This window comes from Symphodus melops (assembly GCF_947650265.1).
Source record: "Symphodus melops genome assembly, chromosome: 18".
In the NCBI taxonomy this organism is placed as follows: Eukaryota; Metazoa; Chordata; class Actinopteri; order Labriformes; family Labridae; genus Symphodus; species Symphodus melops.
Window position 1 is genome coordinate 16,722,201 of NC_136708.1, and position 70,106 is coordinate 16,792,306.

Below are 70,106 nucleotides of genomic sequence, written 5' to 3' on the forward strand. Positions count from 1 at the left end.
AAGCATACATACACACACACACACAACAGGGAGAGAGCAACAGAGCGGATGAGGTGTGAAATAAGCTGTAAGGCAGAGCAGATATTAAGCTGCCACATGTGTTCTGTTTACTATTCACTAATTAACCCCCAGGCTGTCTTATAGACTACAGACAAGTACACACACACACACACACACACACACACACACACACACACACACACACACACACAGACACACACACACACACACACACACACACACAGACACACACACAACCAACATATACTGGGCTTGGTCATCAACAGTGGTATGTGTTGTTAAATAAGACAAGTATAGACACAAAAAACAAACATTTTTTTATGTTTCTGAACCCATTCACTTCCATTGAACTGTACACAAAGGACATTTTTGTGTGACGATCCTGACCTCCAAGTTTGACTTCTTTACCGATCGTGTTGTGCACAGGATTGGAAACCTTACTCGTGTTGATGATGGATGGCTCACTAAGAAACATAGATAAGAGATGTATGAGTTTACTCCCCCTGTATCATTATATTTCCTAAAGACGTTTGTTGGGCTGAAGGTCTTTCTTTAACTTACTCATGACCTTTAATGTTTTTGAGCTAGAGAGTTAACTACTGTACAGAAATGAATGCTTTTTGTGCTTATGATTAAGGATGTGCAGAGTATTTCTGTATGGTGTACTCTTGGTCCTGGAGATGTCTTATGCTACATTTGAAGTTTAATTTAGTACCAAACTTTTTTTTTTTATCTATTTGTTTTGCTGAAAAAGTTGGTCCATGTACACGGTTCTTTGTATTATATCTTAGAAAGCTTCACAAAACGGCTGTGAGACCAGGTAGCATGTTCTTAGTAGTGTTAGCAGATCTCAAGTTATAAATACATGAAAAACATTGCTGCACAGCACCGCTCATGGTCCGAAACTCAATGATCTTTAATCCTAATTACACTTCAAGAAATGTAAAAAAAAAAAAAAAAAAAAAAAATAACTTTTGCTTGGTTATCTATTTCAGACGAAGATTTTTACTGATCTTAGAAATAATGTAAGGTATCCAGTTGTTTACTGTAATAGTATCTAAATGACGACATGTTATAAAACAAATTGCCACATTTTTGAACGACGGTAATTAAAATAAAAACACACAATTGTAAAGAAAAAATGATCTGAACACATCACAAGTATGACACAACTAACTCACAGTCACTTCTCCAACTGTTGGCCATTTTATTTTGGTTCAATCACACATATAGCTTTATATTTTAAGATCTTTCTTTTGGCAGTTACACATTACATACCAAAATGATGTGAAAACACAAACAGATCAGTTCCTTTTGTTTCAAAGATTTTTTTTGTAACCCTGAGCTTTAAAAGGGGAGACTGGTGTGTGTCCCTTTGAGCACATCTGATGATATCACCTATAACACAATCAGCTGTCACCACTAATGCTCTCATCTTCACTAATAGAGTGACTCAGAGTGGAGGAGAGAGGACGAGCGGGAGGGCACTTGCTGCGTTTTTGAGTGTTGCAAAATGAGCGGCTTCTTAATAGAATTCACCATGGTGCCTTTACCTAAGGTGTCACACATAGACACTCACACACTGAACAAGAAAGAAAACACACAAACATATTCATATACACACAATCACTCACATGCAGAGGGCTCGGGGAAGTGAGCAAGTCTAATTGAAAAGAACCAAGCAGAGAGAAATCTGATAGCTGTGGTTTGGCCTGAGGGGGGAGGAAGATGGAAAGAGGGAGGGGAAAAATTAGAGGTGGGGAAAAAAGGGAATACACAGGGGTGAGACAAGGAGACAAAGAGGGAGGACAAGCAGTAGAGGGAGAGAATAAAGAGATAAACACTGTGAAAGAGAGTGATTACAGTAAGACAACTGCCATGAGGTGATGGCTGGACTTCTTTTAAAACTCTTCTATTTTGAGGTGTTTGTGCCAACGAGCAGAAAGGTCTACAACAACTGTGCTTAAAGAGACTGTGCATGAAAGTTTGATGGAACAGAAAGGACTACCACATTTTCTAATTTTCTCTTATTCAGATGTTCCTAAAGATTTCAGGCTACACATTGTGCCTAACGCAGACATTTTACCAAGTAATTCAACATTTAACAATCAAAGAGACATACATGTGTTCAATGTGTTCTGTTATAATATCCTACCACAGTGTAGCCATTATATATACATATAATAGGAAACATGAACACTTTCCAATCAGCTACTGAAAAGACAGTGGCAAACTGGAAGTAGCATAGCCCTACATTTCAAGCTAATATTTAGTTAGAACTAGCTCATTAACATGCTAACTTGGTATGGCTTTGCTTAAAAATTACACTTGATATGGGAAGCTTGATGGGGCTAGCTTTATTTTCTAGCTAACATTAACCTACACACAGAGGATAAAGGCCATTACTTCTTTAAAAAGTCTAGATTGTACACCAACATTAGCTGTTAACTAATAAATGCTAACAGGTTATCAAATAGGTTGTCTTATCTTGGAATATGCCCCAATTGCACAACAGATTAACACTATCTGTTGTCCTTTTAAAAGTTGTATGAAAATGTATCAAATTCTTTTGTGCAACAATAAACCATGGACACGTTGATATATACAACACAATGACAGTATATTAGCTTCCCATCCTGAATGTTATATCAGAGGCTGCTGCATAAATATGGTCCATTGTATCAAGATTGAATTTGATTTTAATAATATCTAAGAATGAAGTTTTATTTGATCAGTGACTGACGTGAATTAGATTTGTCTTGAAAGTTTTTCCTAAACAGGGGTCAGTTTTTGCAACAAATCTCCAAAACAGCACAGAGAAATGAAGGCAGAGGCCCTCAGCTTGTCCCTTTGTCCTTCCCACACACACCTTTCACTCTCTCTCTCTCTCTCTCTCTCTCTCACACTCTCTCTATCTCACACACACACACACACACACACACACACACAATGGGAAGGACAGACAGTGTTTGGATATCAACACAGCTAATGAGAGGTAAGAATAATTTGTGTTACTGAGATGTAGTAACAGCAAAGGACACAAAGTGAATTATATTATAACCCAAACAAAAGGCCACGCAAACTCACACACACACTCACTCACACAGCATGGTCTTTGTCTTGCTTCCACCGTCTTAACTCTCACATGTAATTAGCCTCAGTCTCCCTGTCCGTCGCAGATACCGATAGCACACAGGAGGGGGTCAGTGTGTGTGTGCGTGTGGGGGGGTATTGGGACAGGGGGGGTCCAAGCGTCCCAAGGGATAGGTTATGACAAATAAGATTAATGTGTCCCCTATTTCCAGACTGGTGCACTGGCCTCTCTGATGCTCACACACACAATCACGTCACAATACAACACACATACACGCCTCCCTGATAGCCTTTTCTCTCAAGAGAGGCTCCATATGGGGACTGGAGTTTCCTCTGAGTGTGGGTGGGTGTGTGTGTGTGTGTGTGTGTGAATTTGTGTGTTTCAGCCTCTCTGGGAAGTCACCTCCCGTTCTTTTCCTTTGTAGTCATGCAAAACAAAAACAAACTGCTAAATGCCTATGTCGCATGGCTGTCTTGTTTGACTCGTTAATCAAAGTATTGGAGATATTTAATCTAATATTTATATAATCAGTGAGATCTAAATTCAGAAAACGTCTGACATTTTGGTTATATATCTACACGTACGTAGATATATAACCAAAATGTAGTTATTGTTTACTATTGATTGGCATCAGGTTCCATAGCTTTAAACAGAAAAAACACTTTGGACGACATTTAAAATCTTTATTAGCGAAATGCTATTTTAGGTCACGTTCAAGCCATAATTTGTGTAGACTTTTAAGTCTTAATCAGCTCCTGAATAATGTCTAACTTCTAAATTGTTTTAATTATTAAATATATGGAGCCCATTCACACCATGGAAATAACCGTTTATGTGTTTTATAATCTTGCTGTACCGACAGCGAGTGTGTTTATGTTCTTACAGCATCAGACTGCAGTTCCAACAGATAGGACATGTCCTCTTCTAGTTCACCTGATACGATTCCTGCAACTATGCATGTGTGATCTTAAATGTGTTGGTGTTTATTTGCAGAGATATTTTCAGTGAAAGAAAGCCATATTCACACATAAAACGCTGCTGAAATGGTGGTGGACTCATTTCACCTTTGACCTTGGCTATTTTGATCCTCCATGCTTGAGTGGTCATTATATATCAGCATGACAAAGAGGAAATCTGTCTTTGAGTGAGAGACGGGGGGGGGGATCTATATTTATTTTTGTGAGCAGAAATGTGTATGAACCTTACTGTTACCCAGAACAACTCAAAGTAATAATAAACATGTGCAAAGATACAACTTTACCTGTGGTTGATTATTATTTTACTCAGTTATTACATTACATTTTGTAAGCAAACACACTAAATTGCCAGCCAACTAACTGGTGGCAGATTATTTAAACTGCCTGCAGATGTATATGTAAGGGTTTCACGCAACGCGAGTCCTGCGGTTATTGAAAAGCAACACTCAGTGTGAGGCTAATAGAGCAGGGATGAGAGCTGAGCTGCACATTCATTAAAGTATTTTTTTTTGCTGAACACTTACTGGTTTGCCTCAACTCAGAAATGGTGCTCACAGATGTGATTGGGGATACTTAGGCCCATGTTACACTCCTCATGCAAAGCATAACCCAAGGAGAAATAAGGGTATAGGCTTTCTACATGCAATATAAAACTAGGATTGGATTCTAAAGATTGTTTCTTCCTTTAGTTGTTGCGAGCCCACCGTATGACCTTCTTTGCCGCTGAGGCCTTAAGATTGACTAATAAGAACAAAATAATGGCTCATTCATTTGCTACAGCAACACCTTTTGCTTCTTTTTTAATTATTTTTCTAGTTTTTTTAACACTGACATTTTTTTGGTTTTATTTTCATTGTTGGTTTGTCTCACCTTACCCTTACCAAAGGGTTAGGCACACAATCTGGGCACCTTTGACTTTCTATAAGATAAGATAAGATAATCCTTTATTCATCTCACGAGCGGAGAAATTTACAGTGTTACAGCAGCAAAGCAGGATAGCAGACGAAAATCACACAGTGCAAAAAAATTAAAATAGATAAAAATACAAGTGTAGAAAAAAACATCTAACCTAAGATGACCCTATATTAAACATTTCTCTGTGCAATGTGGAATAATGGGTTTTTGGTATAAAATACAATCTTGTATTGTATATCTTAGAATCTCAATATCTTTTCATAAATCATATTTTCATGTTTGAAGAAGAAAACAGTCATAGTTTAACTGTATCAGCCTTCCCTCTCTCATTGCAGTCAGCTTATGCCTAACACAAATAAATAGTTGGAAACTTAAATGTAGAATGTATTACACAGAGCATGACTTTCACCTCACTGTAAGTTCAGGGTGTTTTGTGTGAGTGAGTGTGCATGTTTGCGTGTGCATGTGTGCGTGCGTCTTTCAGCCCCAGAGGTATAATCTTTTCCCCTTGTACTCCCGCTGAGCTTCTCTCTCCCCCAGATCGGAGCCTGTACCCCCGACCGGGAGAATGAGAGTTTGTGTGGTGTGTCCTCCTAGAGTGTGCATGCTGCAGATACCCAGGAGACACAGACACATACACACATGCACACACACATACATAAACACCCCATGGGATCTCTGACACACACACATGCCTGAAGGCCCCCAAGAGAGCTAAAAAGCAGGAGACAGGGGAATGAGTAGAAATAGTTTACAAAAATCCACACGAGTCAATCTGTTGGTGAGGGTAAAACTCTGTTTAATTGCTGTAGTTTTTGTAATTATCAAATATTTGTTAGTAACAGAAGTAGAAGAAGTGACCACAATTGCAGAGAAAGGATGTAACATGGGGATACAAGGATGTTAAATATGAAGCAAAATTGACATTTTCCATGAGCTAATTGGATTAATAGGAAGTAAAATGAATGCAAGATAATCGGATGTGTTCATGCATGTGTGTATGTGCAGAACATTTGGGTCTGAGAAAAATATAAGGAATCAGAGTGAAAATAAATGTAGTTGGACACAGTCAAAAAGAGAGAAAGAGATTTGGAGAGGAGAGTAAGGAAGACAAATAGAAAATGATCAAGGGAAGAAGGGAAAGATAGACTGTCCAGTTCTGAAACTAATTGGTCCAGGATTAGAGGAGATTATAGGAAGGGAAAAAAATAGAAAAATTATACAAAGCCCTCCACAGGTCTGGTTTCCATGGAGATAGTCTGCTGTGCAACAGTGCTACAGCAACTGGGAAAGAAAATAAATACCAGTTGCTGCCTTGAATGATGCACTTACAAACCAGTCGAATGAAACTATTTGCAGGAACAATAAAGCTTATTATAGATCTGCACAGGTGCCCAACCTGTGGCTTAACTGCTAAGCTTTCATTAAGAGTTTAACAGCTGTTAACACTGTAGGGTGGTCGAAGTAAATGTTAGAAGTGATTGTGTGTCTATCTTGCTTATCTTTTTGAGGCTGTTCAAGAGAATAAAATGTGTCTCTTTTTTTTTTGCTTTTTTAAGTTAGTATTACTTTAATATCTATATGTTAACTGAGGAGCCAGAGCGAGGAGCGGAACTTAGCATAAAAGTTAAATAGCAAAAAATGAGTAGCTTTGTTGTCATAATGTTTTGGTACAGGTTACAGCGAACAAGAAGAAGACATTAAATAGGTTATTATTAATTAGGATTATACACACAATACTACAATAGTTGCCTAAGTTTTCACTTTACTGGGTTTCGCCCCACTCTCTTTCAAAACCACAACACAGGCGAAAACACTTTTTAATAATTACATTGACAACTTCATTTATAAATTACCTAAAGCAACCCAAAGCAACAGTGACACTTCCCCCCAAATTCACTCCACTTGCGTCACACCATTGCAGCCCAGATACATACAAAATGCATTCAGATTGTACAGTATCAGTACAACATTGAGCACCCCACAGCACAAATATACTTAATATCCACTTCCTCAAGCATGGTTCCCAAATGTGCCAAGATGGCGCCGCGGATGGTTGCCACAGTACTGTGCTCTCTCGTTGTTGTTACGTTTTTCTTCCTCCCCTCCGGCAGTTACAGATCACCTGTACGCCAAAACTACCCATCATAAGAACAGTTTCTTCCCCCAGGCTGTCACTCTGAACGCTGAACAGTCAAACGATGTCAGCAATGCTGCTGTGAAATAACCCTGGAACTAAACTGTCACTGTGAATGTACATATACATTTATTATTTAATTTAAATGATCATCTACACACACTCTATAATATAAATACTGTCAAAGGTACCTCATGTTTACTTCATCATACTTTTGCACTACTCACCACCGCACTATTTACTGTACTATATACTATACATATTAGTCTTTAAATACTGGTTTATACTTTTTAATGAATTCTTAATTGTCTTGTGAGTGCTCAAGGGATGAAAAATGCTTAACTACAGAAAGTCCAGTCAAAATACAAAAGTAGAAAAACCCATTCAGTACCAGATCAAGCACAAAAATAAAGTTTGAGATGGCATATAAAAAAAGGAAAGCACATACACTTCCACACAAACACACACATATCTTTCAGTTTTTTTCAGAGTAAGTGCTGCCATAAATCAAGTTTAATTGGTTGCATTAATGACAAAAATATTCATAAGTGGGTGGACTGTCAATTCTTTTTCTCAAGCCAGTGCACACATCAGGACACAAACAATTTCATGATACTTACAGTCTTTGATATTTAAAATACCAGTCTTATAACTAAATAACTCGGTTCCAATTCAAAAACACTGAGAGAATAAGAAAAGGGCTAAGATTATGAGACAAACAGAATTAAGCTCCTGAGGCCTCACATAGGCTGAAAAACAACACTACTTTAGAAAAACTTCACTTACTCACTGAGGCATCTTCTTGTTAATTAACCAGTCTTATACCTTTGAAAAAGCAGCTAACAAAACCCACTGTTTATGGACCAAAGCTATTAAACCAAAAACACTGCTTTAAGCTTTAAAACCAGCTCCATATGTGTTCCCAAGGACACACAGGAGATGTTGGTGCAGGAGCTGGGGATCATACCTTTTGGTCAACTCTACCAACTGAGCCACAGCCACCCTTGATAAATGGACAGGACAATGGATTGGGTTGGAAATTGGAGGCCAGAGAAGTGAAGGAAAGAAGCCAGGTCGGAATGAAACACGGGCGTCCAAATGTTTTATCCTAATTTTTCTGGGGTGGTCATGTTGTTGCTCATATCATATCTGATACATCAAATCATTGTATTCTGGGTAAGCAAATGGGTAGTTCACACATTGTTGCTTTAGCATCCCCTTTCACTATATATCGTTAAAGCCTACAGATCTCAAACAGGCGGGGGAAATCAAGTTGTGCCGCTTCTGTTTAGCAGTAGGGTATAATAACAGCCAACAAATCCCTCCAAGGCATTAGAATGTAGCTAATATGTCACATCTGGAAGATTGATCAACTATCCCTTTCTCTCATATTTTCAGAATTTTGAACAACAACAAAAAAAATGCAGCGTTGTAACGTTTCTTGTGACTGTTTTTAATTTCAAAGTGGACTGTCTTCATTGACTTTAACATTGCATGTATATAAATTTCATTTACATTTAATTTAATTGTGTCTGTCAGTTCATACTATATGATCACGAGTCAGACAATGAATGTTATATGTACAGGTCTGGGTGAGTACAGGAGTAAATAACATACGACTGTGCAGTGTACTTGGCTCTCAGGGCCAGTGTTTCTTTCAATAAATATTTTGTTGAATTAAGTTTATTCATTATTTTTCATTTTCTGATTACCTAACCAAATTAGTAACGATTCTATCCAATAAAATTCAGTTTTCCTCCTTTTTCTCAGTCGTACAGACACACACACACACACACACACACACAGAATTACACACCTGGTCTTCCCTATTTTACTCCGCCAGATGTTTACTTTCAACGTAAAATCAAGTGTGAGAAATCTTTTTAATTATCCCACCACCTGGACACTGTTCTAGCAAGCGCGCGCGCGCGCGCGCGCACACACACACACACACACACACACACACACACACACACACACACACACACACACACACACACACACACACACACACACACATCATCTACAGTATGCTGTATACAAAATGCATGAAAAGCATTATTTGCTTTAATTTACATAGATCGTTATTGATTTCACTTTGAGCTCAACATTGTTACTTTAACAACAACTTTTTAACAGAATAAACATCTTGATTTGATTTGAATTTCTTGACTTGTGAAGACAAAGACACAAATAGCAACGTTTCAAGAAACAAAGGTCCTAGGTTCTAATTAGCGTCTACAAATTAAAATGTTTAATTCTCTGCTGCAGGAACATGCCTTGTATCTCTCTCACACACTCACACACACACACACACACACACACACACACACACACACACACACACACACACACACACACACACACACACACACACACACACACACATCTCGCACACACTATAATCAGTTAGGTCATACAGCAGCTTATTCAGAAGCACAATGTGTTCTTAATAAAAGGCAGCACACACACTCATGTTCGTGGACTGTTCTATTACAGACTGTTATTAACATGGTTTCAACTATCAAATCAAATTCATTAATCTCTCTTTGACATTTACACCAGTCAAAACACATACCAGTATGAACAACAAAATAGTGGAAGAACAAAATCCATAACAGCAAAATGATAAATGACGAAAATGCAGGGTACTAATAATTTTGGGTAAGGGCAGGGAGGTTAGACAAAACAGTGAAATCAGGGGATGTGTGAGGACTAATGTGTGTTAAAACAAAGGTAAGAACACTCCTTTTGGTCTGTCTTTACTTTTCATGTGGTGAACGTGTTTTGTCACAACAAATTGGTAAGTTGAGTCCTGTCTCAAAATATCACTGAAAAGTGGTCATCTTGTCAATATGTTAAAAACCAAGCAGATAGATTATCATGGAGATCATTAAAATGCGTGTCCTGTCATGGAGCTGTGTAAAAAAATTGCACTGACAATGTACCATCCTGGTTGTCTTGTATCAACATTGTGGGGAAAAGGTCCCCCTCCCCCACCCACACAGTTTCGAGACATGGGAGAAGAAACCAGTGTTGGCGCGCATAGTCGCTGCGGATCGGTCCTTGACCTACGAAATCTTGTTGTACTTATACCTGTTACAATGACAATAAAGATTCATTCATTCAAAGATTAAGCAGAAAATGTGAACAGAGGTCCTGTTGAACATGAGGTTAAAAAAAGTGCACCGGGATCTGGTCCAAAATTGTCACTCAAGAGTAGCCACCAAGGAAATGTCTCAAATACTGAGGAGAGATCAACAGGGTCCTCTCTGAAAATTAAGCAGAAAAGTGGTCTCAGAGGTAATGTGTCAAAAATGACCGCCGGGTCCTCAGCTGAAAAGTGGTTCTGGGAGTAAGGGATAAGATTAGCATTAGGGATAGCATTAGGATTAGACGTCATGTTTATGTTTCATATAAATTATACTGAGGCTTAATATAAAACACCATTATGTATGGCCTCATGTAGAGTAAAAAGGTATGCCGCACTGTTTGCATAACTTTTTTTTCATAGTCAAAATCAGCACTAATGTTTATGCACAGTTTGCAAGAAAGGCAAATTAAATGGGAAATTGACTGGCTTTGGAATACTAACAGTAGAAGATCCAAAAACAAAAAGTGAATGTAATTCAAATTCGTTCCTCTACAAAGTTTTATTCTCTGATCGGCCCACTGCCCAAAAGACCTTAATATTAATATCGGAAACTTCTGAATCTGGAATTCGTATGAAACATCGATCATTAAAAGTTAAATCATGTGCAGGGCCAGTGTTGGTCTTACTGAAACATCAAAGTATGACAGTTTAGAAATGTTGGTGGAAAATGCAAGATGCACACAATGATTTTCTGATACGAGATTTTCTATGGGAGGCATAGACATGCACATCTCTTAATGTCACTCCCAATAAAATATAATAAAAAACCAGAGGATGCAAGATAAACTGATGCAGCATCAGATAAAAGAAGGGCAGGTCCTCCTGAGACAGTGAGTGGTTGCAACAGATATGTCACGTTAAAATGAGATTAGTTGATACTATAAGTTTAATTGTTTAATCATCTTCAAGAGTTTTAACAAATAATACATTTTTTATGAAAGCATCAACATACTGAAATTAGGAGTTGAGACGTAATGTATTTTCTTCTTTTTTTCTTAACCAAAGAAATCTTTTATTTTCTGCATCACACTTTTTTCCTGACTATTGCAGAGTTTTGACTGACAGCAGGAGAAGGTGAAGTCAGGAAGTGAATATCTGGCAGCCAGGGTCATGAAGTCACAGTCAGCGTACCTCAGACATGCAGTGTAAGTGCTTTCTGGGGAGAAACAACAGGAGAGAAATCGTTACTAATGTATATTTTATTATCTAAACAGTTCATTTCAATCACATGAACAGGCCAGTAAATTCAGCCAGTTTGAAGAAACTCAATATGCTCGAGCACAATTCTAAACTGCTTTAACACGAAGCAGATTGTTTCCATTTGGTGATCAGCTTGATTTAAAAATGTGAACACCATCTCTGCAATTATATGAATTGATTTGATGTTTTCAAACTGAGCAGTGAAATAGTCCAGGAGATGTGGGGGGAAAGCTCTGATTTATTTATTTTTTTGTTACCTTTGTCTTTGTAACAGGTATGCAGATAATTTGTTAAAGGTAATTTGTTGTGTTTTCCTTGTCAATGCTTACCACCACTGGTGAGTTTGAGGCAGCTGTCTTCCTCTTGGTTACACTCTTGTTTGACTTCACAGCTGCTGGAGGATCCACCAGGGCAGGAGTAACACTGCAGGGAGACACCTGCAGAAACACAGAGCTCACTTTATTAAACTATTTAAATTGTAGGAAGGAAAAGTTCTAAGCCTATAGATGTCAAGTGTTAGTTTGAGATGTGGGGCATTATTATTACAAAAGAACAAAACTTAAAGTGTAAGTATGACCAGTGTCACCTCGGGACAGTTCCCTTTATGTGCCCAAAAAGTCTGAAAAATATTGAATTGTTGCTCATTTCTGGGCTACCTGCTTCCATAAGTTAGCTTGAAGGAAGTTAGGAGGGAGAGCGCAGAGTGTTTTCAGGTCATTAATTTTGTATCTATAAAGTCAGTGACGTTAATATCAAGCACAGGCTTTAATTAAATGTTACTAAGTATAAGTGGAGGAGGCCAAAGAAGGCAAATCAAGAAGATTATTTGATAAAAGAGTTCAAAGACTGATGTTGTGATAGTTTGATTTTCAGGGAAGTAAAAACTGATGGCTCAACAAAATGTACACACAGCGAGTACAGGATTACAGCATGACTGGAGATGACAGTTTGTTTTCAGGGGCAATGTACGGTGAACAACAAGGACAAACAAACTGCAACACCACCAATGAGTTTCATCATCAGAATGAGGCTGCAAATGCAAAGTTTTTATGCCAAGCAAAGATTTACAAGACAGATATGGAAGTAGTTCTAATCTTCTCACTCTGTGCCCCTTTTCTTCAAGTAAGAGTCACACGCGAGTGTAACCCCCAAAAAAGTTACAGTATGTCAAACGCCAAACAAATGCTGCAAAGTATTTCCTGAAATAATGTTAATATATTTTTATGTTGTGTTTTTTTTTACTGTTGGCATTCCATAGAAAGTACAAGAAAGCAAAGACTATTTTTTTTATTCCTGATGTAAATAAGTATGTTATGTAGTATATTATAATAACTTGAATATTGATGCGTTTGTCCTTAAATAGTCTTAAACATCTCTGTTGATATTATGACTGAATATTTATCATTGATTGAAGCTTATGACACAGCAGATCATGCAAACTAGCAAAACTAGCAAAACATCCCCTCAGGCTGATGTGTTTCCTCTTTGTGAAACACATCGTCTCTCTGATTTAGCCCCACTTGGCTTCTCCCTTTAGGAGCAAAAAGAAGAAACGATGAGTGAGCATCTATGAAAGCTCCGCTGACTCTTTCAATCCCTTTTTTTCTTACCGAATCCAAACATGGCCAAGCTGACAGCCAGGAGAAACGCCACAGAGCTCCTCATTCTGACAGAAATAATGTGTCAAATCTGCAAGTCATACATATAAAGAAAGAACATTTTACTCTGTTCAAGTTAAAAAGAAAAGAGACATTTCTGCAAATGTCTCAGCGGAAAATGTTATTCCTTTTTTAGTGATTTTCTCTTGTTATTTTTTGATTTATTAAATGACATGAAAATAAAGCTCAAACATTGAGTAAGATTTCTAAAAAAAAAGAAAAAAAAAAGAGAATAACTTGAAAATAACTTTTAAGGCAAATGAATCCTGTCATCTTAATAACACATATGTCTATGAAAAATAACAATTGACAGCTATTTAAGAGAGCTGTCGTAGAACCGTAGAGCTATAACCTTTACTCTCACCTGTGAATGTGAAGAAAATAACAAGCAACCGAGGGGAAAGAGGCTTTTTATTACCGTAACACTCAAACTATGAGAAAGCAAACAAGTCTTGTTTAGGTTCAAAGTCTCTATGTGCTGTTGATTCAGAATCAATAGTCTGATGTTCAAACTAGTTGTCTGTTCGAAAATACTTTGTCTGATTCTTTTCGTTGTTTTTTTTCTTTAAAGAACATAGAAATGTTAAATGCATTTAAAAGTATGTAATCAGATGTCTAATTAAAAAGATGTCAGAAGTAAAAAAGTATATGAGGAAGTAGTAACAGGTAGGTCACTTCATGTTACAGCTGTTTAATTTGATAATAATGGGAGGGAACAAGGAGGAGCAGAGGGAAGGAGAGAAGAGGGAGGGAAAAGAAATGTAACTGCAGATAAGATAACATAAAACCTTAGTATATGAAAATTTAAAAATAAGTTAAATGTTTTTTTAGCATTGACTAAAGAAAAGAAATAAGATACAATAGTGTTAAAAAGATGCTAGGAATATACACTATGAGTATGAATATACACTTGTGGAAAGACAGAAAACAGTTATGGCGTTATGGAGGAGAAGCTGGTAAAGAAAAAATCTCCAGTCCATTTTCATTACTTAATGTTAATAATAAACTGTATGTTTCACATGTAATATTACAACCGGTTGCACAGTTTATCACAACAAAACCTAAGGGGGGGGGGGGGGGGGGGGGGGGGGGGGGTCTTTAATAAGGATTTACAGCAAGGATGCAGCCTGTTTAAGTAAAACAAGTAGGAAGTGTCCTCATGAGTTATTTCTCCCAGGATAAGACTTTTAAAGCAGCCTTTAAATCCGTCATCATGTGAGAACAACATGACTTTCCTTTGCCATTGTAGCTATTAAGCTAATGAACAGCCGTCCTGCCGCTCATTACTTCTTGTCTGAAGCCAGGCTAAAGGTTGTGTAATGAGGCAAAGAAAGGGGTTCCATTTTTTCTGGTGCTGGCTCTGGGTTCTCTTTATGCCTCTCCTATATTAATGCTTACACCTCAAGAAAAAAAAATATTTACCACAAACGGGGTAATCTACTTTTAGTTAAAAGGTAAGTGTTGATCCCCTTTCAACTCTTTGGCATGTCGTGGTTCACACCCATGTTTAGATAAATACCCTGCCAGTATTTTCTTAAATAGTTTGACTGTTACTGTCATTAAAAAAGCTGATTATTTTAACATTATACAGTAAGCCTTGATTATTAAATTATCCATCATTAAAACATACTGTTGGTTAAAAAAGGGGTTAAATCCCTTTTAAAGTCTGTTTTTAAATTCAAGCTACTTTTTCTATTTTTACATGAGTACATTTTCAAACTGGTACTTTTACCATGTACTGTTTTACTTTACTTTTACTGTTTTTTTAAGTAACAGTACTTTTACTTGAGTATAATATTTTAGTATTCGTACACCTCTGTTGACTTACTTTTCCTGGGTATTCACCGGGCCTGTAGGCCCTCCTTTGTTCCTTGAAAATGAAAATAATACTTGCAAGAAAAAATACATTAAGCAAAAAAGTGCCAAACAAACAAAGAGACCGAGCTCTAAACAATACTAGTCTGGGCCCTTCAGCTCTGTGATAAACTGTTGAGATAGCCCTGATCCACTCCAGCTCCAAACTCCATCTACCTCAGAGGCTCCACAGCCTCCTCTTATGTAGGAGCTGGAACCAACCATAAGGGTGTGGAAATCAGTTCACTCTCAGGTGAGTATTATCGGTTCTAAAAACAACACAAACTATCTGCAATACAATCAACAATCTAAACATCCCTCCACTTCGACCAAACATGGCACTTTCCACTTGATACCCGCCCATTAATTATATGAACCCAAGGCTGGGTTCAGCTCTGTTTGACACTTCCTGGTTGAGAGAGAATAGTGCACTCAGTCTGTGGAGCAACAGGTGACTGGCAAGATATATTTGATGTGTAACAATAAATAAAATATGTTGATGTACAATAGTCAATGTGTATCAAAGTACAACCTGAATCCCCAAAAGCTCAACATATAAACTAGTCTAATATAGGTGTTCTGTCCTGTTTAAACGTTGCAATTACCATGTGCATTTGTAATGTGGTTAGCCTTTTGTCATTCTGTTAGCATGTAGTTGCAGCATTTCTTAGAAGTATGAGCATGTACTTAAATGACTATGTGTAGCGTTAGCATTAGCCTGGGTGTTTTGTGTCATACATTTCTTCTGAGCTTGTGATGTAGCATAGCATGTTGCTTAGCTTGAGCCTTTGTTGCTATGTTTCATGTAATGCAACTGAGGTAGCATAGCATGTTGCGTAACATTAGGATGTAGCGTAGCATTAACAACAACTACACATTATTTTATATATATTTGCAGTACATCAGCATTTACCATTTGTCAACCAAATGAAATTGTTGAGTTAAATTATTTGCACTTTCTTTATGTCTTGTGACCAGACAATAGCTGGTGAATTCAAAGGCAGAAAAAAGGTGCAAAATAACATAAAAAACTGGCTAATTCTATTGAATTGGATTCATTAAAAAAATCTCTTAATTTAGAATTACATAAACTTAAAGATTATATTTAATGCAACCAAAATAATCAGATACTATCTTAAACATTTGACAGTTACTTAAATAATTGCCACAAAATCAATTTATATTTAATACATTTCATCAGATATATTAAGTTAAATGTACATGACTGTACATGACTAGCTTAGCATAGGACTGAAAAGCAACAGAGCCCTTAAAACAGCAAGTCGGACATTCTTCGTTCATTTTTTTTCCTCCCCGTCTTTTGTTTAATTTTTTTCCATCAATCTTCTACAATTCCTCTATGTCTTTCTCTCATTTCCCAGTCCACTGAGTTAAATATGGAAAAACCAAACCAATCAGGCCATGACATGGTTATTATTTCTAAGTACTGATTTTAATTCTCTCTCTCTCTCTCTCTCTCTCTCTCTCTCTCTCTCTCTCTCTCTCTCTCTCTCTCTCTCTCTCTCTCTCTCTCTCTCACACACACACACACACACTCTCTGTCTTTTGGTCTGTCTGTCTGTCTCTCTCTCTCCCCCTTATTACCAGTTATCCTCATTTTTTCCATCCCACACCTCTCTTTTATTCTCTGTCCGTCAACCAGTTTTCTTTCCATCTGCAAGATTTAAGGCTTGAATTAATAAACCATTAATATTTGACTAGTATGCGCACGCGTGTGTGTGTGTGTGTGTGTCTACCAAAGCAGTCTAAAAAAAAAAGCTTAAAATTCTTTCAAGGAATTTAAAAAAAATCTCTATACACACTAAAACGTTTGCTTTAAGGATTTCATTGCCAATTGAAATCTTGAATTAATTTCAATTTTCAACAACTAATTGTATTATGTTAATTTATATTAACCTGAGCAAAGTTTCTCACCTCCTGCAGGGACTTGAAAAACACACAGAGCTTTTTTTTCTTTTGAGCTCATTCAAACAGGCAGCAAATATTTAAAATGATGACATCTTCTGCAGGATGGGAGACTGCACTCCCCCAACTCCAAACATTACAGAGCAACAAAAAGAAAAGTTTAAAAAAAAAGTTCAAATACATAGAAACCTTTTTTTTCATCTGCTACTTGTTATCATGCTGATTACATTTCAGAGATCACTGTCCTGAGAAGTTTAGATTTGAGTAGTTATTTAATGCTTTAAGAAAAAAGCTTAACGTCATACTTGACAGCTCTGTAGACAAATGGAGCTCAGTATTATTTGATTCCAGTATGTTGTTGTGTTCTGGCTGCCAGAACAGTTTCCTCTTTAAGAAAACCAAGTTGAGGATGTATCTAAAAATAAATACACAGTGGATGGACGTTAGATTGTTCTTTTTTATGTTAATATTATATTATTTGTGTCTGTATATTTGTCCTGTATATAATGTCATTGATATCAATATGTTGCACTTTATTTGAAACATTTTGGTGTATGACGTTTTGCGGCCACCTATTACCTTATTCTAAAAAGTAAGGACAAACACTCATATGGTCAGATCCCACAGGGCTGCAGTTTTCCACTCGGCTGGCCATTTCCAGGACACTGAAAATTAAATGGTGTATGTAATCAATGAGTGCTAAGGGACCATGTGTGTTTGTGTATGTGAGGGGGGCAGGGGAGTAACTCAATTAATTTATGAATGTATGCAGGAATCGCCATACAATAATTATCTCTGCAATGACCTGAGTGTCCATGCATGTAGGACATACCAGCTCTCTAACTCTTATTCTCTCTCTCTAACAATTGTGCCCACTGATTTATGACTTATGAAAAGAAGAGACGGAGGTGGAGGAGGAAGTCCTACACTCGTCTTTCTTTTTAAACCTTTTTTTCTCTCCAGAAGAGGGATGTGCAGCTGTGTTGGATATTGCCATGGAAGCTTATCAGTGTGTTTGTGAGTTTGTGCTTGTGTGCGTGCGTGTGTGTGTGTGTGTGTGTGTGTGTGTGCGCGCTGCTATGGGTCTGCATGTTTATGTGTTTGTGGATTACCAATGTTTGGTATTTATTTCTAGAGCTCACGAATCCTCTGTTTGACTTTTTCACATCAGGGGGTCCTGCTTCAATCACATGCCCTCTGTGTGTTTGTGTGTGTTTTTAATGTGAGTCTGTGCTTGTCCACTTGCAACATGTGTGTCTTGTGTTTTTTTGTGTGTTTCAGCAGGTTTTAACATTTATTCAAGTGTGTTTGTGTGTACGTGTGTATTTTATGCATAATGTTCATTGAAGTCTCTTTGCATGTGGGTGTGTGCATGTCTTGGTGTGTGTGCCGTCCAGGGAACATATAACTGGATTAGTCGTCATGCTTTTATTTCTGTAATGGAAACATCAGCATTAGAAAGAAAGTAGGGCTGAGGCCAGGCAGCGAATGTGCACGAGACCATGGGGGGAAGATGGGGAGACAGAGAGAGAGGGACAAAGACAAAGAATGGGAGAGAGGGAGAAATAGAGTGACAAATCTGTAGAGGAGAGGGAAGAAAAGAAAAGACCAAGACAGTGTAGTGTCCTCTAAGAGGAAAGTATTTTTCCAGGAAGCCCTTCAGAGTCATTACTACAGAGCAGTAATAAAAGAAGTCCTCAGATTATACTTTAGTGAAATATAAGGGCAGAAATATTACAGTGTTGAAGTAAGTACTGGATTCAAACAGCAAAATCAAAGAAGTTTAAATAATTTATATAATTAAGTTTTTAAAAACTCGCTCATTTTGCAGAATGGCCCATTTCAATATAATGAATATTTAATTACAGGATGAAAATTATTGATGCATATATCACTTTATGGATGCAGCAAGCAGACAGACAGCTCGTAACCTTCACCAAGATGAATAATGCTACTCTCATCTCAACCTCTGATAATAAATAGCTGAAGAAAACAGAGTGATGACACACATAGGCTTATGAGTGGGACTTGATGAATGTGTGTGTCGAGAACATCTACAGGTTTGCATGACAGACAACATAACAGAGAGTGACATGACTCTGGGGGGTGTAAAAACAGGTCAAGACAGTGTGTGTTTTGTCTCAAAGATTAGCATTGCAGGGGTCAGCACGTCTTTGTGTGGGATTTTGTGCAGAGGCAGATGTCCACAGTCCCATGCTATAAGCATGCTTGTGTGTATGTGAGAGCGTGTGTGAAGCTGTCCGTTCATGTGTGTGAAGTGATGTGTAGCCAATCAACTCAATATCTTTCCCATCAGTGATTTCTGAGGCCGACAGCAACTGACACGATTTCAAGTTTCAGACTTAAAGCAACACAGGAACAAGTGATGGTTTTTGAATTCCACCCTCTCATAGATGTATGCACGGGGAGTGACACTGTTGGTCCTTTAATTGTTCCTATGTGAAAAGCTAACTTTGACAGTACCAAAGCTTTGGAAATATCAATTTGAGTACATCAACACTGCTGCAGGTGGTCTGAAAGAAAAAATCCCCAAAAAATGTGTACTGTATGTAATTTTGTTTACAAGCTGAATGACTTTAAAGAAAGAGTTTTAGGGTGTCGGTGACCTAGTGGTTGGAACATGCGCCAGCAAATCTAACTTGTGGCTTCTCAATCTCTCTCTCCTCCCGACTTCATGTTTTTCCTCTATGTCCTCTCTAAAATTAAGAGAAAATAAACCTTAAAAGAAACAGCTTCAGTCTCCAATGATAGTTGAGCAGATAGTTAAGTATTTAAGTGGAATAATATTTAGTAGAAAGAAGTTAAATGTTTTGGGGTCTTTTTTAATGACAAAATGTCATGAACACTTATTATTTAGAACACCAGGTAAAAACACCTGATTTTCTCAAATTGAAGTGAAATTTCATTTTTTTTTTTATTTCTATTTCCTTGAATTTCCCTCAGAAAGTGTCGATCTATCGCTATCAAACTCTCAAATGATTATTGCAATTACTCTGTTAGCCTATTCAATGCACTTCAGCAACGCTAAACTAACTTTAGAATTTAGAGCATAGTTATCAACATCACTAGAAAAAAAAATGCATTGAAATAAATAAACACTTAAATTCGTTATTGTGTATTTGTCAGGATTTAGTGGATGCACTTTCGGGAGGACAGTTAGTCATTTTGTCCTTTTGTTGATTCTAAGAGCAGCAGCACCATCTGCTGGTTTACACAGGTACATGCAGATATATGCGGGGGTCCACAGGTATGAAAATAGAGTCATGGCTGGATACAATAAATGGAAACAAGCAACTAGGACAATTATATGTGCATAAATCAGCAGATTGATATAAACGTTTACCTTAAACCCTGATAGTGTGTCAAATAGTCTTTACCCTGTGAAAAGGGCTGACTTTTTTGTTGTGTAATATACAGGTTCAAGTTTTTATTTTATTTTAAATGGTTAAAAATGTGTTTAAACCCCTTTTATTGAAACACATGACCAACAACTGAAAAGATGGTGTACTGAGAATATCCATAGGGACATGGGATTAGTGGGACAAGTAAAACCAACGTTGATAACAAGTCTCAAAAAACGCTAATGTTGGCACTTAAATACTTTTTCATATTCATACTTTTTGATGTTGTCAAGGAATGTGTAAATGCTAACATGGCCTTTGAAGTCATGATAGGAAAGGTGGAAACACATTTAAAGATATAATATGGGACTTACAAGCTCCACCGTCACTTGTTGCCTACATCAACAGAAGAACTGGTACTCATCATGTCACAAGGGGATGTTCAAGAGAGTGGAATTCAATCCCAGAACTTATCAGACAACTATACATACAAATCGTCTAAGCAGCTAAAGTAATGGATGGTCAATAAATGTAGTCTGTTAGCACTGATTTAAATGGATGTACTCTTAGTTTGCAATCTAAACATGTGCTTCAGATTTTGTGAAAAGTTCCATATGGAGAAAATCATGATTGATCAGTTGTCCACTAAGTGGGCCATCATGCATCGTCGGCTACATTTCAATGACAATACTGAGACTTTGCTGATCATGAACATAACTGATGTGGAGAGATTTATGGTTATTCCACATCAGTGATTCTCCTCTTAAATATCTGTCGTTGTGCTGCTCTGGATCTTCTGGCAACAAAAACTGTGCAGGTAGTTTGAGCTCAGCAAGCATGTTTTGTCCTGTTTTAAACAAAAAAAAATCCAAAACTCAAAGAGGGACATCCTTTAAAACTTAAATTTAAAATTGTTATCTCCAATCCAGTGGACATGTGAAAACTGGAAATGTGATACAATACAATGTCAAGTATGATACAATAAATGTAAAATAACGAAAACTATAGCCAAGTATTTGTTTTCTTTGATTTGTTCTTGTTGGGATAATGCAAAATTCTGCACACACAAAACAATCATCTGCCAACAGGAAGGAGTGTTGGGCAAACCTCCTCTAACTTGTACAGGTGACACAAAGGTATAGGCGAGCACGAGCCACGTTAAGCCAATCACGATGCAGAGTCGAGGTCCAGTAAATGTGCAGTGATTTTAAAAAGAGAGCAACCGTGAGAAGTGCTCCAAACAGCTCAATGTGGCTTTAGAAATACACCTGGACATCTTACCACCCTATTTGACTTCTATCCTTTTGGAAGTAATCCATCAAACTTAGTTTTTTTAAAGTTTAAATATGTTTTACTCCGCGTTGCTGATTCTTGCTGGTCTCGGTTCGTTCGGTTCTGTTTCTGGTACTCCCGCCGTGAGGGAAGCGTACGGAGCCGTCGTGAGCGTGGTGTCTCCGGGACAGCAGTTTCTGACGTGGAATTCGCTCCGCAGCCTCTTTAATACACTGGAGAACCGTGTGCAGTGCGGTGGAGTGTCGTGTGAAAAGGTACGTTTTATTACAGTGACTCCGCAGCCGGCTACGAGAGCCGGGCGGTTGACAGCAGCAGCAGCACAGAGAGAGGTCGATGTCCAAAGTTATTATCCGGATTCACCTGCCGACCCCTACTCATATTCATAAACTGATACGTGTGTCTCCTACATAATGAATAGGCCTATTTAGGAAATACATAAGCTTAAAATATAATTAGATGAAAGGAAATAATCTTAATTTCAACATGTGGATTTTCTTTCAACAGGCTTTGCATTTTTAAGAGAATAAACTATTAGGATTTTAGCCTATAATGAAGGCCAGTGCCGGTTTTAGTGAATAATTATACCTCCTTTTTCTTTTTTCTGTGTGCAATTTGTACCTGAATTACTTCTTACACCAACCATTTTACCTGTAAAGACATTTTTCTCATAGATAAGTATTTCTAAAGAAATTACTGGACTACTTCTTCTCCACAAATGTAAGAGGTTCACATAAACAAATAATATCTTATGGCAGTACAGCATATAACCTGAGTAGGGTGTATTTAAATCGTGACCAAAAGAACAGAAATGACAACTCTTTTTTTCCGCAGTGCCTTAAAAACTCGCTAGTAAGTGATTTTCTGAGTTTTGCCATTTTAACTTTAGATATTTCCCCTGTCAATTAATTATTTTGAGCATTATTTTTGTATTCTTGAGTCAATGTATAGATGTGTCAGTGTTTCAAATACAACCATTTAGCTTTTAGTCCCTTTAGGGAAACAGTTGACAAGAATCACTTTCAAAAGTTAATGAGGCAGTGAACAAAGTGCTTATACTTTTGAAAACAGTTACAAAAATGTTTTCCACAAAAGGTCAAATGTATGAAATTACAAAATAACTCCTCTTAATATAACCAGACTTGACTTATCATTGCTCAACAATATGCTGATCACATACTTGAATAGATTGTTGAATGTTTAATGAGAGAGTTGATGTTTTTTATGACTTTATTTAATTAAAAAAAATTTTTTTGTCTTATCAGCATGAATGAGGGTGAAGTCCCCGAACTTGTCACATTGGCATGTCATCTGTAATCTGCATGGCATTACAGATTTTGATTGATAAGTAACTGCTGTGTATAAACTCTGATTTCTGCCGGAGAATGTCTAAACAGAAGAGAGAAGGGGAAAAAAGTGATGACATGATGATAAATCATAAATAATCCATATATATTATATTCAACAGATGTTATTGCAGGTATAATCCAAACTACCATGAGGTTTAATAAAAACTGAGTTGATGATAATGACACACTAGAGTTCAAAGAGTCCATGCTGTTTAAAATTGTGACACAAGAAGAAGACGTAATGTAGGTGAACTGACCCTTTAGGAAAGCCTTTCCATCCTACACCTACTTAAATAAACAGACTTTTATTTTAAATATATTTGGCCTTGCTATTAAAGATACATTTTGCTCCTCTCAGATTTTGTCTGGGTTCAGAAGGATCATTGTCATCAGTTCATCCTGTTTCTACAAGATACACAGTGCCCTACTTTTCCTCCACCTTGTTAACAATATAGTCTATAAAAAACTTTAAAGGCATGTTATCTGAAACATCATCTGCGGCTAAGTTTCTGCATGTGTACTATAAAGTGTCTTGTTAAAAATTTCTCAGAATTTACAACTTAAAGGAAAGCAGAAATCATGTAGAGATCTGTCTGTGCTGGTTGGAGGTGTTCGTCCAGTCAGTATAATTTGGGGGGATGTAAACCTCGAATGTCTCTGTTTCTTGTTTTCAAGAACTTTGATGTACGTAAATTCATAAAATGCACCAGGCAAGAACACTATATACTGTCTGTAGTGTTGGAAAACATTAAATGGATTTATAAAAAGAGGGTGGTTATGAACTATACGTTTGCACAACATTGACGCTAATATCGATCAGCAATATGCATACCATGTAAATATGAATGAATTTAGGTTGTTGTTAGTGAAATTTATTTGTTTTGTATAAATGAATGAAACTTTGTGGTGGATCAAATTTTTAGTTAAACCATATGAAGATGGATGAATGTTTCATGTGGAACATATATATATATATATATATATATATATATATATATATATATATATATATACTATGTACAGTCAAACAACATAGACATGGTTTTATTTAGGTTATTTAAAACATTTGTTTGGAGTTGGGGGGTTTTTTGTTCATGAAGTGATTCACCTTTCACTATTCTCGTACTATATCTCGTTTTAATCACGTAATAAATGACTTTGCTCTGTGCTTAAATCTCTGTCTGTTTTTCTCCCTGTGTGAATACTTTGTCTTTTTGTAGTGTGATTTAGGAGATGCTGTTCACCAGCTGCTCAGCAATCACTCTGTCCACGGAGAGGATGAAACGGGACACAACGTTACCATCAGTGTATCTGAGTTCCCTGCTGTTGCAGCAGGAAGCATCCTGTACCTGTCGTCTCCCAGCCAGGTGTGTGCCGCAGCAAACCAGGGGAAATGGGGAGAGGAGACCCAGCATTTCCTGCAGAAAATCACACATGATCCCCACAAACAGGAGCATGAAGAAAACGAGACACACCACGACCAGGAACACGATCACATAGACACTCGTGGATTAAATCTTGTGTTTGAAGAGCTTCATGAGCACTATGAGCCCTCAGACAGTGAGGTAAGCACAACCGTCATCATATTCAAAAGATTAAATCAGTTAGGTTAAAAGATGATACAAAACAACTTACATAAGCATAAATATTTTATTAGAGACTAAAATCTGACTGTTCACTAGCCTTATCAGTGTTATTTCTTGGTAAACTCCCTCAAAGTAAACTATTCTGAGAAGAATATATGACTTTTGGCAACATCTTTATGAACTGATGATTCTGTTTGGTTGGAAAGGGTCACAATTAGTCAGCTTAACTGGACAACACACAAAAAAATGGGGGACACAATTCCTCCATGACAAAAGTTTTAAGAGTAGAATCCTCCTGCCAGGGTGTGTTTCACTATGTAAATGGCAAGGTTTTATCACTGCACTTATCTTATCATATACTGATGATGCCAGCAGAAGAAATGCTAGGCTTTGCCCTGTACTTAAACACATCACCACAGCATCTGCCACTGTGATGTAAAGTGCCCTCTTCACAGTAAATGTCTGAAACTGCAGTTATATCAGATCCAGGATGTAAAGGCAGAAATCATTGAAAGAGTTAAACATTAACACGAACATGCCATTGTTGTATAACAATGTACGTTTTGTTAAGAGCTAGACCATTAATACTTTCTGCAGAATATTGCAAAGTTGTATACTTTTTTTTAAGATTTATTTTTGAGCTTTTTGGACCTTTTATTGAGAGATTATTGGGACAGAGAGAGTGGGGAATGACATGAGGGAAAGTAGCCACAGGTTGGAGGACCACATACTCTGGATATGGGGCACGCGCCCTAACCACCTGGTCAACAGTGCCCCAACATTAACTATTTGTGTTTGATAAAACCTCTATTCCAACTGCCTGGTTAGAAAGTCTGAAATCTAAAAAAAATAGCTTCTAATATGAAATGGCTGATTGTCAATAAATAAAAATAGAAAATAGTTGGCAGTTTTTTTTCTGTTATTCAAAAATACACATTTCTGGCTCTAAGTTGAAAAGAGTTAATAAAAGTTGTACCTTTTTCTTTTGTACATTCCTCTCCCTCATCATCTTGGTAACTAGAGCTGTGTGACAGCTGATCAAATCATGATGGAGCTCGACACGTCTTCACCTGATCCGCAACAGGAAGTTGGCGCAGTTTTAGGCCGAGTCCTGTACCATGCCTTGCTGGGTCGATGCTTTATCAGCCGCTCCCTGCCTGAAGAGAGCTTTTTCCTCGACTACATCCTGGACCATCTGGGGTCACCGAATTTCACAGTCGGGGGTAAGTGACCTTCAGAAACATAAAGAGCACACAGGCGCATGCATAAATGGGCCTTAGTGATCCCAAACCATTCAAAGTTAAAACAGTTCAAATGAAATGACACACATTTACATAAGTGTGTGTTTTTTTTTTTTTTGTTTTTTTGGATAATTACACCTGAGGTTTTTGTTTTTTACTTCCAGTTGATTAATAGTGGCTCGTGTTTCTGTTCTGTAGATCTGGAAGCTCTCATGGAAACTCTGAAAATCGGACACGGACACGATCATGATCATGGACAGGAACATGGACACGATGAGGAACACGAACATGAACACGATGAGGAACACGCTCATGGTGGTTTGAGACGGAGGAAAAGGAGCAGCCATGACCAGCACGAGAAGCATGAAGCGAACACAACCTCCGATGAGGTACAGGCATTTCCAAACTTTGCTGTGCAATCCAGATGATTCTACAAGTGTACTTCAGCATTTAAGTGACCTTTTTTTTTCTGTCTCTAAACTGTTTATTCATTTACAGCTGTGTTTCACGGCCAAAGAGCTCCTCCTGATCTACGGCCTGACGGACAACAGCTCTGCATCTTCTGGCCTGGGTCGGTCCGGCTTGGCTCGGCTCAGCCCTGCCCTCATCCAGCAGATCCTGAGCGGAGCCTGCCAGGGCACTGAAGAAACACTGACACCAGATGGACTCACCAAGACAGAGAGTAAGTAAGGGGTGTGAGGTCCTGACTGACAAAAAGGAAGTCTTGCCTTTTCCTGTTGTAGAGAAAAAAGAAGCAGGGACACTTTCATGCATAGTTTGTCTTAACACTGGACGGGAGATTACATTTATGTCTCCCTTTTTTAAGATACCTTGGTGCATAAGGGATTTTTGAGTCTTCATATTCCACGTGTTGATAACAGAGGTTAACTTGACCCCCCCTTATCTCTCCCTCTCTCTTTATCTCTCTCTCTCTCTCGTAGGATACATCTATGCAACCATTGCCAATCTGTTGATAACACTGACGTCCATGTTTGGTATCTTCTTGCTGCTCTGTACTTCCTGCACCTCTGCGTTCCAGTTGTGTATCCAATTCTGCATCAGCCTGGCTGTAGGTTCACTGACTGGAGATGCTTTTCTGCACCTGCTACCCATGGTAAGTTTTTTTTTTTAAATTTACTTTGAATTATTTGAAAGCAAAGTTAAGAAAAATGAGAGTGATCAAAAATCTTACATTCATTCCCATATTATGGACATCCTTATGCAGCTGTCTAAATACTAGAAGTCAGATGTTGACTTTAATTATACCTCTGGACTGTGGAGGATTCCATCATTGAACTGACAAACATGTTGATATCTGTGTACCATCTACTTACACCGACTAATTCTCGTGCTCCGTGTGTTCAGTTTCTAGGTTTGCATGTTCACGCTGGTGAGTCACATGATTCACACGACCATGAGGAAACTCCTGACTACATTTATAAGATGCTGGTTCTTTTGTCTGGAATCTACTACTTCTACCTGATGGAAACGATCTTCTCTCTGATCACATATAAAAACAAAAATCATCACCACCATCAACATCATCATGGCGTAAGAGAACATTCATATCAAACGGGTTGATAAGAATATGAATAGAGAAACACTCGAGGCTGACTCGTTCTTTCTTACACATTTTAGTCACGTTCACAGCTGTTTAGTCTTTTAAATCAATCAATCTTTATTTGTATAGCACTTGTTCATAACAAATATTATCTCAAGACATTTTACAAAAAGCAGGTGAAAGACTTTACTCTTTGTTATATTACAAAGTCATTTAAAGTTTTGCTTTTGAATAGAGGTAACTTGTCCATAATTTATTTTAAGTTTGACAAAAATGTAGGTTATTGCTCTTTTTCAAATGCAGCAGCAGCTCTAAAGATCAATTCTTTACTATGCAATGGAGATGGTTATGTAACACAGCTATGTATATTATTTAATCTTTTATTGGAGTTAAACATGTCCTTGTAATCATTCTTATGGGTATTTTACAATGGCCTTCCATTTTTTTTGTTTACATTTCACACAATTCTCGAAACATTTTCTGTCTTTAGGAAGAATCTGAGCCTCACAACTGTGACCACGGGAGGGTTTTAGAGATGTACCAACAGGAAAGAAAAAAGAAGGAACAGACGGCATCGACATCAGACCTGGTGAGAAACTAACACACGAGGACGATCAGATGTTGAAGGAGAAATACGAAATAAAACTCAAAGAAGGAAACTGAATTTTGGCTTAAGTATTGAACAACTTATTAATGGTGCATCACCCTTGTGTAAGAAACTCTGGTTACAAGGGTGTTTTATTAGCTGTAAAGTTTTAGCAGGTCTCGTTTCTAAACTACTCGTGTACGTTTCAGGTTGATTATGGAGAAAAATCACACTCTGAGCACAAAGAGCGCACCAGAGGTGAGTGAAGTCATTTCCATGACAAAAACGTAATGCTATCATCATATTATCATATCAACACTCCACCACTAACTACACCTTTTGTGTGCCTCTGCAGAGCAGCGTCTGCTGCCGTATATGATTACCTTTGGTGACGGGATACACAACTTTGCAGATGGCTTAGCAATGGGTGCAGCTTTCTCCCTGTCGTGGAGGTCTGGTTTGGCCACATCACTGGCTGTACTCTGCCACGAGCTACCACACGAGCTAGGTACAAACACACAAAGAATGGCAAAATCTCTGTGATACATCTGCGTTAAATATTTCTAATCATCAGTCGTTCCCTTTTGTTTTTCTCCAGGGGATTTTGCAATTTTACTCCATAGTGGTGTGTCAGTCCGTAAGGCGTTACTTTTGAATGTAGGGAGCGCTATGACCTCATTTGTTGGCCTGTACATCGGTCTGTTTGTATCCACTGATCTCGCTACCAAACAGTGGATAGCTGCCATTACTGCTGGGCTCTTTCTGTATGTGGGGCTTGCCGATATGGTGAGTATTCAGAAGAATATACAAAATGCAACCGACCAAAAAAAATATGATCCAAGTGTAAACTTAATTCTTTAACATTCCTTTTTGGTTCCAGCTTCCCACCATGACCCACATCAGTAACAAGAGACCCTGGCTGATGTTTCTACTGCAGAATCTCGGCCTCCTGACTGGGTGGGGTGTTCTTCTGCTGCTGTCACTGTATGAGGAGAGAATCAGCTTTTAAAGTCAGGACCGTGGACTGGTTTTCTACTACCAAAATGTACTACCCTGGAACAGAGAGCAAGACAACGCTTGTTCCCTCTGAAGGGTGAACAACCCGTCTGATGTGCAACTTATTCAGCCGTCTTAAATGTGATTGGTTGTTGTGTCCAAGGGGTTTTTGGTCTACTGCCATAGATTATACCTCTTGGTAATATGAAATTGAACTTGGGTTTACTAATGTCTATTTGCAAAGTGGTCCATCGTTATATGTGTTTAGGAAAAAATGGAGAGCTTGATTTGTTTGCACTTTTTATTGGAAGTGTTGTTGAGAAATGTCCAGTTTTACTGTTTTTGTTCAAATCAAATCCCACCACTCCCATTATGAAAAAGGTAAGATGTATAAAAATGTTAATATGCACAGTGTGATATACGGTATGTTTTGTATTTTTCGTGATTTGAACAATTAAAACGCATTTAAAAATCTATGATGTACTTATTTGTGTTTGAAATGTTTTACATGAATAGCAGGAGGATCAAGACTTCAGACTTTCAGAGCTGATTAGGGATCATGCCAACCACAAAATGACAGTTACAGTTACAGAGCCGTTACAGTACATGGCTCCATAGATGCATGTTCGCAGGTCCTGTTTGTGTGCGTGTACTGTGGCCCTGTGTCTTCATACCAGTGTAAAATCAGAATCTCCCATCTGGGATTAATAGTTTGTAAAAATGTTTTAATAAGAATTTAGCCAGATCTCACCTGTTGAATTTTATCTTTGGAGAAAGAAGCCAGTATAAACACTTTATCGTCTAATCTTCTCATCTCACAAGTTATATGAACGTTTTCATTAGTGACAGAGTCCGATGACAACTTATCACAGAGAGAAGGACGTAATATATACATATAGAGTATTCAGTACGTGTCACCACAAGTGTGACCAGAGTCTGACTCTCAAAATGACCCATTTAATGACAACACGCAGGGCGCGTGCTAATCCTTAAAGCCTGTGCTGTAAAAACAGATTGCACACCAACTGCATGGAGCTGCTGACAAAGGAAAAGTCGATTTTCCTGGAGTCAGCTTTTACACAAAAGCAAATCGTAATGTTACATTTCTACTGGGGGGGTTTGTGAGCCCTTTTAACACCTTACTATTTCAATAAAACATGATAGTGAGCCTTCAACTGGACCTTTGAGCTTGTCATACATTACAATGTATTATAGGCCTACCTTTTTACACACCATGTGGAAGAAGTCAGACGATTTTACTGAAGGAGAAAGAACAATGGTAAAATAGGCAAAAGAAAGAGAGAGATGTTGAACTCTGGATAGCTGGATGTGTTGCTTTACAACTTTTCAGATAAGTTTATCAAACAGTTACATAAAGCAGGGACGGATAAAAGAAAGCAGCCGCGCTGGACTGACAGAAGGAACCCTCACTCCTATGGTAGAGGATTCCACTATAACCATAATGTGTGAATTATAAATGATCATTACAAGGTCATAAACAGCATGTTTATGACCTTGTAATAACAGCTGAAGGGTGTAGTTAGGAAAGCAGCTGCCTCTTAAGGAAGAGCATTTCAGTGACTGTGTATTATTAAGAACAGATAACGAGTAGAAGCCTGTGAATGTCTGAAGGGTCAGCAGAGCTAAAGTGTGTACGGACGGACAAAAGACAAAAACATGAGTTTGGTCATACTGATCACATAGATCAGATGTCTGAAACTAAATCAGCATTCTTCAATTTGAGATCACTTTCAAAGTCGTGGGTTTCAACACCCTAGGTATGCTTTCTCAACTATGTCCTGCATGTTTTCAGGTATTGCAGAACAAAAGCTGGAAGGGATGGCTTTAATTAATGAACCAACCTCGAAATACCAGATTCCAGCGGTCTGTCTTCCTGATTGTCATGACAGTGTGAAACAAGGTCAAGCTGACATGAACTATCCTAGACAGGTTATACTGCCAGATAAACTTCTTCTACTTCATGGCTGATAATAGTAAAAACTAAAGCAAGCCCTTGCTGCCAACTTCTGACAGAATTGAACAGTTCTTTCATGCTAAACTAGGATGTGTTAGCCAGGAGTGCTTCTAGGGTCTGCATGTGACAGTGAGGGAATTGAGAGTAAGTGCTGTCCAGATGGGGCCCCATTGGCCCACATTTTGAGGCAATGCTGTAATTTAAAGTTTGTCAGCCATTATGGGCCCCTTACTGGCCTGGGGCCCAAAGTAGTGGCTTGCCTTGCCTGATGGCAAGCAGAACCTCAAATGGTGTCAGCATTTAACTCAAAGGCTTGCTGTGCATAAATATAGGCTATCAGCATTCTGCATTTATTTTAAACAAAAATGTTGTGTTCTGAAAGCTTATCCTTCTCCAGCCAGTAGGGGGCCATAGTGAGACTGTTGCTACTCTAGAGAATACAGAAAGTAGTAGAAAAGAAGGGTGAAGAAAGTTAGCGGTCATGCGCTAATGTCTGGTCGCCAACCACCGTAAAAATCGAAGAAAGTTGTAACCTAATCCTCTGTCCAGTGATTCTTGAAGTGTTTTACCACAAATACAAATAACATGTAATGTCTCTGTTTGACTTTGTTAAACAGACTATTGGGTTTCACACCATTATGCTGTGGGTGTCAGATTTCAGTTAAGCATCAACTACACCAAAACCATGTAACTCTATCTGATAATCCATCCTTTGTTAAAGCCTTCCTGCCTGTATGACAAGTCAGAATGTCTGTCATGAACAATGACATTACAAAGAACAACACGTCCATTGTTTTGAGTTTATGGACAGGTAAGACACTTTACTTCACCAAATCCTTCTAGCATTCTTCTGCTAAATCGACTCTGAATCTGCCAAGATGACAAGCAGTATTAACCATTCCCAAGGAGTGACTGTGCTCACTTCAAATGTTTACTTAACCTTTATTTACGAGGCTGACTCAATGGCCTGGTTTTTCTTCCTCCGAAAATATGCAGAACCATGTCTACATACTGTCGTTTTTCATGTCACCATCTGGTGGAGCAGTTTAAAGTTACGAAGAATACTTCAACGGAGTTTAAATATATTTTAACTGTTGCACGGTGTAAACTTAAAGAGGACACATTATACCTCATTTCCCCTTTTTATACAGTCCCCCTGTGGTTTAAATGAAACATGTGTGCTGTGGTCCAAATATAACATGAATCAAGCACCAGATGAGGTTTGTGACCCTGTAGAAACCAGCTCTCTCAGAACGCTTCATTTTGATGTGTGTCTCTTTAAATGAAATAAGCCCCCCTGCGTTTTCCCTGTAGACATCACTCCTCTATAGAGAGAATAAAAAATGGCAGACCTCCTCAAAAGTTTTGCTCTAAGCTGAAGGTGGAGTCCATGGGTGGAGATATCAGGGAAGGGGAAGGTATTTTCTTACCATAATCCAAATTGTGAAATGTAAAACAGATGATTTTTCTCAGAACACAACTAAAGGACTGGATGGATTTATTTCAAATTCTGTAATCTTGACAGCTCTGCTGCCAAAGTAAATAGTTCATCAAAATGTATAAATATAAAGATTCTCTATTGACAGATGTCCTCCCATTTATTTTACATGCTATTAGAGGTTAAGCACATGTGAAAGCATGAGTAGAAAATAAAAACACAGTTAAGACAGAAAGATGCAGCATGGCTAGAACTTATCCTGGATGAGAATAAATCTTTCATTTTCTTTGTTATGCAAAATAATAAATAGCTTTGAGATCCAGTAATTTGTATGAGACAAATAATATAGAGTGAGTCATGTTTGCATTTCTCTCTTTTAAAGCTTAGCTATCACACAGTCTCAAGAAGCCCTGAGTCGTTAGCTTAGCATAAACCCTGCTGCAGTTGTTCAACTCTGGACAGAGCCTGACTAGCCGTTTCGCTTGGCATCCTGTCTCCATGCTAATCAAAGCTAACCAGCAGCTGCGGTCTGTAGCTTCATTTTTACATAAAGGCATGAGATTGGTAATGAACTTGCCATCTTAATATTAACACAAATGTAAAACAAGCTTATTTTCTTTTAAGGGGGTCATAAATCTGGGACCGCTCCCCAGTTTGAATATTTCTATGTAAAAACTTTAGGGACTGTTCTGAAAGTCATCTTCATCAAGTATTCAGATTGCTTTACTCACAAATCTAGTGGTCTTTAAAGTCTTCAAAGATGAATGATGTCATGACTAATCTTTAACCGGACATTTAATATCCAGTTAATGATTCAACACAAGTTCATGTTTGCTTTCTTAGCTAATGCATAACGCTTATTGAGCCGAGCAACATTGCAACAATGAGTCAAGCAGTCACAAACAAAAGCCCTCCTTGTTGCTTTTCTAACTTTACTTCCTCGTTTTAGTTCATTAGCACTTTTTATTTCATTTGGATGTTTTTCTTCATCCACAGAGTACGTCTCCAAGAAAAAGAGCGGAGCTTTTGTCTCTGGCACAAACCAGACATCTTTTGTTTGAACTTATTCCTGCTGTACTTTGAATAAACATGTGAGACAAAGTTAGAAAAATAGAGATTTTATTGAATTAGTGTACAACATATATTTTAAATTTTACACAGCAATGTAAAAATCTCCTCAGATTAAATAATCTGACTTGATAAAGTGATTAGAAAAACCCCAGGTGTTTTTGTCTCAAAGGCACACCTCAGGATTGTGAGTAGGTCGAGTGTGTTTCAGTGCCGACCAGTGTTTGTTTATGGACACGTTGACAGAGTTACTTAAAGCGGATGATCTCCTGAGTGGCCAGTCTGATTAGCTGGTTGAAGTCAAACTGGATGTACTTCCTCCAGTAGCGTCTGTCTCTGCCGTAAATTTGAGCAGGAAAACAGGGACTACCTGCAACCCAGAGAAAGAGAGAGACCAGAGGATTCAGCTTCAGTGTGACTCCTTTAATAAAACCCACTGAGTGTCCTGAGGCTGATGAACTCGATGTACTAAATGAAGAGGATAGAACAAAGACAGAATATCCAGAACCTCAAATGTTTTACTGACACAGAAAACAGACTGCTGAGGATTGCGTCTGCGCACAGGTTTAGTGAGAAACAAGACAGTTAATTCAATACTCCTCTGGCACCCTCTAGAGGTCATGTTTCCAGGTAATTGGAATTTAATGGATTCTATTTTTCATAACTTTTTGTTTCTAATCCATTTTACTCCATCACATCTCAGCGTATTTAGTTGCTTTACTTATAAAGATTTTGGCACTTTATAAAAAAAAAAAAAAAACTAAGAAAATGGGAAAGTAGAGCTCAAACAATCAGACAGCAAATCCTTGGCATAAAGTTACGTTATGACAGCTTTGATGGTTCAAGATTTTTAAATGTGAGAAGGGGGGTCTAAACACTCACAGGAGACGTACTTATCTGGATACATTAAACACAACTTTCAACCTTTGACTTTACCCGTATCGTAGTATTCTTCCTCTATGGTCTGACACTGTGGTGAGTCAGTATTGTTACCCAAGGAGCTCTCTTCACATGTGTGTATTGTGAAGGGACAGACGTATGCGCTCGTGTGCTCTTACTTATCCCGTGCAGGATTCTGGCGACAGCTCTCCCCGAGAATTTCTCATCACTCCGGTGGGAAAGAAAATTTCTGATGTCGGATCTGATCTGATTCTCCCAGTCCAACAACTACACGAACACACAGACATGAAAGTGAATAACAGTGTCAGAAACCATTCACTGGTTGACTCAAATGCAACCCGACACTCCTGATAAACCTCTCTGTGTTTTACTTTATATTTGTCCAGCTCCTCGGTGTCCACCGGTGCCAGCGTCTGGCCTCGCTCTCGCCTCTTTTCAAAGTACTCCGAGAGAAGTTTCTTCAGCGCCACGCTGCGGCTCTCTTCAAGATCGTCAACGCAGGACGACACGCTGTGGTATGCAACACTGCAAAACAAAGACAAAGTTACACACAGACACAAGATTACGCAGACACACACATGAACCCATAGACTCACAAAAAGACACACGGACTTATTTATGTAAAATAAAATCTGCCATACATTGTTAGTCCATTTTCATTTTGACCCAATTCAAAGTGAATTGTTCCAGTTTTTGTTTGACAAGCACAGTAATCCTTTCCATTCTGTAGATGTTCGCTGTCATTTCACTCCATGCATTCAAAGTTAGCCACTTCCTAGAGTCCTGAGTCTTTTTTACTAAAGACAAGAAGTACACTCATTAAGTATGTGTCCTTTTTCTGACATTCTTGAGCTACGTATCCAGTTTACATGGTCTTACAGTTTAAGGCTATTTCACAAATGTCTTGAAGGGCTTCTTGTGTCATTTTAAATATTCTTTGATAAGATATTAATCCCAGAAAATATGGTGGTCGCTTACATTTTGGTTTCCAGCAAAAAGGAGGTTATTATTAGAGAAGACATACTAAAGTATACAGTATGTGACTGTGTGTGTGTGTGTGTGTGTGTGTGTGTGTGTGTGTTCAAGGTTCAAGGTTCAAGGTTCAAGGTTCTTTATTTGTCAAATATGCCACATGTTAAACATACAGCACAGATGAAATTGCATTCCCCCCCCCCCCCAGTGCAAACCTGCAGTGCATAAAAGAGCACTAAAGAAAAACTAGCAATACTGTACAACAAATAACTTAACTAAAGACATTTGGACAACAATAACGAACAACAGACAACAAATAACTTAACTAAAGACATTTGGACAACAAATAACGAACAACAGACAATAGACAGACAAGGGCACTTGTGAGTGTTACGCTTTGAGGTAGAATGTGGATAAATTACTATGAGGTAGATAAATTACAGTATTAACAATATAAACAGAGTGCAGATTAAAATACGAAGTTAAAGTGAGGTAGTGTGCAGTAGTGCAAATAGCAAATTACTATGAGGTAGATAAATTACAGTATTAACAATATAGACAGAGTGCAGATTAAAATACGAGGTTAAAGTTAGGTAGTGTGCAATAGTGCAAGTGCAAGTAGCAAAATTACTATGAGGTAGATAGATTTCAGTATTAACAATATAAACAGAGTGCAGATTAAAAATACAACGTTAAAGTGAGGTAGTGTGCAATAGTGCAATAGCATAGTCAATACAGTTCAATAACGGCTGTGCAGAGTTTTTAGGGTGCGTGAATTATTGGAGCATGCGGGGGGTGGAGGAGGGGGGTGATGCCAGGTCCTGTAGGGGCAGACTGTGGCAGGATGAAGGGGGTGTGTGTGTGTGTGTGTGTGTGTGTGTGTGTGTGTGTGTGTGTGTGTACCTCTTAAAGGCCTTGAAGCAGGTAGACAGCTGGTAGAGCTGAGTCCTCTCCTGGCTCTGAACTCGATTATGTAGAAACTGACAGACCCTGTCCATCTCGTCATCCCCGAGGTCGCCATAGGAACGGAAGTAGAAAGAGATGGAGGAGAACTCCACCTGGATACCGCTCCGTCCACCAGCTGAAACAAGTGTGCATCATTTTTTAGTCTTGCAGTGTTCCCTTCCATGAGGTGCAGGGGTTTGAGGGATAATAGAAGCGCTCCTGTTGTCTCACTGTCTGTTTTGCATCTTCACCTGTCCGACCGCTGAATTGTATCCACTTATAAACTCAGCTGCGTGCGGTCTGAAGTGAAAAAACACACTGACCCTCCTGTGCAACAAATCACACACACACACACACAGAAGTTTGTGTGTCAAAGCACAAACTGACCTCTCTCCTGCTTCTCGTACCACACAGTCCTGTCCTTCATATTTCTGCTTGTACCACACGGTTCCTCACTCTGCCTGTTGCTGTGATTATGGACTTTTGGGACCTTCTACTGACTAAGTTTGGCTTTAGACTTTTTGTTAAGTCGCTGGGCAGACTGATCAGCTGCACCTGAGCACATAATGACACACTACACATGATGAGGCCATGTGACAACACCTTGATGATCGAATAAAAGTGTTCTGCTCCTGGGAATCTTTGACGCAGTCATGACTGACGGATTTCCCTTTTTGCAAAAAGAACACTTATTTTATGTACAAGTGGTCTGCATTACTTCTGTATAAGTCTATATTTTACTTAATAAGAAAAAAAAACTATTGACTGTATCTTTAATTGCATTAATGTGTTCACACTGACTACCTGGAATAAAAACAGATTTAACACAAGAGATTGATAGATGATGATGGTGATGGTGATAGATTTCTGTGATAAGAGGTACAGCAGGCTCCTATCATACACATTTTATAATAGTGCGATAATGCGTACCTTTACCAGTGCTCCACTGCAGCTGCCTGAGTCCTCTTTTCACCAGAGGAAGCTGCCACCCCATCGTGTCAGCAACCTCCACCACATCAAACTCCAGCTGATCACAGGACTCCACTTGCTCGCCCGCCATCCGCCTTCTGGCCAACACCACGGCAACCGGAGGGCATCTGAACAAAAACAAAAACATATCGACTCACGATCAAATATGAGCGGCACATTTTATCAGCACAATAACGACTGGATGTGAAAGCAGAGTGGGTTTAAAAATAAGAGAAAACCAAGATACAAACTGTGACGTCTATGTGCCGTGACACAAACTGCATAATCCAAAAGAAAAAGAAAATAATCTTCATGCTCACAAGCTGCAGTCTAGACTCATTCGTAGAGCTTTTTTTTCATGCTCTTGTATTTAAGAGGATCTTAAAAAGGTGACGGGCTTGTCGTACATTCTGGTGATCTTCTGGAGCTGCTTCGGTCCCCCGTAACAGCTGATTTTACACACAGACAGCGTGGGGTGGAGGAGCTCAACGAAGCGCTGGGGATGAAGCTCCAGGTAGCAGAGCAGAGTTTCGACACCTGAAAGACAAAGAGAGAAACATGAAGGATAAACAGACTGGAGCTGACTTCCTTTTCATTTGGGATTTGACACGTTCTATTGATTTGACCAGGTGGTTTTCACCTTACTTGTTCTGCTTTGTCTTATCCCTCTACAGACTTTTGTACCGTGAGTTTAGGAAAGTGCTCTCTTCATAAAGTTGACTTCAGCACTTGGGTTTTACCTTTTTTCCCCCCCCAGTTTCGGTTTCATAAACGATACTTTATAAGACTGGACGGACGCGTTCAGCTGTATTTCGATCAACATGTTGTTATATTTACGTTCATGCATCGGTGGCTGTTTTCACGTACCTTCCTGTGTGATGTCCAGAGCCTCCACCGTTTCGTCAATGGGTATCGCTCTCTCATGCGTGTGACACACTCGCTCGGTTGGCCAATCGCTGCCTTCGTCTTCCTGCTCCTTCAGCCAATCCCCGCCCCCTTTCGCCTCCACATCCTCGCCCTTAACGGAACCGTCAGTCTCTTCCTGTTTTGCTGCCTCCTCTTCTTTCTCCTCGTTCTTTCCTTCAGCTTCGTTCTCTGTTGTTTCCGTACGTGGCATCTCCTAACAGAGGAAACGTTTTACACAAGTCAGGTTTCTCATACAATAACTGTGCAGTGATGCATCCTCGCTAAATAATCTGAACTGATCAACCAAATGTTGATAATAAACATCAGGGTTTTTAAAAAAAAATTATTTCCTGTTATGCTCCAGCGCCCCGGTCTGTATTTGTGGGATTATGTAAAGAAGACAGTAAAAACAAACCTGTGCAGCCGACAGTCCTGACATGCGTGTTTCTACCACTTCCTGCTGAGCGGGAGGGTTGATGCTGCTCTCCTGATCGCACACATCCATCAGCTCCAGCAGCTCAGAATCCTCGATGTCCTGCACACAGACAGTTTCTATGTGTAATAAGTGGTTGTTTCTTTCTTCTTCCTGTCGTGCTGTGATGCTGTGATATTTGCATGCTTATAGTTACCCTCACAAGCGCCTGCTGTCTCTGGTGTATCTGTTTACATTTGCATGGAGGGAAGACTTTCTGGACCAGTTTCTTGACTGTGTAGTAGTCCACTGTGTCTGCATAGATATGACGCCGCAGCTCATGGAGGTCTCCCCCCTACACACACACACACACACACACACACACACACAGCTAATTCAAGTCCACTGTGAACAAACAGGAAGCAGATGACAATATTACAGTGAAAAAGGACTCAAGTAATTTCCTTCTTTTTCCTTCGTTTTTTAAAATCACTTTAAACTGTATTCCTGAATTTCTCTCGTCTTGACTCTTCAGAGGACTTCAAAAACAAATCTCACCTACTGTTTTCATCTTTTCATTCCACCCGCCCCGACTTTTTTTCCCCTGGATTTCTTATAAGCTGCACTTTCATAAAACACATTCAGGGGAAAAGACAAAGCACTGTAAAGCTCCTTTGTGCTAACATCTGAACTTTGTATTAAAATCCAAAATCCTTTGTGTAATTTTAACACTACATCTCTGAAACAGTCGAGTATCTAAGACCTGCGGTTAGCCATGAAACAAAAACATGATCCAGCCTCTTGTCTCTGAATGTAAATGGAGAGTTTCAGTCTCACCTCTGGATCCAGAAAAAGGTGACAGTGTGCCGGTTCTCCATCTCTCCCTGCTCTTCCAATCTCCTGCACATAGCTTTCAAAGCTCTGAAAACAAAAACAAAAAACATTCACCATGAGGAGATTCAGAAAGGGAAGACCTCCTTTTCTTCTTTCATTCGTTTTGATTCTCAGAAATATCTGCAGGTATTCACATTTGTACAGGTATAAAATCATATTTTCATTCATTAATTCGTACATTTTTTCTAAATTTCTTTTTCTATGTTTTATGTTTGCTCCTGTTCATGAAGAACTTATCAATATCAAAGACCTTCTGCTACCAACCTTCGGCATGTTGTAGTGGACGATACCGCGGACGTCAGATTTATCGAGGCCCATTCCGAACGCCACCGTGGCCACCACGATTCTGAGCTGCCCGCACATGAAGTTGTTCTGCACACGACGGCGCTCAGATGCCGACAGGCCGGCGTGGTACGACTCCGCCTGCCATTTCAAGGGTTTCCGAATTTTCTTTCTAGCTAAATGTAGAAAACACAGAAAGTGTTTACAGCGTAGAAAACAACAGTGAGTCATTTTTAACGTTGAAGGAGTGAATACTGGAACAAAAGACACATTTTTTCCCCCCATGATGTTCTCATTTTAAATCCAGCAAGTCTGATGTCCCTACTTTGAATTATAACCCTCCATGTCTTTACATGTATTTTATTTTATTTTTTTAAATCAATCATGAATATAAAATACACCAGGCATACCCAGATCTTTCTTTTTCTGCGCTACAGGGTTATTTTGGGCCTGATTGCTGTTGCTGTTGTTGAATTTGTTTTCTTTCAACAGCACCCCCTGCAGGCAGGTCCGGAGCAGCGCCGCCACGCGGGTGGTCTCTTCTCGTCTGGTGCAGTAGACGATGACTGAGTCCAGGCAACCGAAGCGATCCCCTTTTAACAAGTTGACTAAAGCCTGGAGTAACAAAAGCAGAGAGATTCAAATGACCTTCAGACAGAAACACGACAACAGCTAAGCAGGAAAACACTTTGAATATTCAGAGTTATGAAAGGAGCATGAAGACTCTACACTATATATATATATATATATATATATATATATATATATATATATATATATATATATTTTTTTTTCCCCCGTTCCACACCTGATCTTTTTCTCTGTCCGTGGACACGGACAGATAGAGGTTAGGAGGCACAGCTGCAGATCGGACTGCGATGCCCTCTCGATCTGTGATGTCAAGATGACGTGCGATGTCCAGAGCAGTGGACAGGGTGGCTGTGGCAGTGAGTCCAAGCAAACACTTCACTCCCAGACGCTCCCTCAGCACCTAAACACAAATACAGGAATATGTTTTACATGTTGCTGGTGTTTAACTGGCTGCAGAAGATTTGTTATTTGATTCATTAGAGACACTACAGATTGTGCTGACATGAATAGTTGTCTCTTCTTGTCTAATATTGGTTTTAACTTACAGAGAACTGGTGTATATCCTGCAACACCATTCAAATGTATCAATATTTCCTCTCAAACTATCTGCCAAAGTGTGTTTCCCAATGTTTGTTTAACTCAAATGAAGAAGTCAAAGAAGGAAACAGCAGTCCACCTACCTACATACACAACCACAGGCACCATGAACCCACCTTACAGAGTCGGAGGTAGCAGGGTCTGAAGTTGTGAGACCACTCGGAGACACAATGAGCCTCGTCTATGCAGGCGAAGGCCACAGGAGGGAGCTCCTGAGCCGAGGGCAGACACCCTGAACTGGAGCCGCCTCCACCAACCAGAGCCTCCGGAGAGAGGAGCAACACGCACACCTGGCCTGACTTCACCTGCAGAATTCAGAGGAAGAGTTGCACATCGATGAAAGTGTTCGAGCTTATGTAAGACTTGAGTTTGAGTGTTTTCATAACAAGATAACGTAGATACTATTCCCATCATAATGAGACGGGGATAGTATCTACAGCAGGCGTCTCCAACCTGTCTTTATCTGAGAGCTACTTTGACAAAATGAAAGAGGCCAAGAGCTACTCGCATCACGACGTGTTTATTTACATAGAATGCATAGTTATTTACATTGTACACGTGTTAAATTGCAATAAGCCAATGCTTATCAATTATCTTAAATCCTCGTCAATGTCCAAGAAAACACGACTACTTTACACTTGTATACACTACTTTTTATGAGCCAAATAAATGAATAGTGGGAAGAAGTGCATTAACTGTGGATTTATTGATATCAGTCGGTCGGTAGCAACAGACCCCTGATGTAGTGTGAGATATACAGCAGGTAATGTTGTAGGATTCTTTTTACCATGAAGACTCGGGCTGTGTGTGTGTTACCTTTTCAATCGCAGCTTCTCTCTGTTTCATGGTCATGTTGGAGTGGATACAGGCGGCCGTCAGTTTGCCTGGCAGGCCGGACAGCTACGAACACACAGAGAGAGAAAACATTCACGACTACATTTGTTAACGTCACCAACAGCCTGTTTTTGTTCTGTAGCCTGTAGAGGAATGACTCCCGATAACCAAAGTGTTGGCTGGTTTGTCTGCGTGTTAACTTGTTGTTGTGTGCGAGAGAAAGAGAGGGAAAGGACCTGGTCATCCATGAGAGAGACCAGCGGTGAGATGACCAAAGTGATGCTCTGTGATCGCTGATAGTACATGTAGGCGGGGAGCTGGTAGCACAAGGATTTACCCATCCCCGTCGACAAAACCACGAGGGTGGAGAGACCTAGAGGGAGCAGACAAACAGACAGGAGTAGAGGTTAGACATGAGGTGTGTGTGTGTGTGTCGTATGGTTTCTTTCATGTTTGCTATAAACATACCAGACAGGATTCTCATGATGGCTTCCTCTTGTCCTGCCCTAAACGACCCATACCCGAGATCCTTCAGAGCGGCGTGCACCTCAGCAGGGGTTTCTAGAGATTCAAACATTTGCACAGACAAAACTTAAACTGTGGAGCTAATTTAAAGGACTTTGTTAAGAGTGTACCTGATGAGAGATGAGTTGATTATTAGTTAAGACATCGATAAGTGTTTACCCTGGACTTTTCCGTCCTCTCCGAGCTGAAAGAGTGGGTCCATTGGTGGTGGAGCAGCCGGGCGCTCGTAGTCAGGACGAATCACATTCAGCAAGACCTCGTCCTTTTGACTATCGTCACCCTCTTTTTCTGGGTACTGCTGCTCCTCTTTGACATTTGTAGACGGAGCTGGATTGAAGCACAAACCAGATGGATTTGAACACACATGGCTGAGCAAAATTTTTTGTTAGACTGCAACTAGAGTCGTATTTTCTGGTTTTAAATATTCTTATCTGATCCATGAAAAAGAACCGCTAACTTATTTGCTGTATTGAAAATCTCATTTTGCCCACTTTCTATTTATATTAATGATAAATATGATTAGATTTTATAGGCAGCTAAAGGTAATTCAAACTTTCTTTAAATGCAAATGTTGAAAGTCTTTCTTTTTTTTACCCAGTGGCTGAGGTTGCAGAGTCCCTGTTGCCCTAGCAACCTCCTCCAGAGTAGGCAGCTCGAAGGGCTCCTCTTCAGCCGGCGTGTCCTCAGAAACAGGAGGGGGAGGGGCTGCAAACCAGAGTCAAGAGGTGCTCATTCATTTAGGGTTTTGTAGAATAACTTCTTTTCAGTTTCTGAGGCCTTTAAATATTCAAAAGTAGTCACAGGATTCTAGTTCACAAGACACCACAAAAATAAATCATTAATGTGAGCTGGAGTGTCAGTGTTGAAGAAAAATGTGTTTTAAAAGAAATGAGAAAAAAAGAAACCCAAACAAACAAAGAGAACATTTAAAAAAAAAACTTTTTCTAGCAAGCCCTCAAAGTCAGCCTTTAGTTTGTAAAGTTGTGAATGTGCATCTCTTTGTATTACCTTGTCCCTTGCAGTCAATGGCCCAGTGTCCCGTCCCTCCGCACTTGTAGCAGGTGTCACCTTGACGATTGAACCCGCCTCTGAATCCGCCTCTGAATCCGCCTCTCCTTCCTCTTTCAAAAAATCCACCACCTCCACCAAAACGCTCCCCTTTCAGCTGGAACTTCTGCATGGTCAGCTAAAAGACACACAGCATGTTTAACACAACACTGAGTATTCACACAAAAAGCTAAACAAGAGCGCAGTAATACCCGTGTTCTCCGCAAGATTATTGGCTACATTTTGAGACATTTGTCAGGGAAAAACAAAAATAACTTTTTGCACCTTTATTAAATTTGCTTTACTCCTTCAGATTCAGTTTCAATCATAACACAACTTTAAAAAAATTATGATGATCCCATCAGCACTTCACAAAAACATACCTGTTTACGTAGACCAAGACCTCTCAGAGCGTAGCCTTTGACATGAGATTTCTTCTTCAAGTTTATCTTCACAAAGTTTCCCTCTGGCCCTTTGGTGCTCCTGTACACAAACACAGATTCTTGTCATTGAAAGAGCAGAGCAGCCGGCGTCTCCGACACGATGTGAGATCGTAACTTCTCGTCGGGTCGTACCTGGCTTTGACAGGCCGATTGTGATACATCTTCTTGGCCTCGTATTCCTCCTCCATTTCTCCCAACAAGTTCTCCTGAGGAGCCTTGACATGAACAATCGTGCATTCAATAAGTATGCAGACGATTTTAAAGCATATAGCCGGATCAGATTAATCGAAACTATTTGATTCACCTTTTTTGGTACACTGGCCGTTTTCTCTTTTTTAGTCTCTTCCTCTTCCTCCACATCCTTCTTCTTTTTTGCTCTCCTTTTCTTCCCTCCTTCTGGTCCTGGGCTGGGCTGCACATCAGAGCCTTCCTCTTTCTTTTTGCCGTTCTTGCGCCTCTTCTTCACTCCTCCCTCCTCTGTCGTCTCTCCCTCAATGTCCTCACCCTCTCTCTGCCTTTTCCTTCCTCTCTTCTTTGCAGCGTTAGACTTGTGGCCGCTCGCATGGTCGTCCTCTAAAGGTGGTGTCAGTCCTCCTTCGATCTGTTCACTTCCTGTCCTTCTCAGTTTTTCCTTCCCTCCTCCTCTGACTTTTTCACGGCGGTTCGGCGCCTTCTTCAATGCACCTTCGTTAAGCACGGTGTCACTCGGAATGCTTTTAATCCCTCCGTCTCTTTCGGAGTCCATCGCCTCTTGTCTCTCCCCCGCTGCGTCTATTTCCACTTCGCCAACTATTTCATCTCCTTGCATCTTTCCTTCCATTTCACCCCCCCTTTCGTTCTCTCCTTTTTTCTCCAGGTTTATCTCCTGGTTGCCAGCCCCGGGCCTCTCGTCAGCACCCATCTCTCCAAACACCTGACACCTCTCCAACCAATTTCTATCAACAGAACCAAATCTGCTGGCAGGAGAGGATCTTCCTCTCACCCCTCCTCTGAAACCCCCGGGGATCTGTGGGCTTCCTCTTAAGCCATTGAAAGGACCAAAACCCTTGTGTGGAGTTTGTACAGCTTCAAAACTCTCTTTTTTGTCTTCTAATGCTCCCAGAGCTTCGCTTGAATTTCCAGTAGAGACAACATCTCCTATTGCAGCTCTTAATCTGGGAGGAGAAAATGACGACGACAACACAGCAGAAGACTTGGCTGGAGAGGAAGGTAGGCAAGAGACGATATCATTTTGTGGACTCACAACTTTAGATGTACTACTCTTGCTACCAATAATGCAACTGGCGGCACTTGAAGGCTCTTCACAAGGCTCCTTAAAAGGTTCAAATGGTTCAAATGGTTGATCTTCAGGCTCTCCTCGACGTTGGGTCGGGGTATCTTGGAACTGTCCCCCTCTGCAAACAGAGACACAGTTACAAAGAAAGCTCACAGAGCTACACGACCAATGACACAGAATTCATTCTGCTTAGAAAAAAGGTTTTTCAATGGACTACCAGGCTTGTAAATAATATGATGGATGCAAAATTGTTATCTACGAAGCATGGAGAGGAACAGATGTACTGGGTATGAAGATGTACGGCAGAAAAAAAGTAAAAGACAGTGATATCAACTTCTTCATAGAAATAAAAGCACGTCAGAGTGATGAAAGTGTTAAAAAGTTCAAATGAAAAAAAAAAAGGTTTAAAAATATTGAACCATGTAATTCAGAAATGTAATGAATTTTCATGTGCATTATTTTATTTTGTTACCTTGGTGAGAAAGGACTACATTCAGGGACTGCAGGAGCTGTTTTTGTTTTTGCAGAGACAGCAGCAACAGGACTATTTGTGTGTCCAGGTCTTCCATCTTTCAAGGAGTTAAAGGGCACCCGACCAGGAACAGACGATTTCTTCAGTGAGCTCGGTCTGTCCTGGTACGAGAAAAACAAGATAAGAGTGCTCAACCCCAGAAAAACAACTTTTTGATATACTGAGCATTCTGTCTCTTTAAAATACATCTCGCATCTGAACGCTTTGATAATCACGTGTCACCTTGCTCAGTGTTGCCAGGTTGCTTTTAAGCTTGATGCCATAATATTGTGCCGAGGCCTTCAGGTTGTCTTTGTCCTGGGTCGTCAGTTTGGGAGAAGATGCAGGAAGTGAACTTCGGTTCAAATGGGAGCCCCAGCAGTCGGTTTCCTGCACAGATCAACGATAAACAGAAAGCTGTCTGCAACGAGGAGCAAATTGTATTTATTTTCTTCTCATTTGTACCAAATATTACACACACCAAACACCTTTTGTTTTACCTTCTGGGCTGTGTTGAGCTCCGCTGTAGATGTGGACTGTTCAGCACGTCGACCAGACACATCACTGCTGCTGTTTTCTTTGGCCTGTTTCAAACTACGATACTCTTTGTACAGTTCTGCAATTAAGAGTCAAAATGTGACAGGTTTTTTTTTTACTTCTAATTAATGCAATAAGTGGTCTTCATATTTTTGAACAAAAAAAAACAATACAGTATGTATGTATCTGTATCAGATTACATAATTTACATAAGCAAAACTACATTTCTGTTGGGCAGTGGGCCCATCAGAGGATAAACCTTCATAGAGGCAAATAATGTGGTGAACAAACACATCTGGAATGACCTACACAAACACAACAATGGACCTATCTGTACCTATTTGGAATAAATGTTAGGGGATTTTACTCACTCCTTGTGTCGTCTGGAGCGTGATCAATATCATCCTGAAAATGAAAGAGAAGTATATTTTACCATCATGTGACAGGTATGGAAGCAGACATGCATCTATCAAACTCTGTTTACACACCCGACAAGTCTGCTGCAGTGTGTTACATGTCATGTGCACACACTTCATCAAAACGACATGATCAAGGTATAAAAGGTTTCTATTGTTTTACTAAATCCAAGGCTGGGCTAACTTTGACGTTTAAAGCACCTTGTTCGGTTTCCGCTGATGTTGTGAGACGAACCCCTGCTCCCAGTTTTTCAGCAGAAGCTTCACCTCGTTGTATCGATCCATCCGACACTCCGTATGACACAAGACTTTACTGGCTTTATTTTTCTGTTGATAACAGCGACACTTTAACTAGCTAGCGTTACAAACGCAACTAAAACAGCGTTTCATAGTCTATGTCGCTAAGTCTTCTTAACCAAGTAAAGTGACACGAGTTTGTTGTTCAGTGAAAGCTGTAACAACTTGGGAGGAACAACTACAACATAGTTATCTTTACAGAGAGGTTCAGCTAATGGGCTTCCTGCTGCCGTGTGTTTACAATTTTCCCGCGCTGGACAGAAAAAAAAAAGATGACAAGGGTTGCCAGAGCCCTTGCCTCTATCCCCCATTTTCACAAAACGTAGGTTTATACTTACCGGTACATGTACAGTATATTTTATCCATGAGGCAGAGAATTTTGTCATTGTGAGAACACAAACGTTATAAAACACCTCTCTGGGTAAATCTTTGTTTTATTGATTATTAATGGTTTTTGCCCATAGATGTGGTATTTGCCTACCAGGCAACACTTCTCACTGTCTATGGGCCTTACACGCTTGCCTCATTCTTAAAGGGGCAGTAACACTTGTTTGCACTTTTTTAAATTTACAGTAAAATATTCTTTAAAAGTATGAGCTTTATAGTTGTATTTATATTGATCAGGAATGCTTTACTTGAGCATTTTTGTTTTACACTAATCCATTTTATAATCTGTTAAACAGGTTGCTTAACTTAATATCTTGGAGTTTTGTGTTATACAAAGCTGGTTGTACTGTTGGTTTTATGTGACATTGATACCCATATTTACTATTACAAGCCATTAAGACTCTAAAACATGTTCTTTTTGGCTATTTGTAACTATAAACACCTTTATACCATTTATTTCTTCATTTTGCATTTTTCATTGCAGCAACCGAAAAAACAAAAACAAAACAGGGATCAATAAAAAGCAAAACACAGAAGAACAGGGAACAAAGAAGAATATTTTTATTGTCAGGAGGCAGTGAGTAAAAAACTATTAACCATGTAAGGGAAATCATACCACAAAGCTTATGTCTCTTATCGTGGGATTGAATATATTATACATGTTTCATAACGATGCAGATCTTCATTCAAGCTGGGAAACTTCATGGAAGTATGCACCCAGCATCTTGACTCCCTGAATGTAGTTGATTCTGAAATTGGAAAAATAAATATAAGGATGAGCTTACGTCAACAGTAAAAAGTTCAGCCAATAGCTATACTAATTATTCAGATAACTTATAAAGAATAATGAGCAGACAACAAACTTCCAGCCTTAAAAGATTGTATCATTTGTGATGTGTAATCGCTTTTCTTTTTCCTAATATCACATTGAAATTGCTTATTCTCATTTCTTTACCTGTTGAGTTTTTCATTCTGGGAGTGAGCGCCATCATCAGAGGATCCCACAGGGAGCAGCATGACGTTACGTCCTGTGGCCTCCTGGAAGGTCAGGGTGACCGGGATGCTTCCACCTTCACGAGTCAGGTCAGGCTCCACACCAAAGACTGTGAGGAAAAAGAAGAAGGGGAAGTATGTCTTTTGAATGAATCGATCTTTTTATGACACACATTATATAAGTCTTACACTACTCAGCCTTTGTACCTGTCTTCATGGCCTTTCGGCCAGCCATGTAGTGTGGGTGGTTGAAGTCAGAGACCCAAGCCTTGGCTCCATGGCCCATAGTCACTTTCATTTTGTTGGGGGTTTCAAGTTCAGAAAACTTCTTCTCCAGGTGGCTGATAACCTTGATAATGAAAAAGACAACTGTGAGCTATTTTGACACCTGTTTTTGGTCACAAAGAAAAGTGTTGGACATAATAAATATAGAAATGTTGCAGGGGGGCTACCTGCTTCTCCACAACTGCGGGGTCCATGTCGGGGACGAGGCGGATGGAGAACTTGCCGATGACCTTGCGAGGAATGACGGTCTTGGCCCCAGCTTCAGAGAAAGCTCCCTCAATACCATGAAGAGAAAGAGATGGGTATCTCCAACGATGCATCAGTATTTTCTCCTACAGGAAAGAAAAAGAAAACAATGTTCAATTAGAATAATAAATTACAGTGCGACCATTTAGAGCAAAGCAGCACATTTCTATCTCTGCGGCCTTACCTTGGTGTCATGCAGCAGCTGTCCAACTCCAACATCTTTACAGTATTCATCCAAGTCAAAGTCAATTTTCTCATATAGCTTTCGTTCGTCCTCTGTGAGGGGGGCCACGTCGTCATTCATACCAGGAACCAAGATTTTCCCCTTTTCGACCAGAGAGCCTGTTTCAGAAAAGACAAAACTAGGTTAAAAATCTTCTCATCCTGTATCTACCACACAGTTGTAGCAATTTAAGAACCAGAAAGCCTGTGTTCAAATGTGTTTGATGAGATCACAGTTAAATAGTCCGCTTCACTTGCCCATGAGCGTAATCAGGTCAGTCATGGCTTCATGAACGGAGCCGCCAAACACCCCTGAGTGAAGGTCTCGGTCACCGCACTCCACCTTCGAATTAAAAAAAGAAAAGTTGTAATATGTGGCATTAAAACATAAAAAGATCAGGAGAGCACTCTGATTGGATTACGCTATGAATTCAAACAGCTCTACAATCAGACTCCACCTCAACAAAGAAGTAGCAGATTCCTCTCAGGCCGTAGGTGATGCACGGTTTGGTCTTGCCCAGCCAGTAATTGTCAGAGATGCAGACATAGTCCACGTCTTTGAGGAATGTGTCTTTACGGGCAAACACCAGCTCATCCAGACCCTCCGATCCAGACTCCTCCATCCCTTCAAAGCAGAACTTGATGTTGATGGGAAGCTCCTGCAGAATGAAGACAAATATGAAGAGGAAAGAAACTGACAAATTGACAATTTCCATTTACCCTGAACTTATGAACACATCATTGGACATAAACACCTGTCCTTACTTTTATATGCTAAAAAAAAAACCTCTCGGAAACTTTCAAACCAAGAGCATGAAAAACTAAATATTAGTTATGCGTCCATAAGGATCATCACGTTGTCCATCATGGACAACAAACAGTAGTTAAAAACCAGAAGCAGGTAACATGACTTTCTTTAATCATTGAGAGACGGCTTGATAGAACATGTGACACATTGACCCGTTTCATCCGGAGACCTTTGATCCATCAACCTGCTGACGACTATAAAGTCATCAATGTCAAAGAGTCCTGTACCTTTAAATGGATATCATCCGTCGCTGAGAAGGACACTGGACCACTCCATAATCCACGGCAAAGTCATCAAAAATATGTCTTTGTGTTATTTTAATCGTTGTGTTTAAATGATGAACTGGGCACATTTTGTTTTATTGTTTAAAAAAAAAACACCATTTGAAGATTCTTTTCCCCACAGTGTCACAACCTTGTTAAAGGTCGATCAGTTTGTGATGAGAGCTATTGAAGTGTTTTGGAAACAGGTTTTCATTGTCTCCAAAGTTACTTTCTCTTTCAATGAACAAAGAAAGAGATGGGTGTGACTTAAATAATTACACCACATCATAACACGTTCAACATGTGCCTCAAAAATAGAATCAGAGGAAGTATGCTTTGTGAAAGTGTGGCTGGGCACCAAAGGGATCATTATGGAGTCGAATTGAAAGGGAGTTGAAAAGGTCCAATGGACGAGCAGATGGGATATTTGAAACTTAAATCTCTACCCACAGTGCTTAGTGAATGGTAAAGGAACATACTATAAGGCTGAGTTCAAGCTGCAAGGGTCGGATCATTTACTCAGATATGATTTCTTTTGCCTGTCTGTTGACATTGTGTTTGAAAGGGCTGTATCAGACTCCACACATGAACATCTGATTTGTGCTGTCCACACAGTCAAAACAAAAAAATCTGACCCGAGACACAGGAGCAACACAAATCGGACTCTGTCTGCAGTGTGAGACCAAACTGTAGAGCGAACCTCACCTGCTGGATCTTCTGGTAAGCCTCAATGCAGTTGAACCAGGCCAACACTGGACCCTTGTCATCAGTGGAGCCTCTTCCATAGAGCTTACCTGCAGTGACAAAACTGTGGTTTAGTTTGAAGGTCTGGAACTTAATGGGATTATAGCAGCCTAAAAGTGTTTCCTTTATTTATTAGAAGAAGAAAAGAAAGATTTCAGATTCTTGTTTTCCCGCGGTTGAGAGCTTGTTATACCGCTGACCTTTGTTTTTGGTTGATCTGAAAATATTCAAGTATAAACAGGATTGTGTGAGAATGTGATGAAGTCCCTCGTGAAACAATGCTGTGAAATAATGTAGCGTAAAGCTGATCCAATCTTGGAATGCTCCTTTAACTTTGTCTCCAAATCAACAAAGAATGACGTTTTATGTGATGATTTTCATTTTTAAAGCTCTGTATATTTTAGGTCTTCATCAGTGATGTTTTAATTTTGCTATCGAAAATATGGATCTAAATATTTGAAAGTGGCGACATCAGCCAGATCAGAGCTGAGCAGGAAGGAATGAAACGAGAGGAAGAGGATATGGTACTTTCAGTCAGCTGACAGTCACCAAAAGTTACATAAGAACACCAGAGATTCTGTATTAGTGGCAAAAAAACCCCTGACCTCATTTTTGTACAATCACAAGGTCATCAAAATCAAAGTCCTGTGGCTTAATAATGCAGCATTACAGATAAGAAAACTTATCGTGAAAGCTTCATCTGTCAAGTACAACTGCATTTAAAGTAGCTGACGAGGTTTATTAGTGCTGATAAATGACGCCTCATATCAGACATTAGAAACACATTAGAAATGAAATACAGCTTAACATGAAAAATGTCTGCGTAACATCTGTGATCTGAAGTTAAACTCCTCCCTCAAGACCAGGTGTTTTTAAGAAGCCGATTGTTTACCGTTTCACTAAAATACAACAGACTGTGTTCAGCTCGGCCTGCAGATAAGACATGACTGAGAACACCTCCCAGCCCTGAACCATGAGGTAAGTGAGATGGACTTTGTAGCAAACGTTGATGTGATCACAAGAACAAGGCTGATAAAAGCTCAAAGAGTATCTCAACAACACCTTACATTGAAGTCTTGATTAGGAAAACTCCTTCTGTGCTCAGGAAAAGGAGTTCACAGTTGATGTTTGTCATACTGATGTGTGCATGATGTTCAGACCTTTCTAAGAAATCATCACAACACTAGCTTACTGGGATCTTTTCGTTGAATTCTGTCGCCTGATTCTGGCTCAGTTTCGCTACATGTTCCTTCAACTGTCCTGCCTCGCCTGCAGCTCTGTTGTTTCAGTGACATGTGATACAAAAGGTTGCCAAAAAGAATGGCGTAATAGATCATTACATCTTGGACTGGAAACAGAAGCCTGAAAGTTAATGAAAACATTTCTCATATTTCAAGCCAGAACAACATTCCAGCCTTCCTCAGAATCTTCCGGTAGCTTTGTTTTGTTTTCAAGTGGCAAACTTTCAGGATCAAATTGAAACCTGGGGAAAGAGAAAGTAAGACAAGTTGTGCTCTCACCGTCCTTCTCAACCAGGGTGAAAGGCTCTGTATCCCAGCCGTCATCGATGCTGGCTGGCTGGACATCGAGGTGGCCGTAGATGCACACCGTCTTCTTGCCCGGGTCGGACCCCAAACGACCCAGGACGATAGGAGGGAGGGGGATCTCCTCTCCAGAGGGGAGCTGAATGAAGGGACAAATATAATTACATTTTTAAGTAAAGGTTGAAATATATAATGAGGGCCTTATCTGTAGAATTACAGTCTAAAGAGCCAAATTAAGACTAACAATGGTTTTAGAGAGAGCAGTTAAAATGGTGAATTATTTATGGTGAAATAGACCGCAGAGTGACAAACTGCTGACAAATAAATCCAGTTACTAAAAATCTTGCACACGCTGACCGTCTGTTTGCCGATATCCACCATCTCCACCGTCCCCCCCAGCCTCTCGATGTCTTTGGCTGCCATCTCCATCATTTTCTTGATCTCCCCACGCTTCTCCGGCCAGGCAGACACACTCTGCACCTCCACCCAGTCTGCGAGGCGCTAGGAATGAAGAACAAGTTCATGAAAATGTGAATACACCCCGTAGAGAACACTGAAGTTTGATTTCAAGTCTAAAGCCCAACATTTTTTCTATGCTGTACGGTGGAGTTAAAGTGAATGCGACTCAGCATATGGAGCTCCATAAAGGATTATTACAGCTTCAGTTTACACGTCATCAAATTCAATTCAAATTAGTCTGATTTTTAACTCCATAGAAGATCTCATGAAAACAAAAACTGATTTTATTTTGATTGCTGTGATATAAGCCATTGAGCACACAAACAGTACACTACGAGTGAATGAGGTCTAGGACTTAATCTAATCAGATGGAGACAAAAACATTTGGCTGTATTCTAATCACAACAAGTTGGACCACAAATTAAGAGGTCACTCAACTAGAGTGAACTTACTGTACATTTAAGTGCAACATAATAACTCGGCTTACCTTTACGTACAGATCCTGGTGTTCGTCCACATACTTGAACAGTGTTGGGAGATGAGCCATCTTTGCCAGCGACAGAAGCTGAGGGTTTCAACAAGCGGAGTGGAGTGAGATCCTATCTTACAGCCTTATTGAAGCACAAAGCCCCGCCCTCCATAAACCTGCTGACTGCAGCAGTATTTACAAGCTTCTCTCACATGCACACACACTAAAGTGTTCATAGTACCATTAGAGCATGTTTTATATCAGGAAGCTTCTGGTCATTTTGGAAGATTTAAAGTCACAGCTGACTCGTATGTTTCTTTATAGATCCTGTGTTTTCTTCCATGAAGGAAAAAAAAAAAGCACACAGTAGAAAGTACAATCAATCAAAAGTTCCACTAAAGCAGAAAGAACATTTAGTTCCTTAAAGCTGATCGTCACGTTTATGTTTGTAAAAAAAGAAAATAAAGCCAAAACCTTTTCGTGATGAACTGGAGGAAAAATACATGAAACTATTGAGCACTGGTGCAAAGTGTAATTGTTTACGGCCAAACAGTTTGACGAAAAGATCCTGACGACGTAAATTCAGAAAAGTTTGTCATTCAAATTTAAAAGAAAGAAACATTTAATTTAATCCTTTATTAACGATGACATTACCTGCTTTGAAGAATCCTCACCTGTGTACGTTTAGATATATTTTATTAAATGGAACAAGCCCCTGCATTTGAGCAGTATTTAACATTTCTTCAAACCCATACTTCTGTCCTGCTGCATGTATGTCAAGTCATGAATTAGACAGGAATTTTCATTTTGTTTCCCTTGTAATCAAATATGAATAAACAAAACAAAAAATGCTAATGTTGACTTCAAGTTACATTTGAACTTTTATCAGGCAATCTACCATGACTAAAAAAAAAACTTTACTTCTATTGTTAGCATGCATGCGTTGTCTTTTAAATTGAAACTACATTTTCCTCGCATTAAATAAATGATTAACATAGATCTTTCACATGCCTAAGCTAGCTCAAGAACAAGAGCTGACAGGTTACACGTCAAGCTAGGAGCTTATAGCATGCTGCAAAACTACCACAAAAGTAGGATTAGCAGGATAACCCCCTTACACTGAGTTAAGGGTAGCATTTTCTTGAATCATATTTGGTTTCGCGTGAATATGCAATGCAATAAGTCTAACTGCTCACTTTTAAAGACCTCACTTCGTGTTTATCTCCGTCCAGCTGATGTCCACATGTGACTCTCCTCACCTGATAGACTCTTCCTTGGGTTTCTTCGGACGTCGACACGTATCTGACACGGAAGGCTTACGCTGTTTAGTTTTGGGTTTTTTTCTGAAAGAAGAGACACTTGACCGACAAGGAAGCACGAAATGCTAGTGGCAAGTTTTGAGTGTGTTTTGTTGCAAAGGATTGTGGGTAAGCGGCAGATGCTTGGTCATGTTGATTCAGACGGTTCAGAGACAGTCTGCAGAGGAGAGCGACCCTTCGTGGAAAATCCACGCATGTTACGTTTTATTAACATTGCCTGCAAAAGTTTGAACGTTTGTTTTTCTACTTCAATCAACTGTCTTTATATAGCATACCCTACAGTTAACAATTTGAGTCAAAAACACAAGAACATGACCAAAGAAAAATCTTGAATAAGTGAAACAAGAATTGCTAGATAAATCTATAAATAGACAATGCATAATGGTAAGCTGTAGCATAGAGGGGTACCCTTTTGCAAATATTTCTGATATATTTATTGTGACAGATTTTCAAACCATGTCTGTGACAACCATAGACTGCCACCACACTGTGGGGATCTGTGTTGTCCTTTATTTTAGCAGGGAGGACCCACTGAGATTGAGGTCTTGAAGGATAAAAGTTGCTATTAAATCCTTTTCCTAAATGTTGTTAATAGAAATCTGACTCCTCTAAATAATTACCTCAAATCTCTGCGCATTCTTTTGATGGGATGAGAGGAATGACTGAAGACGTCTCTTTCAGGTTAACAGAGTTTATTAACCCGATGAATCAAGAATACAAGTTACAGAGTCTCTGGGTTCAACACTACGTGTCCCTGACAACAGACAGATACCTGGCCAGTTCTCGAAGTCTGAGCCCCGACTTTCTTTCCCTGAACCTTTTTATACACTAGACCACAGACTGTAAAAATAATGGACGGGACAAGGTCCCCTGTGGAGTGAAGCTTTTATTTTTAGAGCTCCCCCTACTGACTGGCTGCAGTACAGGTCATCAACCCCGCCTCCTCAATGATAACAAACAGGATGCGTGTCAAACTGTTCAGTTAAAATACTCGTCACATAATTTTTTTCCAGACCTAAACTCTGCTGTGATCATTAGTTATAATCACCCTACATGGTGTTCAAGTGCTCATTTTTCTGTGAAGTTTGTTTTAAATAAGTTATTTGAGGTTAAAAAACGGGATTTTACATCATACATGACGATGATTGACAGCCGCGGATCTTGCGTAACTCTCCTTGTGAATATCAGTTGCGTCGTTAATGAAAGCCGAGGAGCCATTTAACTTTTCAGTTCAGGTTTTTTCGTCTTTTTTAAGGTCAAAATGATTTGTTCTGCAGTAAACTGTTCTAACCGACATGCAGATTCTAAGGGATCTTTGCTGTTTTTTCGGTAAGTAAAAAAAGTTTGATTTACGTGTCAAGTGTTATCTAGCAAGCTAACACATAAGCGGTCTAAGCTAGGTTACTTATCCGGCATGATTTATGTTTTTTTTTTTTTATTAACATGAGCAAATAATAAAATAATAACTGAGTTGCCATGTTTCTTGATATTGTTATATCGTTATTGTGATTGGAATTGTATATAAAACCAGAGATCGTAATAAAAGATCAGCTCATCGATGCGGTTTATTGACTGTACATTTTTACAGTCTATGACAGAGACTAACAGAAAGGTGAACGCGAACATTAACAACCTGCTGCGGTGTAATGAAATATGAACGAACGAGTCACGATTGTTGACACGGATCAACGAGCATCATGCTGTTTAAACCTGCCAAATATTATGCATTGGCTTCCACATACACTACCAATTCAACAGTCACAAGTTCATCATATTTTAAATTTAATGACGCTCGTTGAGAATTTGAGTTATAAATTGACTAAACCTGACCAAACTACAAACACTGCTAATGCAGGAGACCGGCGTTACACATAACAGGCTCAGGAGGAGACATAGGCTCAATGAAAGGAGGCATAAAGATCACGTTTTTCCCAAAATACATTAACATGTTTCTTTAAATGTCATGAATTTATTTATTTTTTTGCTTCAATTACCGTTAACGAAGATCAGTTATCTTTTTATAGATAAAACTGAACATCACTGCCTCTGCATTCAAAATAATTTCAACATTGACATGTTTCTATTTCGCTTTTCACTAACATTATATTTTGAAATAGGCATTTTCTGTCGTCCCCTCCTTCTAAAGCCAAGTCATCATAACACCGTTTCATTGCCCAAACATAACTTTTTTGGCTGTAGAATATTTCGGTACCTATTCCAAACTGATGCAAATGTTTCAGTAGCAATTGAGGGAGAAACAGATTTTGGACAGACGAGCGAGATTAATGTGTCATTAGTCATTACGCACAGAGGAGAAAGATGAAACAGAAACTTAAACTTTCACCTGTTCTGTTGTATCTTAATTTACCAGAATGAAGTGTGATCTACGCTGGCTATACTGTGGTCTTTAACAGAATGATGTTGTCCAAACAGCTTCAACGTGCGATGACTGCACATTGATGTCTGCGCCTCCGCTCGACATCCTCACCGGCAGCTCTAATTACAATAGAATCAAACGGTCACAAGACTCGTCTGTGTGATATTTTTTTCCAATGGCTTTAGACTTGATGAGGCTTACATTTTTACAATTTATAAAGCTGCAGTATCATATTATGGCAAACTTACCAATTTAATCACAAGGAAAGCATATTAAATAATTTTAATCACTCATCATTGTACCACGTATACAATGTGAACATAAGTGGTCCAAGGATAGATAAATTACTCCTTTTCTGACCTCCATGAAGGGGTACTTTACATTTACAACTATTGCTTGGGTTCTGATATCACAAAAGGTGACGTAGAATTATACACAAGCCCAGTAAATTTAATTGCACATTTTGGGAATCTTTTGACATTTCCAGCAACACATGTGAAGTTACCTTAAAATTCAGTAAATTGATGTCATACAGGCATTTTATACACTTAACCAGTCTGCTTTGAGTGTGTGACGTTTGCACAATGTAGGCATTTGTTTTACTTTAATGAAAGATATTTTAGGCTCTTCAGAAGACGTCTAAATTTCTGAGACTTTATTGAATCAACTAGTAAGTGCATCACAGAGTCAGACTGACCTTAACCCCTGCAACGTTTGCATAGTATCATTCAATTTAAACAAACCAAGATTTGCCCTTTTAAAAATCTTTATTTTTAACATCAGAAATTACCCTGAAACATGTTTTGCAGGAAGTCTTGGCGGTGCCTAGAAACAAAGAAGAATTTGGTTAGACGTTAGATTGTTTTAATAATTTTCAAAAGGGCAACACTCACCTTTCTATCAAAGCATTGTTCTTCACAGATCTTTTCATTGGGCCTACAAACTTCCGCAGAGCACATAAAATGGATCTGCAGAAGACAATGAAAGTTTATACACCTTTTGGCAACATTCTGCAGCAAACAAACTTTCCGAATACTTGAACTCACTTCTTCATCAAGGTACTGGTTTGTATTTCGCTCCATAAACTGGAACGCCTTTACTACAAACCGCCTCTGGTATCGATTTGTAGGAAGATCACTGACTGTAAGGATGGCCACATGTGGATCATATGGGTTGGCACACCTGCAAAGACAGAAAGTCAATGAACACCAACACATTTTAATGGAATCATGAACATAAAAGGGAGTTAAGAAACCCGTACCCTTCAAAGACCAGCACCAGTGCAGTCTTTGAAGAACGAGAGTAAGCTATACAGTAGTCGACCAGAATCACTGCATTTGGTATTGGAGACTGAAGCCGTAGTTCAAGATACACTGGCTTGCCCAGGAGCAGGTGCAGGGGTGCATGGCAAGCAGAAAAGAAGCTTGAATAAGTTGAATCTGTTGGGTTAGGCAAAACGTGCAGTGAGTTCCAAAATGTTCAAGGTTTTAAATTCAAATTTAGGGATGGCAATGTTGGAAAATTGGATACTTTACCTCTAGCAATTCTCAGCTGAACACCATATACACCGCTGGAGACTATAGCTGATGGTAAGCTGGAACTTGGGGTTAAGACCAGATAGCCAATGCTTGCCAGTGAATGCAAAGTACCAGTATCTGGTTTGCCATATCTACATTCTACAAGGAACCTACAGAGAAATGTAAACTGTAACACATGGTACTACATCCAAAATGCCATTAAAGAGAAAAGAGAAAAACCCACTTGAGTGGATCACTTCTTGAAATGACACCATACTTGAGGTTCAGAGAGGGGAGAATTGTGTGTACTTCAGCCAAATAGACCTTGGTGTCACCAACCATCTGTGAAGAACAAACTTTGTTAGGTGTGAGCCTCTTCATCGTACACAAGTTACTTCCTGGGACAATCTCAGACCACATGCAGTTTTAGACTTGGCCATATTGCATCTCAGAGAAAAGTAGAGATATAATTGTTTTCAAGATGAGGACAGTACCAAGTGGATTTAAGTCTCAAAAAAAAGTCCATTGTTGAAAAGTTTGCATTTGAAGCTTCAACTGAGGTGCCATGCGGCAACATTTTCAAACTTATTTAGCTGTTCCCAAGTCATCCATTTAATAGAACCCCAGGGCTGCAATGCTGAATAGGAAAAGTTTACTTAAAACTACAATAAAGTACAACGTCAATTTGGATGTTGTGTTTTAAACACTTACGTAAGTCCGAGTTCCACAGTCTGTAACTTTGAACTTAAAGATTGCCACCTTGTTGTTGACAATGACCGGTTTACAATTTGGACTGGCAGGAATGACAAGTTTGGTGGGGTCCACAGCAGCAGATGCAGAGTCGTAGCGAATGGCAAACACGAAGTTTTGATCGCGAGTGCATGCTGGATAGAAAACAGGAGTCACTTGAAAGCAAACATTTCCTGCAAGAAAATGTTTAATGAAGATAATTTACTACAAGCAATAGAAGCCATACCATCCATTGGGTAGTAGCAGGTAGACTGAGATGAAAAACAGCATCCCATTTCCTCACAAGCTGAGGGAGACATTCCCATCTGACCACAGGGCAGTTGCTCCCCAGTTGGAATGGCACAAACTAAAACATTTTAGATCAGCACCAATGTAAAAATGCCCAACATTCAATACCAAGTATCCTTTCAAATGTGGCACTCACATTTTAACCCACTGGGAGTGGTTGGATCACTTCCTGGAGGGGGAAGAACTGTCATCTGGTTTCCACCAGGTGTACCGCTGGTTGGGTTCATAGCAGGTGGTATGCTTTGCTTATTGCATGCTTTAGGGGGCTTGGATGGATCACTGGGAGGAGGGGGCAGTACTGGGGACGGTGGACAATATGCAGTAGTAGCTTGTGAGCGACCAGCTTTGTCATGATGCAGCAAACGCAAGGTATATCCATCATTTTCCTGAAGAATGTAAAACACAGCTTTAGGCCAAGAAATCCACATGCCAGTAAATTACAATTCAGTTTATGCATTTAATTCTTAAAAGCTTACTTTTTTCACATAGCATCCAGAGAAGGGTACATGAAGGGTATTTGTGAGAAAAGCCAATTTATAACCACATGACGGTTCAACTTTTACGACAGGTTTAAACTTGTTGCCTGTGGAGGGAACATACTGCCAAGTTAGCAGACAACACAAAGTCATCAATTCAATGTCAACACAGAATTAATACATACCATCCACGTTCACTTTCACTTTCCTCAATGAACAAGGCAGAGTAATTTTGAAGCCAGCATTACTGCAAAACACAACTAACCCACTGGAACTGGGAGTGCTACTTCCTGGCCAGCTCATTGGAGGGACAGCAGGTGTACCGCTGGTTGGGTTCATAGCAGGTGGTATGCTTGGCTTATTGTATGCTTTAGGAGGCTTGGATGGATCACTGGGAGGAGGGGGCAGTACTGGAGACGGTGGACAATATGCAGTAGTAACTTGTGAGAGGCCAGATTTGTCATGATGCAGCAAACGCAAGGTATATCCATCATTTTCCTGAAAAGTAGAAATACAGCTTTAAGCCAAGAAATCCACAATTCAGCTCATGCATTTAATTCTAAAAAACCTACTTTTTTCACATCGCATCCAGAGAAGGGTACATGAAGGGTATTTGTGAGAAAATCCAGTTTATAACCACATGACGGTTCAACTTTTACGACGGGGATAAACTTGTTGCCTGTGGAGGGAACAGACTGTCAAGTTAGCAGACAACACAAAGTCATCAATTCAATGTCAACACAGAATTAATACATACCATCCACGTTCACATTCACTTTCCTCAATGAACAAGGCAGAGTAATTTTGAAGCCAGCATCACTGCAAAACACAACTAACCCACTAGAACTGGGAGTGCTACTTCCTGGCCAGCTCGCTGGAGGGGAAGGTGGCATCTGGTTTTCACCAGGTGTACCGCTGGTTGGGTTCATAGCAGGTGGTATGCTTGGCTTATTGTATGCTTTAGGAGGCTTGGATGGATCACTGGGAGGGGGGGGCAGTACTGGAGACGGTGGACAATATGCAGTAGTAGCTTGTGAGCGACCAGCTTTGTCATGATGCAGCAAACGCAAGGTATATCCATCATTTTCCTGGAAAAAAAAAAAAAAAGTAAAATACAGCTTTAGGCCAAGAAATCCACAATTCAGTTTATGCATTTAATACTTAAAAACTTACTTTTTTCACATCGCATCCAGAGAAGGGTACATGAAGGGTATTTGTGAGAAAATCCAATTTATAACCACATGATGTTTCAACTTTTACGACAGGGATAAACTTGTTGCCTGTGGAGGGAACATACTGCCAAGTTAGCAGACAACACAAAGCCATCAATTCAATGTCAACACAGAATTAATACATACCATCCACGTTCACATTCACTTTCCTCAATGAACAAGGCAGAGTAATTTTGAAGCCAGCGTCACTGCAAAACACAACTAACCCACTAGAACTGGGAGTGCTACTTCCTGGCCAGCTCATTGGAGGGACAGCAGGTGTACCGCTGGTTGGGTTCATAGCAGGTGGTATGCTTGGCTTATTGCATGCTTTAGGGGGCTTGGATGGATCACTGGGAGGAGGGGGCAGTACTGGAGACGGTGGACAATATGCAGTAGTAACTTGTGAGAGGCCAGATTTGTCATGATGCAGCAAACGCAAGGTATATCCATCATTTTCCTGAAAAGTAAAAATACAGCTTTAGGCCAAGAAATCCACATGCCAGTAAGTTACAATTCAGTTTATGCATTTAATTCTTAAAAACCTACTTTTTTCACATCGCATCCAGAGAAGGGTACATGAAGGGTATTTGTGAGAAAATCCAATTTATAACCACATGACGGTTCAACTTTTACGACGGGGATAAACTTGTTGCCTGTGGAGGGAACATACTGCCAAGTTAGCAGACAACACAAAGTCATCAATTCAATGTCAACAGAATTAATACATACCATCCACGTTCACATTCACTTTCCTCAATGAACAAGGCAGAGTAATTTTGAAGCCAGCGTCACTGCAAAACACAACTAACCCACTAGAACTGGGAGTGCTACTTCCTGGCCAGCTCGCTGGATCGGAAGGTGGCATCTGATTTCCACAAGGCGTACCGCTGGTTGGGTTCATAGCAGGCAGTGGTACAGGAGCCACCGGGTGTCCTTTATAGAGTCCACTGTCCCAGCTGCGTGGCTCAGAATATCCTGAGTCTGCCTCAAATTGATGGGGAGCAGGCGGGTCCAAGTAGTCATGGCTAGCCTCACCAGCAACTTCAAAGAAATCTTCAAGTAACTCTTCATGGTCTGAGTTGCTGCTTTCATCTTCTGGAAAAGGAATTAATTGTTAGAAGTTTCAGGAGACAGCAGTCTATTTGCCATGCTTTTTTAAACTATAGGGCACCCTTTCAGGCAAGAATTTTTTTCAAAAAAGTAAATAAAGGCTACAGTTAAACACTCAAAAACTAAATTGGTAAAATAGTTTAAATTAAAGCTGCCTTACATTAAATGTCAGTGCATATTATAAATCAAGTGAGACTGTAGTGATAACCTTAGTTTAGCAAGGTTGCTGCTTTTATTGCAAAGTCATTCAAATTGGCACTTTTGAAACCTTAGGGCTTTCCACAAAGCGCCATGCTCTTGCTTTTAACAACCAAAAATGTATTAAGTGGGACAGTCCTCTGTGAAAGGCCTCTGGGTCTCATACCTGGTGTTGTTGGGCTCATAGCACGTGGTAGCTGACCCCAGTCAGCCTTCTGCAACACATTGAGACGCTCCTCTTCATTGAGACGCTCCTCTTCATTTATCCACTCCCATCCCTGGACTGTAAACAGCAGCAGAGTCCCAACCAGAAACACCAGAATCTCAAGCCCATACCGTGCCATGTTGACTCCAAGTGAAGCCCTCCAACAGCTGCCAGACACCTGATCTAACTGACGCCTTTGCCTTGCTTTAAATATCGCCTTGAGGTTAATTGGTTGCACCTGGCTGCCGCTGATTTGTTCTTAATTAGAGTCCCACGTGCGTGAATGAAGACTGGCTGGCTGTTTCATGTTTTGACAGTTCATGGTAGAAACTTTACTTTTCTTTTTTTACATTTATTTGGCTTCTAAAGTTCAAAGTCCCACAACAGTTACATTGTGTTCACTGACACACCTTAGATAGCCTCACTGAAGATTATTTTAAATGTAATTGTAAAATTGCTTTTATGACTTATCTTGTCATTTGTAAATTTACTTAGACTTAGTTATATAATGTTCAGTAAAACTGGATTTCGCTTTTTTTTTGAAGATTTATTTTGAAGCTTTTATATCATTATTTAACAGTACAGTGGATAGAGTAGGAAACCAGGAAGAGAGTGGGAAATGACTTGGGAAAACCGTCAAAACATCGCAGCCATGATTTGTTGGAAAAAAATACCACAGGGGTTTATGAACTAGCCATATATGCATGGCTTATGATTGACATTGGATTTTTTTCTGTAACTTGGTTTCTTATTTTTCTGACACATTCTTTAAACTCAGCAATAATTTTCCCAAAAATGTTCAAAAGAAAACGCATATTCACGTTACCAATATATGTGAATATACAAATCCTCACATCATTTTTTGATATGAATAATCTGAAAAAAATGAAGACAGACATTTCTTAGTATGGTAAAGAATGTATTGCATATTTTAAGTACACCAATGCACCAATGAGTCCCAAAAGCTTGAACTGATTTCTTCAACAACAAAAAAAAAACAGCTCTAAGGTGACACCAAAGTTACTTTCTCTTTCAATGAACAAAGAAAAAGATGAGTCTGACTTAAATAATTACACCACATCATAACACATTTAACATGTGCCTCAAAAATAGAATCAGAGGAAGTATGCTTTGTGAAAGTGTGGCTGGGCACCAAAGGGATCATTATGGAGTCGAATTGAAAGTGAAAAGGTCCAATGGACGAGCAGATGGGATATTTGAAACTTAAATCTCTACCCACAGTGCTTAGTGAATGGTAAAGGAACATACTATAAGGCTGAGTTCAAGCTGCAAGGGTCGGATCGTTTACTCAGATATGATTTCTTTTGCCTGTCTGTTGACATTGTGTTTGAAAGGGCTGTATCAGACTCCACACATGAACATCTGATTTGTGCTGTCCACACAGTCAAAACAAAAAAATCTGACCCGAGACAAAGGAGCAACACAAATTGGACTCTGTCTGCAGTGTGAGACCAAACTGTAGAGCGAACCTCACCTGCTGGGTCTTCTGGTAAGCCTCAATGCAGTTGAACCAGGCCAACACTGGACCCTTGTCATCAGTGGAGCCTCTTCCATAGAGCTTACCTGCAGTGACAAAACTGTGGTTTAGTTTGAAGGTCTGGAACTTAATGGGATTATAGCAGCCTAAAAGTGTTTCCTTTATTTATTAGAAGAAGAAAAGAAAGACTTCAGATTTCAGATTCTCCCCCTGTTGAGAGCTTGTTATACTGCTGACCTTTGTTTTTGGTTGATCTGAAAATATTCAAGTATAAACAGGATTGTGTGAGAATGTGATGAAGTCCCTCGTGAAACAATGCTGTGAAATAATGTAGCGTAAAGCTGATCCAATCTTGGAATGCTCCTTTAACTTTGTCTCCAAATCAACAAAGAATGACATTTTATGTGATGATTTTCATTTTTAAAGCTCTGTATATTTTAGGTCTTCATCAGTGATGTTTTAATTTTGCTATCGAAAATATGGATCTAAATATTTGAAAGTGGCGACATCAGCCAGATCAGAGCTGAGCAGGAAGGAATGAAACGAGAGGAAGAGGATATGGTACTTTCAGTCAGCTGACAGTCACCAGTGTCACATCCCCAGGTTAAGTGTCTGTTTATTTTCTGTTTTCCTCTTGTATCATGTGTTGTGGAATTTTTTCCATTACCAAAGAGTGAAAATAAAGAGTGAGAAGATCTATTCAAAAAGGAAGCCCAAGATCGATCTGGTCTCAACGAACATTTATTCGAAGGCAAGATAAGCGTTCGAAGACCCCTCTCTCACACGGTGAGGAGAGAAAGAGGCCCCGAGAAAAGGCAAACATGAAAACTTATACATTTCCATCACACTACAGAGATCACTCCCCCATCACGCCACATAGAGCCACTGCCCACCTGGCAGGGCACAATCTATCCCCTAGTGTGAGAAAAGAGACTACATGACTATTTACCATCTCCCAAGGCTGAGAAGGAGTCCAGTGAGGAAGAGTCTGGGTGAATCTTCCCACATGTACAGAGAGAAACAGAATAGAGGGAACGAAATGATGGGAAACAAAACACCCAATATGCTGTGCATGTCGTATTCTAAGACATTTCAGATACATTTTATATGACAGATTCTATGAGACCTTCGTAGTACACATGGAGTAAAAATTTCCATAACATTCCTCCCTTTTGATTACATGTTAATCACACCATATGATACTTGGGAAATTTTCTTAAATGTGTGTGCAGTCACAGTAAACCAAACATCCGTAATTCCAATGACAATGTGTAACCACTTCAAGTCAAAACTTCATAAAGGTACAGCATATCAATATTTACGGATTATAGTCTTCTTCATCATCACTGTCGCTGCTGGACTCTTACAATTCTTAAAACAGGGGAAGTCATGGAAAAGAGTTGATATTGAACAGTTTGATTCTCTAGGTAATGAACCCGAGCTCTGGTGCAGGAATAACATAGGGAAATTTGTCACGCTCGAGCAGGCAGGAAACAGGGAGGAGGACCCATGTGCAGAATATACTAATTTATTTAACAAAAAGGCAAACCAAAAACTAAATCCAAAACGTCTCAAAAAACCAAAAACCAAAATCCAAAAACCAGGAGACGAAAACACAGGGAACAACCAGAGATGACGACATATGAAAGACACTGACAACGACAATGACCCGACAAGAAACTGAGGCAGACACAGAGACTAAATAGACACGGGGTAATCAGACACAGGTGAGACTAACGAGACAGGTGAGGAACATCAGGGTAATCACTAAGGCGGGAAACACAAGGAACAAAGAACACTGAGGACAAGTACAAAGTACAACCTGACACTGACACCACAACCAAAACCAGATATACAAAATAAAACAGGAAACACTAAAGACTAGACTTGGAAACATTAAACACCAAACTAAGAAACTGAAAACACACGTAACAGGAAAACAAGCCTACAGACAACGTAGAAGAACACAAGGACACAGGGAAACACACTAAGGACTAAAGTTAACCACAAGACTAAGAAACATTAAAGCACCCACGGGAAAACAATCAACACGAGGAAACAAGTACACTAAGGACAGAATGAAACTAGAAGAACCAGAAACAAAACCAAACCATGACAAAATTCATGCCTTGAATTTCCCTTGGGATCAATAAAATTTCTATCTATCTATCTATCTATCTATCTAAAGAAAAAAACAAAATCAGCAGCACAATTCCAATAAACAGCAAATTTATCATAGAAGAAAGAAAGAAAGAGCAGGAGTCATTAAGAGGGATATTACATCCCGCATTGGTACCCAAATATGTGCTTTTGGGGTCTTGACAAGTAATACAGACAGAAGGGTTAACAAAGAGGTTGAGACCTCTTTTTTTTTTTTACATGTACACTGATCGAGATCGAACACAAAAAAAACATTAGTCGGTGCAGTAAAGGTGTGAGGATCACGAAGAACATAATAACTTCCGTTACATTCTTCCTCCAGGGGGAAGATTCACAGTCTGAGTCTGATTTCTTTTCCAGTGAAAAGGTGTGGAGTGTGGTTGCTTTTCCACAGTAGGAAAACAGAAGTGGAAACGTGTACTGAGGCGGGATAGGGAATCAGCAAGCAGTTAGAAGGAGTGGTTTGGGGCGATAATCCACAAACTATGCGGTTGCTGAGTGTTTCGTGTTTCCACCTTTGGTGGGAGACGCATGGACAGGGTCTCCCCAAAGGGACCCCCACAAGAGGAGGCACAAGATGGTAAAGGCAACAGCTCCAATGGTGGCCACACAGGAACGCTCTGAGCACCTCAGAGTCATTATGGGGCTGGATTAGGGGCAGCTACTGGGCTCTCCAGTGAAGAGGCGGCAGTGGCTGGCGTGAATCCACGTGGCCATCTCTGCGACCTTCAAACGGTGTGGGTCAGCAGAACCTGGTTCGGACCTAACCGGCGCTTGGACTTTCAGTGGCGGTGCCTGTGGTCCTTCACAGCAACCCACTGTCCTGGCCAGAAGGTGTAGAGCGGTCTAGAGGCCGCTGGAACGGGTAGTGCAGCTTTCACCGCCTGGTGGAGACAGAAAGGGACCGTGACAGACTTTTGCAATATTTCAACATGTTATGTTCTAATAAAGCAGTAGATGTTAGTTAGTTTTGTGGAGTTAGTTTTGTGCTGGTTTCCCCTCCAGTGTTATCTAGATGTTCAAACAATATTTCATAAAAGTTAAGTGAGGTGCGTGCACGTGTGCGTGTACGCATTTACATGAGAACAAGCGGAAGTGCTTTTGTCTAGGATTACTTGGTGTCTTCACAACATTCAGCCAATCTGCTTTTTAAGTGCCATTTTCACGCTCACAGCACCACCTGACTGTAGATGGGAGGCACAGAGTGTTTTTAGCTTGAACCCCTACAGAGCACTTACTTCCTGTTCGGGCTTTCTTAATAAAATGGATGCCATTATCACTGGAGTTAAGGTTTAGGTATGTATGTCCCACCTTAGAATGATCTCTGTCAAAAAGAGCTTTTGCGACGGCACTTCTGTCAACATGTTTAGTTGAAAATGCTTCGACACATGGAAAAACATGCAAACCACAGTTTAAAATATGTTTACAGTCAGATTTCAGAGAAGAGCGATGTTTCCATAGTGCTTCAACGTCATGAACTACTCCGAAGGGATAACGGGAGTTAGTGTAGATCATGACCGCTTTAGATGCTAATTTGCAGGCCTCAGTTAAAGCCACAAGTTCTGCTGTTTGTGCAGAGTAATAAGATGACAGTGAGCCAGATGCCCACACATTGTTTTTAGAGCAGACAGTGTATTCTACCCTCTTCAGTCCAATGTCAGAGCAGGAGGAGAAACCATCAATGAACGGGATTAGGTCAGGGTTAATCAGCAGTCGGTCAGAGAGGTCAGCACGAGGTGTGCAGACCTGATAGTGACATTGGGGAGGCCAAGCAAGATGGTGGAATAGCGCAATCACCTGGCAGCAGACAAGTGTCATGCATTTTGATCAAGCAAAATAATAAACATTACGAGAAACAAGGACTGTAAGATTGAAGCCAAAAATGTCACGTGAAGCTTAAACAGCTTCTTCAGCTGCTAAAAAAACAAAACCAGGAAGTTCCACAGGGTCAAGTTTGGATGAAAAGTAGGCCACCGAGCGGCGTTTATCACCACGCATTTATAACAAGACAGAAGAGAGAAATCCTCCCTTTTCATCCACCGTTTGAACAACAGGACAGGAGTTGTCAGAAGACCCGAGGCAGGTGGCGACTGAGACAGGGCTTGTTCTAGTCAAAATCAGAATCAGTTTTATTGGTCAGGTATGTTTAACACCCAGGGAATTTAATTCAGTAGACTGTGCTCTCTCTCTACAAAATAAACATCGAATAATAACAAATAGCTAAAATATAAACAATTGCTCGAAGGAGCGCTCAGCTTCAGGAAGAAACATGCAGAGAGAAACTGTAAACTCTAAACAATCCTTCCTGAGGCTCCATCAAGGACACACAGATAGCCGCCACGTGGGAGCTCCAAAACAACGTTAGAGTCAGTCTGTCAGAGGATTGTTTGTACCATTGTTTTCCATAAACATGGTCGAAGTTGTTAGACGCATGAGAGGTACAGTGTAAGTCAGTAAGTCGCTTGAAGTCTGAGTCAGGAGCAACTTTTCTTTTGTCATTTTAACAAGTTGCTGGGTCGATTGTCCTAACTGTAGTCTCAACTCATAGATATATTTCAGTTCAAATGGGGCCCATTGTACAGCTGTAACACGTGTCAGGATCATCATCATCATTAGGTCCATGATGAGAAACCAGAAATGAATGACGTATCTTTAGATTAGAAACCCTTTCTCTAATGGTTTCCCCAGAGGCAGATATAGAATAGATATATCTGCCCCTATATCTAATTGGGGTAGACAAAATAAATCTGTGATCTATGATCACAGAATGAGTAGCCTCAAAATCAACCATAAATTTAACCAGTTTCCCCAAAATTTCTATCGTAAAAACACAGGTTTGTTTTGAAATGCGGGAGAATCAAAATAACATAAGTACCCAAAATAAGTAAATAAACAAAAGTTCCTACAACATAAGTGAATAAACACAAGTTTCTAAAAATAAGTAAATATGTTTCTAAAAAATAAGTAAATAAAAATATTTCTGAAAATAAGTAAATATGTTTCTAAAAAAATAAGTAAATAAACACATTTCTAAAAATAAGTAAATATGTTTCTAAAAAAATAAGTAAATAAAAATATTTCTGGCAGGGGTTGTGTTTGTAACTCTAAGTGTGTTAATGCCTCCTGTGTGTGTAACCTATGTGAATCAGTAGAAGCAGGCGCCGTTTCAACAGAGTGTAGCAGTGTGTGTGTGTGTGTGATATCTCACGCCCCTGGGCAGGACCCTCAGCAACCGGGTTGACGTCTGCACCTGGAGTCCCAACCTCCCGTCCGTCCCCACCGGTGGCTCCTCCTTCAGCTGCTCCTCGCTGCGGGCAATCGTCCCTTCAACGGCCAGGTTGCCAGCAGTAATGGTACACGTCAGAATGTCAGTCAAGGGCTCGGCCCCCTTCGCATCCGTGTCTTTGGGACAGGCCCTGGAAATGGGCAGCTTATGCAACAGTGTCTCTCTTTTCTTTTCTGCTCCCTTCTCGCTCATTCACCACGTCCTGAGCGTGTAAAACGTGTCTTCGGAGCTCTCCATACCTTACACACCATGACGCCATGTCTGCCCTGCAACATCCATAGTGTGGTTGCAGAGGAGGCCTGAATGACGGCTAAAGGCTTCCGTCAGGCAATGCAGGAAATCAGCAGCTTGCTTCTCTGGGCTGCGTAACACTCCTGATATCAGCGCCGGTATCAGTGTTTCTGAAGAATTCGTCTCTCAGGTCTCGGGTCAGAGTAGCAACAGCAGCTTTGTATTCCAGTGTCTGTGTTATCCCAATCCGGATGCTTTGCTCTTTGGTCTGGAGCTGGCAATGTTAGGGCTGTCATAACGTTGCGATGTTGGAGA

At 39.7% G+C, this 70,106-nt stretch overlaps 5 protein-coding genes and 1 long non-coding RNA gene across 11 annotated transcripts; 1 reads left to right on the forward strand and 5 right to left on the reverse strand.

Moving 5' to 3' along the window:
• Positions 1-10,633: 10,633 nt before the first annotated feature.
• LOC306839782 (CD59 glycoprotein-like) lies at positions 10,634-13,537 on the reverse strand. Of its 2 annotated transcripts, XM_079368665.1 has the most exons (4): positions 13,521-13,537; positions 13,109-13,187; positions 11,828-11,935; positions 10,634-11,454 (listed from the first exon to the last, which is right to left on the reverse strand). In XM_079368665.1, exons 2-4 carry the CDS (start codon positions 13,161-13,163, stop codon positions 11,294-11,296), a joined length of 324 nt encoding a protein of 107 aa, XP_079224791.1. In that variant the 5' UTR covers positions 13,164-13,187; positions 13,521-13,537; the 3' UTR covers positions 10,634-11,293. The 2 variants fall into 2 exon arrangements, with proteins under 2 accessions (XP_079224791.1, XP_079224790.1); XM_079368664.1 differs by lacking the exon at positions 13,521-13,537 and having other exon boundaries at positions 13,109-13,434.
• Positions 13,538-21,372: 7,835 nt separating this feature from the next.
• On the forward strand, positions 21,373-28,948 carry slc39a4 (solute carrier family 39 member 4). Its single transcript, XM_079367405.1, has 12 exons — positions 21,373-21,845; positions 24,158-24,502; positions 25,545-25,746; positions 25,963-26,153; positions 26,263-26,446; positions 26,706-26,878; positions 27,130-27,315; positions 27,816-27,914; positions 28,085-28,169; positions 28,267-28,419; positions 28,510-28,697; positions 28,792-28,948. The coding sequence occupies exons 1-12, from the start codon at positions 21,645-21,647 to the stop codon at positions 28,918-28,920; spliced, it is 2,136 nt and encodes a 711-aa protein (XP_079223531.1). The 5' UTR covers positions 21,373-21,644; the 3' UTR covers positions 28,921-28,948.
• A 4,474-nt stretch (positions 28,949-33,422) lies between these two features.
• recql4 (RecQ helicase-like 4) lies at positions 33,423-47,026 on the reverse strand. Of its 4 annotated transcripts, none has more exons than XM_079368250.1 (28): positions 46,647-47,026; positions 46,401-46,434; positions 45,993-46,108; positions 45,736-45,882; positions 45,454-45,614; positions 44,010-45,099; positions 43,838-43,920; positions 43,646-43,745; positions 43,224-43,401; positions 42,810-42,920; positions 42,375-42,542; positions 42,159-42,251; positions 41,927-42,063; positions 41,673-41,756; positions 40,973-41,161; positions 40,477-40,659; positions 40,079-40,283; positions 39,651-39,844; positions 39,330-39,413; positions 38,716-38,847; positions 38,496-38,615; positions 38,042-38,294; positions 37,582-37,711; positions 37,136-37,302; positions 36,164-36,341; positions 34,660-34,813; positions 34,447-34,555; positions 33,423-33,758 (listed from the first exon to the last, which is right to left on the reverse strand). In XM_079368250.1, exons 1-28 carry the CDS (start codon positions 46,728-46,730, stop codon positions 33,637-33,639), a joined length of 4,806 nt encoding a protein of 1,601 aa, XP_079224376.1. In that variant the 5' UTR covers positions 46,731-47,026; the 3' UTR covers positions 33,423-33,636. The 4 variants fall into 4 exon arrangements, with proteins under 4 accessions (XP_079224376.1, XP_079224375.1, XP_079224374.1 ...); XM_079368249.1 differs by having other exon boundaries at positions 38,042-38,291; positions 38,710-38,847; XM_079368248.1 differs by having other exon boundaries at positions 38,710-38,847.
• A 640-nt stretch (positions 47,027-47,666) lies between these two features.
• cndp2 (carnosine dipeptidase 2) lies at positions 47,667-54,635 on the reverse strand. 2 transcript variants are annotated; one of them, XM_079368345.1, is made up of 12 exons: positions 54,374-54,635; positions 53,181-53,258; positions 52,592-52,735; positions 52,211-52,373; positions 50,652-50,740; positions 49,334-49,534; positions 49,134-49,218; positions 48,838-48,995; positions 48,575-48,739; positions 48,330-48,471; positions 48,085-48,232; positions 47,667-47,878 (listed from the first exon to the last, which is right to left on the reverse strand). In XM_079368345.1, exons 2-12 carry the CDS (start codon positions 53,238-53,240, stop codon positions 47,812-47,814), a joined length of 1,422 nt encoding a protein of 473 aa, XP_079224471.1. In that variant the 5' UTR covers positions 53,241-53,258; positions 54,374-54,635; the 3' UTR covers positions 47,667-47,811. The 2 variants fall into 2 exon arrangements, with proteins under 2 accessions (XP_079224471.1, XP_079224470.1); XM_079368344.1 differs by having other exon boundaries at positions 54,422-54,634.
• A 2,971-nt stretch (positions 54,636-57,606) lies between these two features.
• Positions 57,607-62,810, reverse strand: LOC306839184 (uncharacterized protein). The gene is made up of 16 exons (XM_079367729.1): positions 62,578-62,810; positions 61,833-62,198; positions 61,650-61,756; positions 61,248-61,560; positions 61,063-61,169; positions 60,647-60,977; positions 59,890-59,996; positions 59,550-59,799; positions 59,352-59,471; positions 59,087-59,259; positions 58,620-58,717; positions 58,394-58,545; positions 58,120-58,297; positions 57,905-58,040; positions 57,752-57,826; positions 57,607-57,683 (listed from the first exon to the last, which is right to left on the reverse strand). Exons 1-16 carry the CDS (start codon positions 62,753-62,755, stop codon positions 57,645-57,647), a joined length of 2,730 nt encoding a protein of 909 aa, XP_079223855.1. The 5' UTR covers positions 62,756-62,810; the 3' UTR covers positions 57,607-57,644.
• Positions 62,811-65,626: 2,816 nt separating this feature from the next.
• LOC306839549 lies at positions 65,627-68,177 on the reverse strand. The gene is made up of 2 exons (XR_013781215.1): positions 67,627-68,177; positions 65,627-67,596 (listed from the first exon to the last, which is right to left on the reverse strand). It is a non-coding gene; the product is annotated as an uncharacterized lncRNA (long non-coding RNA).
• Positions 68,178-70,106: the final 1,929 nt, after the last annotated feature.

Coding starts and splice junctions, on each gene's coding strand:
- LOC306839782 (XM_079368665.1), bottom strand. CDS start 13,163: ATGAGGAGCTCTGTGGCGTTTCTCCTGGCTGTCAGCTTGGCCATGTTT. Junction 11,936..13,108: donor CTTGGCCATGTTTGGATTCG/GTAAGAAAAAAA, acceptor GTGTTTCTGCAG/GTGTCTCCCTGCAGTGTTAC. Junction 11,455..11,827: donor CCTCAAACTCACCAGTGGTG/GTAAGCATTGAC, acceptor GTTTCTCCCCAG/AAAGCACTTACACTGCATGT.
- slc39a4 (XM_079367405.1), top strand. CDS start 21,645: ATGTTTTACTCCGCGTTGCTGATTCTTGCTGGTCTCGGTTCGTTCGGT. Junction 21,846..24,157: donor GTGGAGTGTCGTGTGAAAAG/GTACGTTTTATT, acceptor GTCTTTTTGTAG/TGTGATTTAGGAGATGCTGT. Junction 28,698..28,791: donor ATGTGGGGCTTGCCGATATG/GTGAGTATTCAG, acceptor TTTTGGTTCCAG/CTTCCCACCATGACCCACAT.
- recql4 (XM_079368248.1), bottom strand. CDS start 46,730: ATGGATCGATACAACGAGGTGAAGCTTCTGCTGAAAAACTGGGAGCAG. Junction 46,109..46,400: donor CGCTCCAGACGACACAAGGA/GTGAGTAAAATC, acceptor TCTTAATTGCAG/AACTGTACAAAGAGTATCGT. Junction 43,921..44,009: donor CGGCCAGTGTACCAAAAAAG/GTGAATCAAATA, acceptor GTTCATGTCAAG/GCTCCTCAGGAGAACTTGTT.
- cndp2 (XM_079368345.1), bottom strand. CDS start 53,240: ATGGCTCATCTCCCAACACTGTTCAAGTATGTGGACGAACACCAGGAT. Junction 49,219..49,333: donor TCTGCTACTTCTTTGTTGAG/GTGGAGTCTGAT, acceptor TTTAATTCGAAG/GTGGAGTGCGGTGACCGAGA. Junction 48,740..48,837: donor AGCTGCTGCATGACACCAAG/GTAAGGCCGCAG, acceptor TCTTTCCTGTAG/GAGAAAATACTGATGCATCG.
- LOC306839184 (XM_079367729.1), bottom strand. CDS start 62,755: ATGGCACGGTATGGGCTTGAGATTCTGGTGTTTCTGGTTGGGACTCTG. Junction 61,170..61,247: donor AGTGAATGTGAACGTGGATG/GTATGTATTAAT, acceptor TTCCCTCCACAG/GCAACAAGTTTATCCCTGTC. Junction 59,260..59,351: donor CTGCTACTACCCAATGGATG/GTATGGCTTCTA, acceptor TTTTCTATCCAG/CATGCACTCGCGATCAAAAC.